The sequence below is a fragment of the Lissotriton helveticus genome, chromosome 5_1 (assembly GCF_964261635.1).
Source record: "Lissotriton helveticus chromosome 5_1, aLisHel1.1, whole genome shotgun sequence".
Lineage (NCBI taxonomy): Eukaryota > Metazoa > Chordata > Amphibia > Caudata > Salamandridae > Lissotriton > Lissotriton helveticus.
Window position 1 is genome coordinate 1,909,996,815 of NC_136065.1, and position 72,089 is coordinate 1,910,068,903.

At 44.6% G+C, this 72,089-nt stretch overlaps 1 protein-coding gene across 1 annotated transcript; it reads left to right on the forward strand.

Annotated features, from left to right (window-relative positions):
• The first annotated feature begins 4,673 nt into the window (after positions 1-4,673).
• On the forward strand, positions 4,674-22,767 carry LOC144755989 (keratin, type I cytoskeletal 19-like). Its single transcript, XM_078645460.1, has 8 exons — positions 4,674-5,383; positions 8,415-8,497; positions 9,401-9,557; positions 10,508-10,669; positions 18,489-18,614; positions 18,977-19,197; positions 21,344-21,429; positions 22,195-22,767. The coding sequence occupies exons 1-8, from the start codon at positions 4,721-4,723 to the stop codon at positions 22,389-22,391; spliced, it is 1,695 nt and encodes a 564-aa protein (XP_078501586.1). The 5' UTR covers positions 4,674-4,720; the 3' UTR covers positions 22,392-22,767.
• The last annotated feature ends 49,322 nt before the right edge of the window (positions 22,768-72,089 follow it).

Sequence of the window (72,089 nt, forward strand, 5' to 3'; positions counted from 1 at the left end):
CAACATGCGCCCATCGCATCGCTTGAAACTTCTCCGGAAACTTTTATGTTCTTGTGTTTCCAAACAGAGAACCAGCTCACCTCGGGCCCTTAGTGTTACAAGACACATCACAAAGCACAATCTCTGTCAAGCAGGGGGACCCAGCGCCTTCAAGCACAGTCCCAACAGCCTCTTCCTTGGTTAGAACAGCAAACAGCAGAAGAGCACCAGATCACGAAGCAAGGATTGGTCTTTCCACAGCAGTCTCTTCAGTGGCTATTTCTTTAGCCGAGGTTCCTCTTGACCACGAAATGGGTCCAAGCCTTTTCAGTCTCAATCCATTTCTGTTTCATTCCAACGTTAAGTGGGTTTCAGCTCTCATAGTTATACCGCTTAAGGTCTTTGACGTTTGTTGTGCTCAGGGGTCTCTGACCCCTCCCTAAATAAGTTCTGGGTGTCTCCCTCCCAGTGTCATCTTTCTCCCTTTGATACTGGGGGTCTGGATCCTTAATCACTCAGCAGGAGATGGGGCAATTGGTTTATAGCACCAGCCCCAGTCTTTTCACCTCCCGGGCTTCTCCTTCCCCAACTCTCCAGATGCAGGGCAGCCTGGTGCCATCTCAATCCCTCCCTGGGTCAAGACCTCTCCTAGCTCCTCTCACCTCTCAGATCCAGACAGAGGATCCACATTTAGCAGAGACTCACAGAAATGCTTAAAGCATAAAACTCGGCCACTTTCTAAAACAGTGGTTTCTGAACACAGTGACAAAACCACTTTCATAGAAAGATGTATTATGACACTGTGAGTTAATATATACTAAACTTCACCTCTCCATTATAAACTTATAGGAAACTAGGCTACCAAAATACAATACCCAGCCTCCCCCATTCTGCCCTAATGGCAGAATGGCCTTTCAGCAGTGAAAAATCAAATGGAGTGATTTTCACTGTCAGGACATAACATACACCTCAGTATATGTCCTGCCTTTTACTTACACTGCACCCTGCCCAAGGATTACCCAGGACCTACCACAGGGGTGCCCAATGTGTATGCAAAAGGAAAAGTAAGGCCTGACAAGTGCTTGGGGAGAGGAGTTGGCCTAACGGCTAGGGCGGTCGACCCCGAATCTGTGGAACTGGGCTCGAGTTTCGGCAACGACTCTGAACATCCTGTGATTCTTGGCAAATCACTTCATCTCCTCTTGCCTAACAAAAAGAAATTAATCTGTTCTCATGTAATGCAACTTGTGCTATGTAAAGCGCTCTGATACCCCATTCGGGTCACGTTCGCGGTATATAACACTCTGTAAAATAAAATAATAAAAAACAAAAATGCTAACTTAGCAAACTGCGCGCAAGCCCTACACTGCAGGTCTGAGTTTCCTTCTCAGCACCTTTACATTACTAGCCCTGGCGCACACAGTGCACATCACTAGGGACTTTACTAGTAAGGCAAACATACCAATCATGGCCAACCAATTACCATTACACTTTACATAGGGAACACTTGTACTTTGACACTGATCAGCTGTGGCAAAGTACCAAAAGCATCTAAAAGCAAAGGAGCCAGAGGCAAAAAGTCTGAGGTAATCACGCCAAGATATGCTATGTCTAACAGACAGGTACCAGGCTCAAGTTTACGAGGAGAGGGTGCGGTTTCGGAGCCCAGTGCTGCGAGAGAACCCCCAGTTTGGTGCAGCCTGGCGGGATGGCACGTCAAGGCTGGCAGACAGGTGGGGTCCGTATAGGAGTGGTTGTAATGCAGTCTAGTTTATCTGAGTTTAAACCAAATACTATTCAACACCGTTGTAAGTAACAATTGAATTCTATAAAAACTAACTTTGTGTGCACGCTGTAGGCCGAGCTCCATCCAAGCGCTATGCTAATTAAGTGTACATGGCCCAAGGGCTCCCTAGTAAATCAGTGAATCTGACATTCATTTCATAGCAGTCCACACTCAATATTTTAACTTGAAACTCAAAGATTCAATCTATTCATTAATCCAGTTGACATTGGATATCGATTTCTTTTCACAAATGTTGACTTCACATTCGTGTTGTCCATAGAGATAGTTACAATTCACTTTTCAATTTCCATTCAAACAAATCCAAATTTTGGGTGTCATACCCTTCGTCAGGGGTCACTACAATCGAAAAGTAATACAAATGTACTCATTGGAAGTATGACATTCAGCACATTGTGCAAGTCTAACAATATTTCTAACTGAGTGAAATGGTGATGAATTAAAATGTGAGACAGGGCCACTGCAGGAACAGACTCATACGATAATGAGTGCTATGTATATATTTATTCATCTGTGAAAGAACAGAATCCGAAGCTCCAAGAAGTTAACTGTCATGCTGTGGTGCCTTCTGATAAGAAAGCTAATAAGTGGTAAGGTGATTGTTGGAAAGGGCCCTTTTTGCAGGTATCCCCATTTTTTTTGCTTCTTCTTCCTTTATTTTTCCCGACCTGTGGTTGTTGGCAATAGGACTCTGGGCAATTTAACAATGCTGATTAGTGCTAAAGTGCATATGCTCTCTGTGTACATTGTTGTTTAGATTGGTAATCCATGATTGGCATTTCTTATACCATAAAGTCCCTAGTAAAATGCACTGAGTGTGCCAGGGCTGGTGATTCTGAGATCTGTGTCGGTGGCAATGTACTACTTTGGATCAATGATTTTTTAGATAGCCTCACACAGACGTTAATGGTGGGTTAGTTTAAGTCCAGCTCCATCCTCATCAATAAAGGGGTACCTCAGGGCTCATCATTGAGCCCGATGTTGTTTAACATCTACATATTCCCCTTGCCTAGATTGTTAAATCATGTGGTTTTGATGTCATATAATACGCAGATGACACCCAGCTGATCGTCTTGTTTGATCAGGATTCTGATGGCGTAAAGGACCGATTCATGGACTGTATGAGAAGGATTGTGGCATGGATGACGGTGAACTATCGTCAACTATACAGCGAAAAACTCAAGTTTTGCTATTTGGCAAAGCCCAGGACCCCTGTTCTCCTGTCTAGTGGCCTTCAAAACTTGGGAGGCTTCCTCCCCCAGGCTTGCCATGAAAAATCTAGGCGTTAAATTAGACTAGGCACTATTCACGAAGGATCATATCTCCACTATCTGCGGGCCTACTTTGCAACCATGCAGCTTCTGAGGAAAGTCTTCCCAAGGTGACCATCTTCTACTAGAAAGACTTGGGTCCAGTCCCTAGACAAAAGCTGCCTCAATGATGGCAACACTTTGCTTATGGCCGCCAATGATACCTTATTGGCCACAGTCCAGGTGGTGCAAAACCCTGCTGCATGCCTGGTCTGTAATCACCCGGCAGTCTCTCCCTCTGTGCCCACTCTGAGAACCTTACACTGGCTCCCAGTAAGAGGGCGCACCATTTTAAAGATTTGCTGCCTCACCCATAAAGCTCTGATGGGTGGAGCCCCCTCTTAAATAAAGGACATACAATCTACAGCATTACTGTCCTCCAGGAATGCTTCCTTCAAGCGACAAGGGCCTTCTGACCGTTCTCCACATTCACACTTCCAGATTTGGTTGGTGAGCTTTATTCTTTATTGCCCCATTGTAGTGGCAGCTCCTAAACGGAGTGCTGTGGGGCTGGGCAGGGGATGGGCAGGGTGGGGGTTGTAAACTCCGGCATACATAAATAAAACGAATTACAATGCGCGCTGCAACGCTGATTGGCGTTGAAGTGCGCGCAATGTAATTGGTTTTATTTATTTATATATTTACTCAACTCTGTTTGGCCGTATGCTGGAGTTTACTACCTCCCACCCTGCCCCGCCTCACCACCCCGCAGCACTGGCTTGGAATCAACTTCCGTTTCATCTCCACTGCTGGTCTGGCTTTGCCTGGTTTAAAAAAAATCTTGAAACATGACCTTTTTAGGCTATTGACTTGTTTCAGTGTTGGCATAGAGCCGAAATATATCTTCGGTATGTGTCGTTGGGCTATATCAAGTGGAAATGTCATAAAAGTGAAACTGCAAGAAGTGAAAACTATAGTAAGTTTTCAGATTTCTTGAAGTCGTGGAAACTTTCTGTCCTAGCTGCTGCCTTCTTACATCTGCGTGGATCTCACATCCACGCAGACTGGTACTCATAGTCAGAGAATGTGGATGCAGGTGACTGTCAGGCATCCTCAGAAAAATGTTTGCTATCCTCAGATTGACAATGTGTATTTATTCTCAAGGCAAACATGCTAACAGCACTCATACTGGCAGAGAAACAGTGAATGAAAATGCCCATCTCTTCTCATATTTACAAGGAGGGAGATTAAAGAGAGAGCTTATCATGCCAGACTGTGATTTTCCTGGGGTATTCCATTATTCCTCATGGCTGTGCAACATGAAGATGATGATTAAATTCAGTAGGGGGTGAGGCGTGGCAGGGTGGAAGCAGGCCACATTGCTTCGCTCACTGCTAAAGGAGCAACTCATTTTAAATTACACCTTTCGTGACAGTGATCATTTAAAAAAAAAAAACACTCACAACCTTGCTTGTTGTGGAGTATTCTGTAGGCAGTAAAAATACAAATAAAACAGTGATGGATCCAAAGTTGGCAAAAGCAACTGGGCTGGTGATGCCAATAAAAGTATTGCAAGACGGTCCAACCCTTGAGACGAGTATAAATAAGGACGCCTGTGAGTAGGTACACTTGTGCTCAACTTTAAGATCTTGTCGTACCAAGTGACTGGAGAGCTACTGCCGTCAGAATGAGCCATTTGTATGGGTCAAGTTCTCAGAAGGGAAAGGGGAGCACAGGCGGCAGTTCATCTTATCGGATGTCCTCTGGCTCTTCCGGTGGTGGAGGCTATGGTGGTAGTTTGAGTGGTGGGCATCGGATGACCTCCGTCTCTTCCGGTGGTGGGGGCTATGGTGGTAGTTTGAGTGGTGGGCATCGGATGTCCTCCGTCTCTTCCGGTGGTGGAGGCTATGGTGGTAGTGTGAGTGGTGGGCACGGAGGAGGGAAAATGAGTGCTGGCTTTGGTAGTGCTGGCGGGTATGGTGGAAGCTATGGTGGTGGCTCCAGCAGTGGTTTCGGCAGTAATTCAAGTGCTGGTTGGAGCCATAGCTTTGGTGGTGGATCTGGTGGTGGCTACGGAAGCAGCTTTCTTGGTTCCTCCAGTGGTGGTGGCTTCGGGGGTGGCATGGGCTGGTCTGGTGACAGTGAAGGTGGCCTTCTCAATACCAGTGAGAAGTTGACCATGCAGAACCTGAACGACCGCCTGGCATCCTACATGCACAAAGTGAGCTCCCTGGAGCAAGCCAACCTTGACTTGGAAGAAAGGATAAAACAGTGGTACCTAACACATGGCCCACGCCCGGCAGAGAACTACAGTGAATATTATGATATCATTCAAGATCTCCAGAAGAAGGTAAGACCGCCCTCCACTCTTTACAGCGCTGTCCTTTGTGGCCATGGCATGTGGTAGAAGCATCTCCCTACTCAGGGCTACGTCATTTAATGGACACTGTTACCCTTATTCTTGCCATACTGACAGCTACAGCTGAGTAAGAATGCTCGCTACTAGCAAGATCACCTGTCTGATCTAATTTGTGCTCTGACTTTTTAACATTCGTCTCAAAACGTGTGTATTGCAAGCGCTTCGGAGGATCTATGTTTGCTCACTGCATGAAGCGCTTAGAATTAGCTTTTTAGATCAGGTATTGTTTTTACGATTTCTTATTTGCACAATTCCTTTCAAAGCCAGTTTCATTTCTTGATTCAATTTCGTTTGATTGTATTGTTCCCACATTCTTACTGTTTTAGTGCTTCCAACACAGTGCAGCATGGATGAGTGTGGGCTGAAGCTACGGGATGCATCTTGGGAAGTAGTGATGTCAGAATGAAAGCGTTGCTTTCAGTCTCAAGGAAAGCTACTGCATGTCACTTTTGTTAAAAAAACATACCTGCCCCCCACTATCTCCCCCCATACAAATATTCTGCTCTAACCACACACATCCCTTTGAACATTTCCGTACAGAGTAAAACAAACATTTGCAAAAAGGTTCTTCCTACTATTTCGTTGTTTCTTGTTTTACGTGCTTACCATAGGCCTAGCATGAAGTAGTGTGGCTCACTGGTTAGAGGCGGCAGACCCGAGAGCAGAGGACGGCCCGGGACCAGGGTTCGATTCCCGGCGCGGCAGGTTTCTGGACCAGGGTCAGCGGACTCGATAATTCTCTCGCCTCGGTGCCCACTCTGATCAGCGTTCACACTTGGCAACTCTGGGCATTAGCTTGCCTCATCTTCACTAACGGCCCCACCAGACCGCCGGGGATGCCTGGTCTCACCCTGGAGATACCCATTAAGGGACCATCTCTCAGGGAAGCCAGGAAGGGTTTCGCAGCGGTCGAAGCGCCTTGGGACCCTACGGGTAAGTAGTGCGCTATATAAATGCCTATACATTTACATTTACATTCATACAGGAAGGCGATATTTTTAGATCCGGAGCTTTCAGATAGCTTTGTGTGTTCTGATGTCATCTAATCCAATGTATTATGAGTTCCAGTCCTGGGGGGGGAGGCAACAGAACATGGCAGCCGCCACAGAACCTGTCTTCGTTGCAGAAGGCTTTCCTTCCTCACCATTTTAAAAACAAAATAGTGACTAATGCTGTGCCCTTTTGCTTGACGTCCTGAGTGATATTAGAATCAGCACATCGAGAACCTGAAGGGAACTGGAGTTCTCTCCATGTGAATATGAAAGCTCTATAGCTGTCTGCCACAGGCGTATTTCAGTATGAAAACTCCACAACTACCTCCATGGAATTGTGCTCTAATGTGCAACATTTGAATATAAACAAATCTATAGTCCACTACATGTACGTGTCCGTCCCCACGGAAACTCAGAGGTTCTTTCCATGTAAGGGTGCAGCAGTATGAAAACTCCACAGCTCTCTATAGAGAAGTGGGTGCCAGTATCGAAACTCAACTGTTCAATCCATTTAAGTGTTTCCACATGTAAACTCCATAGCTCTCTTTACATAAGTCTATTTCAATATGAATTATTCACAGTTCTCTCAGTGTACATTTGGGTCAATATGAACACTCCATAGCTCTCTATATAAAGTATGAACACTCAATTGTTCATACAATGTCAGTGTGTTTACATGGAAGCTCCATAGCTCTCTTCATATAAGTGTATTTCAGTATGAAAACTTTATAGTTCTGCCCATGTTAAATGTGGGCCAATAAGAAAACTCCATAGATCTGTCAATACAAGTGGATGTTAATCTGAATATTCCTTCGCTCCCTACTCTTACGTGTATGTTAGTCTGCCACTCCTTCGCGCTCTCTGTATGTGTATGTCAATACAAGTTCTCCAAAGATCTCTAGATATAAGTGAATGTCAGTATGGAAACTCCCTGGCTCTCTGATATTTGTGGTGTGTGCCAAGATGAAAATGCCATAGTTCTCTCTATGTAAGTGTGCGGCAACATGAAAACTCCATAGTTCTCTCTATGTAAGTGTGCGGCAACATGAAAACTCCATAGTCTTGCCCAAGTGATGGTTAACATGAAGACTTGATGGCTTTCTTCATGGGAGTGTACATCAATTACAAAACTCCATAGGCCTCTTCAAGCAAGTGTATACCAATATGAAGACCCCAGAGTTCTATGAACATAAGTGTATGTCAAAAAGAAACCTCCCTAGCCCCGTGAATGTGTATGTCAATAGGATGTTTCCATAGCTCTCTACAAGTGTGTTGGTAATACAATTCCATTGCCCTCCCAATGTGATTTTATGCCAATAGGAATACTCCAGGGCTCTCTACACACGTGTATGTCAATATAAGACCTCCCTAATTCACCTAATACGCCTTTATCAATAGGATACCTCCATAGGTCACTCCAACTAATTGTATATCGCTATGAAAACTCCATATACATACGCTGAAGTTCTCCCCATGTAAGAATATTTAAATATAAAAATATGGGCACGCTCTACCTACAACCATAGGTCAAAATACAAATGTTGCTCTGTCGCAGTGTACATGTATGTCGCAGTGTACATGTATGTGAGTGCAGTTGTAATCTGTTGAGGCTGTGGATGAGTGGTCTACTGCCAGGGGACCTTTTCAAGTAGATGGTGGTAGGGTGTGTGTGTGGTGTGTGTGTGTGTGTGTGTGTGTGTGCGTGTGCGTGCATGTGTGTGTGTGTGTGTGTGTGTGTGTGGCAGTGGCCGGTAAAAATAGTCCTGTAATCTGCCCCCTCCTGAGAGAGAAGGGCTCTACATCGCCAGAGCCCTCCTTGCATCCCATTGGCTGATCTCTTATGTAATGCTCATCATGTCATTGTTTCTCAACCAATCTACGGACTTGGTTGGCTCGAGCCCTCACTATCTGGATTAAGTCAGACCTCAGTGCTGTGCTGTTCGTCATTTCCTGTGCCCTCTTTCTCTTAGATCCTCGCAGCCGTTTCCGAGAACGCTGGGATTGTCCTGCAGATGGACAATGCCAGGCTGGCAGCAGATGACTTCAAGCTGAAGTGAGTCCACGCTACAATCCCTTCCTACAAGTGTGAATCTTTCATCTGATCTACTCTGTACAGCTCCATTTCCTCATTTCATACCTAATTTTCTATATCTGTCTCAGTTTCTTATCTTTGCTTGTGCTGCCACTCTTTCCCCTGTTTTCTAATTCTTCCATTGTCGCCTTCTCTTTTTTTCCTTTTCTCTTCCTTCCTATCCTTCCTTTGAATCCTTTCCATAATCCGTCATTTTACATATTTCTTCCATGGCTTCCGACTCCATCCCCCCTTCTTTACACCCCTATTTTATTCCGCGACTCCTTTCCTAATGTTTTCTTTTTCCATTTCTTACTTAGTTTCTTTTTCTCTCCTTACTTCTCCTTTCTTGGTACTCTCCTTTACTCACTCCCTTTCTATCTTCTCTGTGTACTCCATCTTTCTTTGTTCTGCCCTCCTCTCTTATTTTCTCTCTATAATACCTTTCTTCATTCCATTCTGTTTTCTTACTTTCTTCCACCTAAGTCTTCATGCCTTCCTATTTTTTTTTTAATTTTTCCTTTTGCCCACTCAGGTCGTTTCCTTCATGTCAAACTTTCTTTCCCTTTATCTTTCTCATTTCTTCCAATACCTTCCTGTCCACGCTCCTGTTTTTCCTCCTTTACTAAAATATCTTTCTTCCTTATTTTCACCGCTTCCCTGATACTTTTATATTCATTCTTTCTTACTCAATGCATCTTTCTTCCTCACATTTTTCCTCCTGCCAGTCCTCGCTTGCCTCTTCCAATATCTTTCTTTTTTTCTTTCTACCTTTCCCGATATTCCTTCCTGCTCTTCCCTCTCCTTCTGTTCCACTGTCTGTATTACTGCTCCTACTTGTCACTCACGTAGATGCTTAAAGTCCACCTCTCTTCTCTGCTGCAGGTATGAGAATGAGTTTGCCATTTGGCAGAACGTTGAGGGGGACCTCAATGGCTTGCGCATAGTCCTGGATGACCTCACTCTGTCCAGGTCTGACTATGAGATTCAGCTGGAGTCCCTCACGGAAGAACTCGCTGCCCTCAAGAAGAACCACGAAGAGGTAAGAGAGACCCCTCCACTCAGGCCACCAATCGCCTACATCCGAAGACATCAAACAAGGTCTTGCCAGGAATATGTAGCCCATCATCACCCAAGATACTCAGACTCAGCTATAAATGATCGATCTTTCCTTCCAAACTGCCAACACTTACCCGCTGTACACTTCTGCACTCTGCACTTGCCCAGTACATGTATCATACCAGAGGCGTAGCAAGGACATCACGGTCCTTAATGAAAACATGGAAAATTACATCTCTGACCAATGTGTGGGTAGCAAAATAAAACAATAATAAATAGCTCCTTGGACTATCCAGACCTGGGCCCTGGTTCCACTGCACCTTCTGCAAGATGTATACCTACTTCCTAGTATCTACCTGACACGACTTTGCCCTGCACATCCACTTCCACAGTCTCTATACCTTCCAGTGATTTTAACACGAAACGCTTACCACTACGTTCAATCGCTCACAACCTCCCCATAACCCATACTCTCCCCACATACCATTCTAACAACACTATCTCTACAATGCACTATAACATTTTAGGCTGACCATTCACTCACCCACTTTTGGCTGACCCAAATCACCCTTACCCTGCCATCTCTCCATCGGCACCCCACTCAGTACCTATCAGGGTTCCCCTACATTAGAGGTGTTGCTGTAAGTCAGAAAAAGCAAAATCCATGCCAGTAATCAGGTTCAGCATCGTCTATGAAACAATATTCCATTAAAAATAATGGTGAGTAAAAACTTTCCTGAAATTGGCCTACATGGATACATGTTGGACACCCCAGCCCTAGATTGCCTATCGTTTGGGCAATATTACACTTCAAGGTGACCCCATTTCTGCACTGTTTATCAATCATTAAATGCTTCTTCAATGTTGTAGTAAGCTTGGCACATCTCTAAAAAGTGACGAAATGAAACTACCTATGCCTTCCTTTCTCTGCAGGAGGTGAACCAACTGAGAGGGCAACTGAACAATACGGTCAACGTGGAAGTGAACGCAGCACCAGGAATCGACCTCCAGAAGTCCCTGGATGAAATGAGACGCAATTATGAGACCATCATGGAAACAAACAAGAAAGACCTTGAGACCTCGTTCCAGACACAGGTAAACCAGCTTGGCAAGGAGGCTGTACTTGGAGAAATCAGGAACATGGGCAAGGAGTCTAAATCCAAGACAAGGAGTCTAGATATGGAGCTTTCAGGAATATGGGCACAGGACCTAGACAATGAGAATTCAGGAACATTGTCAAGGAGCCTAGAGAGAAGAACTGAGGAACATAGACAAGCAGCACTGGTGCTCAATGGTTAGATATTTAGGAATGCAGAGAAAGAGTCTAGCTAAAGCTAAGGAGAATTCAGTGTAGTGTCGCCCTGCCTGACCTCCTGTATGGGACAGGACAGGCGGCAGGAAAAGGAAGTGAGTCATAGGGAGGAGTTTAGCCTGTGAGCCAGTGTGAGGCTGGCAGGGAATAAAGCAAGACGTATACTTCTTACCTCTGCCTCGGTGTGTTAATTTGCGAGGAGCGCTAGCGCTGCGACAATGGCGACGAGGGTGGGATGGTTCTAAACCCCACAAGCAGCTCGCTCAGCCACCCAACGTGGCCGACCACCGAACCCTGCGGCAGAGAGAAAACCCGCCGAAGGCCAAGAAACACTCGACTGCAGCCGGTGAGAAGTGCTCGCCGATACAGCCCTGGGAGGAGAGGCGCGAAGAATCCAGAGCGCGGGTGCTCGGAAAACACCCCAGACACCCGACTGCCGCACTCGGAGGTAGGCGCGTATGCCAGAGCGCGACCCCCACGTGCCAGAAGTGAGCAGCCGAGCGTGGAGCGCTGGAGAGCAGCACCCGATTCCAGGCGCGAGCAAGGAGAGAAGAACCAGAACGGGACACAGCGTGAGGAGCGCCGGTGAGTTCAAACCCGACCGCTCCCTTCACGCGTGCTGTCTGCCGGGTCCTGGGACAGAGACACGAGGTCTACTGTCCCGCGCGGCGGCCATTTTGAAGTCAGGCGCCGCCTCCTAACAGACCCACACGCTCTCTCTGGCGGCCATCTTAAGGTCAGGCGCCTTTTACAAAAGACATTACCAGTCCACAGAGGCACCTGAGGAACAACGTTACTCAATAAGAGAGTATGATATAATACATGAACACTGCGTGCAACTCATAAGCACCGGACAAACGCTTCCACAGAGCGCAGATGTCCAATCCGGGCCCTGACAGCTCATCAGACACTGCCACCACAGCATCGAGTGCATCAAGCACGGCAAGCTCAGGAAGCCCTGCTCCCAGCACAGGAAGCTCAGCTCCCAGCACCAGAGGCCCTGCTCCCACTGCACCGGCAATGGCGAACAACCCGGTGGGTGCCTCCTTCATGCGCCAACCTCAGCCTCTACTGCTGACGCCAGGTAACACCATGGGCCCATCGTGGAAAACATGGAGTGAAGACTTTGAGGACTACATGGTCGGATCCCTAGTACAAGACGATAAGCAAAAACTTGTGGCTCTGAGGAATCTGATTGGTCCGGACATTGCACAAATCATCAAAGAGCTACCCAATGCTGCAACAGCCACCTATGATGAAACCAAAGCTGCGCTTGACAGGCGTTTCCTCCACAAACGCAACGTGGACTATGAGCGACACACGTTCAACCTCGCCACGCAGGAGAAAGACGAATGTATGAGTGATTTCATTATGCGCATACGGAGACTCGCACGATACTGCGACTTTGATAATTTTAAAACGGAAGATGCCCTGAGGCTTCGCATCATCGACGGCTGCTCGTCTGAAGCCCTGCGCCGGAGGCTCCTAAAGAAACCATACACATTAGAGGAAATCGAGGAACTAACAAGAATCAATGACCAGGCCGAGGACTACGCGAAGCGAATGGGGACGCAGAAATCATCGGATCACAAGGACCACGCTTTACGCATTCACGCACACCGGTCCTCCAAGTCTGTCAAGCCCACTTCCAAGTCCTACAGGTCTCAACCGTCACGTCGAAGCTCACGACATGCAAGACCCTCAAAAGCGTCGCCCACCTGTTATAGGTGCGGTCAGGACTACCCACACTCAGGACAGTGCCCAGCCATCGGGCAACGATGCCACCGCTGTGGAAGAGACAATCACTTCGAGGTCGCATGCCAAGCCAAGCAACCTAGTCACCGGTCATCGACCAAGGGGCATGAGTCACGCCATCATGCCCGAGCCATAAAAGACAAGGGACACAGGTCCTCTAGCTCATCCGATTCCAGTGTCCAGTCAGCATACTCACAACAGTCAAGGGGTCGTTCCGGAAGCAGCCATCGCTCTAGACGCCATGTGACGGACTCCTATCGGTCCCGCAGAAACACATCCAGTGAGTCACCATCGCGCACCCTCACGTCACAAGACAGTGATGAATACATATGCAGGGTAACTACACCGGAACGTGATGAGTACATATGCATGGTCGCTGACCCAGATCGTCTGAAGCGATATCCAAAGCTCGACATCCTGATAGGCGACCATCCAGCTAAATTTGTCCTGGACTCTGGAGCATCTTTAAATTACATCTGTGCGCTAGAACACCAATCCATGAAACACAAGCCTAAACTGGAACCTGCTGCTGTCCGTGTCTTCACGTGGATGTCACGCAAACCACTGCCTTGTCTAGGCCGTTTCCGTACCACTCTCACGTTCAAAGACCGGACAATCGATGCCTACATTCACGTAGTGGAGGGACCAGATCTAGCGGATTGTCTCCTCAGTCTCCCCACAGCAGAAAGACTCAAACTCGTGGAACTCCTCTACATGACGGAGGACACTCCCGACATCGTTGCCAAATTTCCCAACTTATTCAAAGGGCTCGGGAAACTCAATCATTTCAAAGTAAAGCTCCACATCAATGAGAACGTGACACCGATCGCCCAACACCATAGGAAGGTGCCATTCCATCTGCAAAAGGCCGTTGATGATGAGCTCCAAGATCTCCTTCGCACAGACATCATAGAACGTACGACGGGTTCCACTCCGTGGGTATCGCCAGTTGTAGTAGTTCCGAAACGAGGAGAAGACAACAAGGTCAGGCTGTGCGTTGACATGCGCGCGCCCAACACTGCCATCGAGCGGGAACGCCATCCTGGGCCACATATCAGTGACATGATTACCAAGCTGAATGGTGCCACAGTATTCTCCAAGCTCGACCTTAATAAAGGCTATCACCAGCTGGAGCTCCATGACAAGTCGAGGTATATCACAACTTTCACCACTCACCAAGGCTTGTTTCGTTACAAACGCCTGAACTTTGGCATATCTTCGGCTGCCGAGATTTTCCAGGAAGCCATCAGACGTGTCATCCAAGGCATCCCAAATGCCTTCAACTACAGTGACGACCTGCTGGTGTTTGGGAAGGACAGAACAGAACACGACACGGCCCTGGACAGGGTCTGCCATGCACTGATGTCGGCAAATCTCACACTTAACGCGAGCAAGTGTGAATTCCACAAAGACACCTTAAAATTCTACGGACACATTTTCTCAAAGGAGGGCATGAGACCAGACCCTGAGAAAGTGGCAGCCCTGGCTGACACTCAGAAACCCCGTGATGTCACTGACCTCCGCTCGTTCCTTGGCATGGCAAGCTACTGCGCGAGGTACATCCGCGACTACGCCACGATCAGCTACCCCCTGTGAGAACTCACTCGCCAAGGTCAGCCTTTCGACTGGACGGAGGCGTGTCAACATGCATTCTCTGTCATCAAACATGCCGTGGGGTCTGCCATCAATCTGGCGTACTTCGACACGAAAAAGAAAACTGAAATCACTGTGGATGCCAGTCCTGTGGGCCTGGGTGCCATCTTGGCCCAATACCGAGAAGACTCAGACCAGCGTCACATCATCGCCTACGCTAGTCGCAGTCTGACAGATACAGAAAAAGCATATTCCCAGCCGGAGAAGGAAAGCCTGGCCGTGGTGTGGGCCTGCGAACACTTCCACCTCTTCGTGTATGGCAAACATTTCACGATCATCACGGACCATCAGGCACTCATTACCATCTTTGGCAACCCCAATGCGAAAATGCCACCACGCATTGAGCGGTGGGGCCTACGCCTCCAAGACTACGTCTTCTCCATCATCCATAAACCTGGGAAAGCTGAAAACCCAGCTGATTTCATGTCACGACACCCACTGGCCGGTGCCAGTTCTGCGCTCTCTGTAGCTGACGAATATCTTCACTTTGTTGTTGACGCTGCGTGTCCTCCCACAGTTCCCCTCGAAGCCATCCAGGAGGCGTCTGCACTCGACCCCCTTGTCCAAGCAGTGATGGCCCGAATTCGCTCCAACTCCTGGAGGGACACGAAGCAGTCTTCCCCCGAGTCTGCTCAACTCCGACAGGACCTGAACGCATTCCAACGAGTGCGCGAAGAACTCTCCATCAGTGACAATGGTCTCCTTTTGAGAGGGGGGAGGATTATAATTCCTCTCAAACTACGCCAAGGAGTTATCAACCTGGCACATGAAGGACACAGAGGCATTAATGCAACTAAGAAAGCCCTGAGAGAACGTGTTTGGTTCCCCACCCTTGACCACATGGTTGAGACAACTCTGAAGGACTGTGTCACGTGCCAAGTAGTCAGTAAGGAAGAACCACCGGCACCATTACAAATGTCAGAACTACCAGACGGAGTATGGCAACAGATAGCGGTCGACTTCTTTGGCCCACTACAATCAGGACAGTACATCATTGTTGCCATGGATGAATACTCCCGCTTCCCTTTTGCACAATTGATATCATCAACTCGAGCAACGACAGTAATCCCAGTGCTTGATGAGATATTCGCAGCCTGGGGCATCCCACTGCGAGTAAAAACAGACAATGGACCTCCTTTCAACGGTCATGATTTCACGAACTTTGCGACCCACCTCAACTTCAAGCACCAGAAAATTACTCCGCTATGGCCACAGGCCAATGGCATGGTGGAGCGTTTTATGGGGACACTGAAAAGAGCAATCCAGCAGGCAGAACTGACCCACCGAGACGTCCAGCAGACACTAAATGAAGTACTGAGAGCTTATCGGAATACGCCGCACAACACCACAGCCCAGTGCCCAGCAACTGTAATGCTAGGAAGGACACCCAGGACAAGACTGCCCATGGTAAATGACGGTCTACAACAACGGACAGTCACCGTTGATCACAACACCCTTGTGGACATTGATCACACCCGGAAACATCAAATGAAAACATATGCTGATCAACGTAGACATGCCAAAGACTCCAACATACAAGAAGGAGACTGGGTAATAGTGCGAAGTGATCAGCGATCCAAAGCAGATAGTCGATACCTCGACATTCCCATGCAGGTCACCAAGAAGAAAGGGACCATGGTCACAGCCAAAGCTGACCACAAACAAGTAACAAGAAACATCTCGCACTTCAGGAAATATAACCGACGTGGCGGCCATGATGCCACGCCAAGCCCGTTCTCATGTGACTCGTCCAACCAGAGTGACAACAGTGACCCAAACCATCACAGCCCCATGCGGATGGTGGAAACTACACATCAACACAGCCCTCACAGTCACGGTCCTGTGACAAGACACAGAGAACGACCGCAACGTTTAATCAGGAAGCCTCGACGTTTGGTCGAAGAGATATAGACGAAGTTAGACTCTGCAAAACAGGGGAGATGTAGTGTCGCCCTGCCTGACCTCCTGTATGGGACAGGACAGGCGGCAGGAAAAGGAAGTGAGTCATAGGGAGGAGTTTAGCCTGTGAGCCAGTGTGAGGCTGGCAGGGAATAAAGCAAGACGTATACTTCTTACCTCTGCCTCGGTGTGTTAATTTGCGAGGAGCGCTAGCGCTGCGACATTCAGGAACATGTGTAGGGAATCCAGGCAGCAAGAACACAGGAATCAATTCAAGAAGTCTAGACTGCGAGAACTCAGGAACATAATCATGGAATCTGGACCTGTGTCTTTAAAGAGAGGAGAATAGGATTCTAAACATGGGCAATTCAGGAATGCAGTTAAGAAGTCAAGGGAGGGAGAACTCAGGAACAAAACATTGGAATCTGGGACTGGGCTTTTTAAGAGTGTAGAGTATGAGTTTAGACAGGTAATTCAGGAACATACTCAGCACTGTGGATTCACAGCGTTCTCAGACACCGATACAGATACTCAGACAACCAATCAGTCACCCATATAGCCTAGGTAAAGTCTAAATTAGCATAATTCAAGAGAAGGGATCTAGAAAACGCAAATTCAGGAAAGCAGATATTGATTCGAGATAAGGAGAATGGAGGAATATAGGAAAGGGCCTGGATGCATGCATTTTATAGAACATAGAAAAGGAGTCTAGAAAAGGAGAATTTAGGAACATGGGCATGGAATCTACACTCCTTCTAGACTCCTGGAATTCAGGAATGCAGGCAAGAAATCAAGGGAGGGAGAACTCAAGAACGTAACATTGAAATCTAGAACTGGGGTTTTAATTAAGTAGAATATAGGTTTAGACAGGTAATTCAGGAATATGTTCGGCACTCTGGAATCACAGAATTCTGTGATGTAGGTAGCGTCTAAATAAGCATAATTCAAGAGTGTGGGCAAGGAATCTAAGCAACACTAATTCAGGAATGCAGCTATTGATTCGAGACTAACAGAACCGAGGAACATATGCAAGTGCCTGGACCAAGGCCATGTCATGGAACATAGAAATGGAGTCTAGAAAAGGGGAATTCAGGAATATGGACATGGAATCTAGACCCATTCATGACTCCTAGTGTTCAGGAATGCAGGCAAGTAGTCTAAACATGGAGAACTCAGGAACATAGTCAAGTTTTCAAAGCGGTCAGGCACATTAGCAAGGAGCATAGACACAGTAAATAAGGGACACTGGCAATGAGTGTAGACAAGGACAACTCGAGAATTTGAGCGAGGAAACCAGCCATCACAAATTCAGGAAAAATGGATAGACCCCCAGCATTCAGGAACGACCAGCCTTGGAGAATTTAAGAGCATGGGCAAAGAGTTAAACCAAAAGAAAATAGAAAACATAACATGCAATCCAATATTTTTTTAGCATCGCGTGCACTTGCTATACACATGGGGCATTTACTAGCAGTTAGTCTGCGGGAGCCAAGGCTGCTTATCCATCTTGTTCAGCGCCCTCGGAAACCATAGGCCACCTGCTCTTTGAATGCCCAGTGTATGCGGTGCCCCGGAGAATATGGCTTCGCCCAATGTGCAGGTTGATGGGCACTGACAGGGGGTCGGTAGCAGTTAGAATTATTCGTTCCTGCACTGATATGACAGTTTATATAGCTGTGGCAAAATTCTTGGGCTGGGCCTGGACCATTAGAAGTAGAATGTCAAATGATTAACATGTATTCGTGCTGCCAAACTGTAATTTTAATTCAATGTGCGATAATGAAATGGATATATAACGTTTATTGTAATGTACATACAAATTTTTACTTTTAACTTTGTTATATGTTTTAAATATATATTTATTTGTACCGTCTGCTTTTATGACAATCGTCGAATAAAGCTTGTCTGACTTGACTTGGCTATACACCCTCATCAAGACATACAAACATCTCTATTTTGCATGCTACTTATCTACAATGTTTTACTTGTTTGTAGACAATCCTAAACCTCTACATCATCTGACAGAGATACACCACATGTGGGAATCTGATTTGCTCAAGTTCACACATGTGGCCAAGAGTGCAAGCAGGGACTTGAACTCTAGTTCTTTTGGTGCCATGTCTGATCAGGAAACCACTAGACCACACACTTCTTCATTCTACTCTATCCTTTTTCTGAACTGTTTGTAAAGTATCTGTAGAAAGCTGGCACAATAAAGGAGAGTACTTAGCTCGCTCAGGCTGCTAAGAAATATGACCATGTAAAGGCATTATGTAATGTGATTTTGTGTTTCAGTCCCAGGAGGTGTCCCACCAGGTCACCACCACCTCCAAAGAGCTGCAGTCCTACCAGACGGAGATCATCGAGATAAGACGCACGGTGCAGGGTCTACAAATCGACCTTGAAGCCCAGCTCAGCATGGTGAGTGAGACCGCTCTGCAGGCAGATGCAACATGGCCGCCATCTTGAGCACGAGGCCGAAAGATTTATATCCTCCCGCCTAATTTCTGGCACATTGAAAATAAAAGAGGACCTTTACTTTGCATCAATCAGGGTTCTCAAAACCGGTCCTGGATGGCCGGATCCACGCCAGATTTTTACAATAACTACATGTATCTAAATGGGGATATACAAAAAATCTGGCATGGATTCGGCCCTCCAGGACCGGTTTGGAGGTGAAGTGAAGCAATATTAAAACTCCCAGAACGGTAACATGATCCGTCTGGGTGCACCATGGAGACGCACGACCAAATTGTTATTCTTCTATCCCTTCTTCTCCACAGAGAGCGGCATTAGAGTCTTCCTTGGCAGAATCCGAGGGGCGCTACTGCGGTCAGCTGGCCCAGCTGCAGGCCTCCATCGGCAAGGTGGAGGAGGAGCTGTCCGAGCTGCGCGGCGAGATGGAGCGCCAGAGCAACGAGTACAAGATCCTGCTGGACATCAAGGCCCGCTTGGAGCAGGAGATCGCCACCTACCGCCGCCTGCTGGACGACGGAAACGCACAGTAAGTCCCCACTTGGACATTTACTGCCAGGGAAGGGTCTAACTGGGAGCTGCCAACCACTGCGGTCAGGCGAGCAGAGGACAGAACAGAGCTATGTCCAAACCAGTATCGTGCAGATCAATGGCACGATGGCTCAGCGGGTTAAACGTTTAGTTAAGTAGCCACTAACACCAGCATTTAGCACACTTGGAAGTTGCACAGTTAGACACTAAAAGAAATAAAGCACAGAGAGAGAGATGAAGTAATTTGCAGAGGATAACACAGTTTGTACTTTGGGGAAGCCAGGTTAAGCTTCCAGGATTCCTGACTCTAGAATCAATAATTTAGCCACTAAACCACATCTTTCAGGCAAAGAAAACATGCTAGGAGTACTGCAACACAACTGATATTCGTTAGAGGTGCTACATGTTGGTCACAGGTCATGTGCAGTACTCTCAAGGAAACAGATGGAGATCTTCTTTATTCTTCCCTCGACTCATACTAACTTTTCGTTTCTGATGGCGCCACTAATAATACTTATGTAGCGCTTGATACCACCGTTTGTGTTGTTTCAAAGCACTATAAAAAGCAGATGCTTATATTTCTCTGACGTAATGGTACTAAAGAAATTACGCCTGAAAGGGTTAAAAGATGAATCAGCAGTGTTGGAAATGTAACTCGATGGGGAACTCGTCACAACAGATGTCAGCAGAGAGCACGTTAATTACAAACATTTGGAATGAAGGGGTATATTATCAAGGACCGGTGTTAAAATTATCGCCGTTTTATCGGCAGGAAACTGCCGATAAAACGGCGATAATGGGTTTGATAATACGCCCTTGTTAATTCCCATAGAATCTCATGTTCTTGTGTTAACATGGACTTCTATGGGAATTAACAAGGGCGTATTATCAAGCCCATTATCGCCGTTTTATTGGCAGTCTCCTGCCGATAAAACGGCGATAAAATTAACACCGGTCCTTGTTAATATGCCCCGTATTTCCGTTAACCAGTATTTACATTTCAAGAAAACATTACTAGAACAAAGGTCACCCCAGGTGCGGTGATACTGGAGTTGTATTCGTGTTCGATCAGTTTGTACTGAGATATGCATGCCACCTGGTTAGTTGTCACAGGGCTAGGGCACCCTGAGCTCTTTGCCACATCCTCGGCACTTGTTGGAGGCCCTGCGTTCACATTGCATAATCTGTTTACAAAAAAGCAGGCCTGGCCTGTTTTTTATCGTGAGGCAGCTGATGTGGCAACACCACTAGGTGGCGCCAAGCACTGTGCTTCCCATTTCCCCAGAGATCTGTTTCCTTAATCATGAGTTGCCTTCGGACGGGAAACAAGAGCAGGGCAATATGTCTGGCCCTCGGTCTCCCAAAAGCTTCTGACATGGCTGCATGCCACTACAGAAGTACTTTTGGAAAGGCGCTCTGCAATCAATGAGAGCTTTACTCTGGGTGAATGAATCTCCTCACCCAAGATGGCTACTGCGGTGTGCATCTTAGATAAGGGCTAGTCACAAACAAGAAGGGCGCCTTTTAGACTAACCATCAATTTCAAATCATAATTGCAAAATACATGACTCCACAATGCTCCTTGAATGTGATTGAAATGTGAAACCAAATCATGGTTTAAGGGGGCTGACCCAAACATATGATTGGTTGAAGGAAGCTAACTCAAACTAGCCATTGGTTGATGGGAGTCCATTTTCTATGGGTGTTGATAACATGATCTCTTACAGACCTGTAGCAGAAGGCCATAAAAAGGGTTAAGTGAACTACTCTCAAAGGGACTGATTGCGATTTCTAGGGTAGTCTTAGGGGAGCAGGTTTGAGACTGTCAATGACATTCCAAGGCAAGGAACATGCACCAACATATTCCAGCAAACATTAACAAGGCTGTGCAAAGCATCCAACATGTGCAGCACAAAAGCGCTTCAACACCTTATCAGGGGTAGAAAGCGCTGTATAAATGCACTTACAATACAAAACAATTGAGACAGACTGTGATGTAATATGTAGGCGAGACAACAACTCTGCAGCATTTAGTTCAAGAAGACATAGGGGTCACCTCAGTGGCCGTCTTAGTTTTCATTTTATCTTTGCTTGTTTTCTTTTACTTCTGTTTACTTCATTGCTATTCTTGTCTGTGTTCGCAGCATTCAAGATGGGGGTCAGCAGGGGAGTTCCAGCTCGTCCTACTTCTCGTCCTCGTCGTCCTCCACTGCTCAGGGGGGCAGAATAGGTAAGAGCTGGTCTTCACTCAGTGGGGGAGGGCCTGGCCACTCGGGCTCAAGGACTGAGCTGACAGCCCAGAATGTTTAAGGGGCAAACCCAAGAACTACAAAAGCCCAATCGCTGGTTCTGTTAAAGTTTGTAGTAGATTTTTTTGCATACAAAATATCCAAATTCACTCACAAATTTTGGAATCCCAAATGATACAATTAGTATCTGTTTAAATTTATCACAGCAAATGATGTACAATACAGTGAAAGATTCACAAATGCAGCCGACTTTGCACAACGCCATAAAAACAACAACACTTGCTCACCAAGCAGATTAAAAAGATGGTGATAAACTAAAGAATTAGAAAATATTAAGACTGGTGTAATTTATTCTGAACATGCCCCCAGGTTTTTTGGCTATGAAAAGAAAACGTGCCTGAGAATTAAAAACCTGAATAGGAATTTTACCTGTTGCCAACAACAGAGACCGTCCTTGAGAGACGTAAAGCCCAATGTGTAAATCAGGTTTAGTGACACCTGGTGCCCTTGAGAAGCTGTTAGACCTCTGGCAGGGACAGTCAGATGCCAAGTGAGCCTGACATGCTACCGAGGCTGCTGTCCACCCTTCCAGCTTAGCTGAGGCGCAGACCTTTTGGGAACATGATTGCTGGTTGTCCAACATTGTGGGATAACCCTGAACTGAAGGATCACAGAGCACACCTTGACAGGTGAGACTTAAACAGGTGTGATATATATCTCAAACACTTTCCTTTCTTTTTCTACAGCCTCCCACGGTCCCCAGGACTCCCACAGCTCCCACAGGTCCCAGGGGTCCTACGGATCAGAGAGCGGCTCTTCCCGGGATGTCTCCGGGGGCACCACCACCCGGGACAGCTCCTCCCGGGACAGCTCCTCCTGGGACAGCTCCTCCCGGGACAACGCCTCCAGAGACCAGCATCCAACCGCTCAGACAAGGAAATAAGATGTCTATCGAGACCCCCCATCGGCCTGGACTTCAGTACCTGCGATTGATAAGAACTAAGAGAACACAGTGGTGTGTGGGCTAATAAGCTCCAGGTGAGCCGGAGTGTGCATCCGTTCCTGGGTTTTTTCATACACGTTGTTCCAATGTATTCTGGACCATGTAGTCCTATTTGTCTAGATACAAGCAGGATGATCCTGGCTCAGGGTGCACTGGAATGGAAATCTAATAACTAGGATTGATGAGAGCGTTTGCTAACTTGGGGTTACTGTCACTGTCCAGTTTCTAAAGGCCTCATTGTATTTTCGTCTAACTTGCTTTCTTTTCCTGCTAAAATTGCTCTTGTATGAAGCAATGATTGAAAAAAGATTTGAACGTGGGGATATGCTCTTATAACATGGTGCCGGGCTGTACATTCAGTGATTTTCACTCATGCCTCATGTTGGGTAGTGTTGAAAGGGCCTTACATCTACCACTCAGTGACCAACTAGAACACAATGGCTGCTCTCAAGAAATGCTGAGACACGCACACTCTTAGCACACAGTCAATGCTTGCGGAACAGACATACACACCTAGCTGGGGAGTTTTACCATAGAGTGGGACCCACCTGACTGACTGATCTCTGTCTTACACCACTCTCATCACCACATATTATGACTATCAGATGTATCCTTCGGGCCCCTTTGCCTGACCCCCCCCTCTCACCGGCATAATGTTTATGTAAAGGAGCATTTTAATTCTTATCTATGTGACTTTATTGTTTCTTGGTTTATGAAGGACATTTTCTCTGCTACAGTTTTCCAAATAAATTTTGATGTAGACCTCTTGCAAGCAAACATGTGTTTCTCCTCTTATTTAGACTTCTCCAGCTACTTATGTGCAAATAGATGGATGTGATTCTCCCTTGGTGGAAAATGGTCTTTTCTACTTATCTACTTATATCGTAACAGCATTAATATAAGGGCATTTAAGCTTTTCCATATTGGTGAAAGGACTGCAATCGACTGTATAGTCGGGGCATTGTTGCAAAAGTGTCTGCGTGAAAGAGTAATTGGATAGGTGCATGGTGGTATGTTTCTGAAGCATGGTTGAGACAGAATGCTCTATGTAGATCAGTACATTCGGATCTGATGGTTAGAGCGAGGGGCGGGCACTGTGCACTTGTCAAGACAGACAGGAGAAAACTAGCCCCATCCTTACCTTTGGCAGGTAGTCCCTTGAAACTACATCCAACACATGGTCCTCATCCCACAGAGGGATTGGCAGGTTCTAGTGACCACCATTCCATGGGGGAGGCACCTTCAGAACTTGCTCCTATATTTACTCGCATGCATTTGTATTCTGACCGAAAGCCTATTTAACAGCACTTCTTGTGTCTACTAGAACTTAGACCCTACAAGCGGCTCACTGACCAATAAGATCCACCCGTGAGTCTGAAATTTGATTAAAGAAGCACACCCACATAGCATTTACATAAATGTCCAAAAGTAGAAGAAACACTTTGAGGCACATTATCAAGAATGGTGTTAAAATGATCGCCGGTTTAGCGGCAGAATACTGCTGCTAAAGCGGCGGTAATGGGCTTATAATATGCCCTGGAGAATTCCACTAGAAGACTTCTATTGGAATTCTCCAGGGCATATTATCAAGCCCATTACCGACGCTTTAGCAGCAGTTTTCTGCCGCTAAACCGGAGATCATTTTTAACGCCGTTCTTGATAATATGCTCCTATATTTTTTAATCTTTGAGGACATTGGCAGCTAATCGGTCAACGAGAAATCCATAAACTAAAGGGTCCCAATTCTTTCAAAGTGTGGAGTTTACCTCTGGTGTCCTGGTACAGAGCAGTCCATGGCTGACTTAAGGAGGTGATGTGGACTAGAAACTCAGCAATGCATGGCAATACCACCCAATAAATCAATATCTAGTCTGTGCCTAGATATTGATGATGCCACGCATACTCGCGTTGGGGCAGTGTGCTTTAGACAGTTGGATGAGTCACCAGGGAATGAAGAGCCTCTGGACCTCTCGGAAGGCCTGTTCCTGGGGGTACTGCCACAATGGTGGCTGGGTCACAGGGCCCAGCCACTAAGAAGCATAAGTTAGTTGAGGATGCAGCCAGCTACAGCCCACAGGGGGATGGGGGATGAGGGCACACACAAAGCTGTTCCATTCATCAGAGAGGGTCACTCAGGGATGGGGGGCAGGGCCCTGTGGGGCCCAGTCCTGTCCCTGCCAGAAAATGGCAAGAGGTGGACATTGAGGCCCACATTAGAGAGCAGTGCATGCAAATTCAATTTGCTGGGAGCGTATGTACAGGGACAAGGAGGCTGCATTGTGCGCATGTCCTGTGGAAGGGGGGTTTCATGCCTTAGGTGAGTGTGCAGGGTCAGGAAGATGGTGGTCAAGGGACACGGGGGCGCTGGTTCTGGGTGCCAGAAGGAGAGGAACCAGTCACAAGTTTACAAGGAGTGGGTGTGGTTTGGGAGCCCGGTGGTGCAAGGCATCCCCCAGTTTGGTGCAGCCTGGCGTGGGATGGCACGTCAAGGCCGGTGGGTGAGGTTGGCAGACAGGTGGGGGTCCTTATAGGAGTGGTTGTAATGCACTCTATTTTATCTGAGTTTAAATCAAATACTATTTAACACTGTTTAACAATTGAAATCTTTAAAAACTAACTTCGTGCGCACGCTGTAGACTGGGTTCTACCCAAGCCCTATGCTAATTAGGTGTACATGGCCTATGGGCTCCCTAGTAAATCAGTGACTCTGAAATGTCATAGCAGCCCACAGGCAATAATTCAACTTGGAACTCAAAGATCCAATCTATTCTTTAATCCAGCTGGCTGTGGATATCGATTTCTTTTCACAAATGTTGACTTCACATTTATGTTGTCCGGAGAGATAGTTACAATTCACTTCTCAATTTCCATTCAAACAAATCCAAATTTCGGGTGTAATACCCTTCGTCAGGGGTCACTACAATCGAAAAGTAACACAAATGTGCTCATTGGAAGTATAACATTCAGCACACTGTGCAAGTCTAACAATATTTCTAACTGAGTGAAATGGTGATGAATTAAAATGTGAGACAGGGCCACTGCAGGAACAGAATCATACGATAACGAGTGCTATGTATATAATTATTCGTCAGAAAAAGAACAGTAATCCGAAGCTCCCAGGAGGTGACTGTCATGCTGCGGTGCCCTCTGATAAGAGAGCTAAGTAAGAAGTGGTAAGGTGATGTTAATTGACTACCAGTCCCAGCATGCAACATTTGTCACTAGTGAGAAAATGATTCCTTGAAAAATTGGTGTCATGAAGATATGATTAAGAAATGTTGTCAATTTTCAGTGCGTCAAATATGATTCCGCTACGTAAAAAATCTAACCTCTGAACGGGCTGCTGCGTATCGAGATTCAACCGGAAAGCCAAAACCGACGTCGTTGTCTCAGAGACATGTGCTAGGTTGCCCTGTTGAGTCTTGCAATAGTATGAACTGCATCGAAAACAAACCAGTTGAACGGGAGAAATAAAAAATTACCATGGGAGTGTCTGAAAATCAGACGCTTGCTCCGGTCCTATTACTCTCACCTGTTAGTGTGTACTCGATAACGTAATGGTGCTGTTGCCCTCAGGGTGAAAGACGGACCCTGGGGCCTCATTAATGAGGCCGTGCGTCACTTTTACGCCGCCGGTGCATCACTTTTTGTGACGCACCAGTGGCGTAAAAAATGCGCCTTGTTGCGCCATATTTACAAAGTGACGCATCTCGGTAGATGCGTCACTTTGTAAACCCCTGCGCCACATTATACCTGTGCCAGGTATAATGTATGCAGGGCGGGCGTTTTGACGCAAGAAAGGGTTATGGAAGTGACGCAGTGAAATCTATAAGATTTCACTGAGCCACTTCTAGGACTCAAATGCGTCAAAATCTTACGCCTGCCTCACAGCAGGCGTAAGACTGACGCAGGCCCTTTCACATGGGGCTTGCCCCATGTGAAAGGACACATTGCTGGAGTTGCGTCACTTTTGTGACACATTCCAGCAATGCGTCACTTTTGCGCCTACAGATACGAAAGAAATACTGACGTATCTGTAACTCCTTTGCGACATGATGCGTCATACTGTAAATATGACGCATCATTGGTGTCGCAAGGAGGGCGCAATGAAAAGTGACGCATCACTGTTTTCACGCAGCGATGCGTCACTTTTCATAAATGAGGCCCCTGGACTTTTGCCCAAAAAGATGTGGGTGTCTGCGACGTCCCCCGTATGACGCGGACTCGTGCTCTCCAACCTCAACCAGAGCGGCCGTCTGTGCCCGGAGGTGATGTACTTGCGAGGAAGGGTGGTGGAGCTGTGTGCAGGACTGTGTGTGACAGTGCTGATTATGATGAGCTGGTTGCGGACTATGATGATGGTAGTGTCGTGTATTTCTATAGGTTCTGAATCAGTCCCCCTATTCCTGACCCTATTCTGGTTAAACTAACTATCAAGTTAACTAACAGTCAGCCCATGAGGCAAGAAATCCCCCATGATGCAGATACCGTTATCTGACGCAGTCACACTACGGCACAGGAACGTGTTATCTGATTAGGTCATAACGCTTGAGATCTAATTAGACAAGCGACATTCCTCCAGCCCCTGATAAGGCATACGACGTTCTCATAACAAATCAAACCTATGACAACCTGGAAAATCCGTGCGGCCATTGTTTTGATTTCACAGAGAACTTTTGCAAAAGAATGTGCTAACGAGCAAGTCGTATGACATCTTTATTGACGTACCTATGTCCATCCTTACGTCAATCTCGGCACCTTTAAGGTATAAATATTGCCGACCTTGCCCTATGCAAACACACGCGTGGTGACAAGACGGAGCAGCCATACTTGCCGAAGCCGAGAGCAGAAGCAGACCCCGCTGGCAGCAGCCCCGCCTTCCTGACGCGCTGAGAGACGCGCTGCTATCTCAAGCCGAGAGACCCAGCACCGGCGCTTCTGGGCAGCCCTCGCAGGCAGCCTGGAATATCGAGAGCAGAGAAAGAGATACCATTCCTCATCCATCCTAAACTTCCAGGTACAGAACTGAATAACCCCTCACAGAGAATTCTTTAGTTATTCACTTGGCAAAAACAAACTTAACTTAAACTGTAACTTTCTATTCCCGCCCACGCATTAGACTTAGGTCAGGTACACGGGGTAGGCGTATTTAGAAACACCAGTTGAGTACGTTTAGTCAAATGTATATGTGTATGTAAATATATTTTAATCATTTTAAACATCATATGGCTCAGAAACCATATCAATGTTTTTACAGTATTATTTTATACTATTGCTTCTAATGTATGCACTTTACTTAACTATAAGTATTGCAATAATATCGATCCATTTCTCATGTATGAGAAAAGAGACTGATCAATAAATAACACCTTTTTATTGAACACGCCCGTCTCTTCCTTTTCTCTACATTCTGATGAGACTAAGAATGCACGTACTGACTGAGTAAAATAATTGCCTTGTGCTCACACGACTCTTGAGATTGACTCTTGATTAGGGGAGAGCAAAGTTGTCATGTTCTATGGTTGTCAGAAACTAAATCCCTTCTTGTCTAATCAGGGGAGTTAATTCCTTCCTTGAACATTCGAGAAAGTTTCTAGCGAACTCTGAGCTTAGCTGGCAAACCCAAAAATTAAGTCTAGCATCGACAGTAGTAGACCTAGTTAACGTCTGGCCTAGGCCTTTACTGCTGTAGGTACTATTCCAATGCGCAGAGCCTATTGGGAAAATAGGAGCTACACTACATGGCGCCCAACGCGTTTGGAAAGGGCGATAAAACTAACGTAAGACATTTAGAGTAACTCAGTCGTGCTTTCTCACTCAGACCCCTTTTCACAAATACTCCAAAGACGTCTGGAGTGGGTGAAAGGTTATATCCTCCAAAACCTCGCAGGAGGGAACTCCTATGTATGGTTCTTGGTCAAGTCAACGTTGAAGGATAAACAGTTCCAAAATATTGTACATCTAATCTTTGTTCCATAAAGAAACCTGATCTGCAAATAGACATAATACCATCCTGTCTGTAAAATGGCAGAGAGTGATGATGAAAGAGAGGCAGTTAGATTAGCAACTGAACTCGCAGATGCTGATGCTACCATGCAAGCAGCAGACCCGAATATAACACTCATTCCGGTCATTAAAAGGAGATCTATAACCTTAAAACTTATAGAAAATGGACTGACACCTAGAGGTGGCACAGTCATATTCGTAATCGAGGCACACGAATATCGGCAGACAGAGGTATACTATACATGGATACATTTTCCAGCAGCTAATGCTGTAACAAAGTACTTCCACTATTATAAAGTAGAGGAACCTCCTGAAACATACACTCCTTTCGAGGAGGTGGAAGTACCACTCAAATTCCAAGAGCATTTGCTCTTATTTGATGGCGCCCTAAAACATAACAATCACATTACAAGGCTCGGTCCTTTAGGAAGACCAGGAGCAACGTGGCCGGTCTTAGCCGGATACACACCACATCCAGACATCGAAAGAATGCCTGCAGCAGAACTGTTAATTTAGCTAAAACAACTACTAAAAATTCATAGACAATTAGTTCAGTATGTAATGCGGACTTCAACAATTCAGCCAGCGATTAAACTTCCACAGCTGACCCCTCACCAGGGGAACACAAATAAAATTACACCACAGAACATCCAATCCTGCCTAGGTAAAGTTCCAGCTAAACGGGAACAGATACCATTCTGGTTGGCACAGAAAATCACCCAAATAGAGGCGGTGTTTCCTGACACCACCCCATTGGAAAAACACAGGATTCTGACTATATGTCTCCCAATGGGAATCGCACCACACATTGAGGACTGTGACACTTGGGGTACAGTCTTTGCTTCCATCTATACAAAAACGCACGGTGTTCCATCCATTTCGGTAATACCAGATGTGCTAAAACAAATTCAAGATGAATACGGTCCAGAACCTGCTTTAACTCTTGGTATGAAATTACTAAAAGACTTCAAGCAGGTTTCGGCTATATTATTAGCCAACATAAAAGGTGAAGCAGCAAACGTGGCGATCCGCCAGAGGTTAAAAGAGACAGATATAGCAGACCAACCAGCTGAAATTGCCAGAATCATAGAAAAATCCTATGAAGAACTAGGCAGAGATAGTCTAGGTGGAATACCAGTAAAACCGCAACTGACTACAAGTCCAGAAAAAATATTTTTTAATAATAATAATTCACCAAAAAAGAACTGGGATGGAAACAAACAATCCAATCCTAAAGAAAAGAAATTCCAGTCCCGAGGAAGGTCTCCGAGGCGAAGAGAGAAATCTCCAAACCAAAGACAGAGGTCACCGCAGAGTGACCCCTCGGGGAATAGATATAACCTTAGAAATAGGGATAATATTAAAAAACCTGATAGATATCAAGACATTGATACACGTCCCTCTCAATCTTTTCAGAATTCCTCGCAGAAATCGGAAAGAAGAGGACGATCAGAAGAGCACGCCAAGTCCAAAGACAAGGAACCTGCTCAACTAAAAAAGAAATTACAATTTCCAAAAAAGAAGGTAGCCAGTATCAAGGTAGTTAACAATGCCGAGAATACTGAGGACACAACTGAAAAACGGAGAGTGGGCTCAGACAATGCTAGACAGCGCAGCAGAGGTGAGCATAGCTCGCAAAGTCCTTATGAATCATCTGGAGACAGTGGACACGAATGAATACCTTCAAGTGGAAACTGCAGACACCAGAGTTAGCAAGCCCCACAAGATATACGAGATAACATTACGTATAGAGGGAGATAAGACTAGGAAAATAAGGGGACTATTTTGGGATAACCTCTCAAAGGGTTATGACATCCTTCTAGCTGAAAAAGACTGGCCACCAGAGTTTGTCAGGGAGTGCCCTCATGGCGAAGAAGTAATTATGCCTGCCTTCTCGAATCAAATACCGATTCATAAAAAATATACACTTGCTAGAAAGTGGGCAGTGGCCTTAGCACCTGCTTTATATAAAAATCACGTAGGATGGGATGAGGATTCTCCTCCTCACAAAATCCAGTTAAAATCACAACCAACTGCACAAAGGCAGTACCCAATTAAGCAAGAAGCTAAAAAACAAGTAAATGAAATACTAGATCAGCTAGAATACCAGGGGGTGATTGAAACTTGCACCTCACAAATGAACAATCCTTTGTTTCCGGTCTCCAAACCAGACAATTCGTACCGTCTAGTTTTGGATTACCGACACCTTAACACATGTTGCAAAACCTTTGCAGTGCAAAACTCACACAGTGCTGCACTAATGAATAACATAGTGCGCAAAAAATACAAAACAACCTTGGACATCTCCAATGGATTCTTTTGTCAAAACATAGCACCAGAGAGCAGATCTTTAACTGCATTCTCAGTAAATGGCACTCAAAAACAATTCTGTCGGTTAGCCCAGGGGTACAAGAACAGCCCGGGGGTATTCTCAGCGAGAGTAACAGAATTACTACAACTATATGATGATGAAGCGTTATCTTATGTTGATGACATTTACTTAACAGATGATGACTTGGAGACTCACTTGAAAAGGGTGAACACCATAATACTTGGGTTCGCTGCAGAGGGTTACAAATTCAACTTCAAAAAATCCAGAATTGCCCATCTGACGGTCCTATTCTTAGGATATGAGTTATCAAGTGAAGGTAAAAGCCTGGCAGACAATTTCCTAGAGAAATGTGCCGTAATCCAAGCTCCGAAAACACTAAAAAACCTACAGTCAATTCTAGGCTTCCTAAATTTCGGAAGAACATACATTGCAAATTACGCAGAAAGGGTCAAACCCCTTTATGATCTAATTAAACCAGACTTTAAAAGATCCAATTGGACTCAAACACACACAGAAATTTTGAGATCCTTACAAACAGACATGCTAATTAAAACAAAATTAGAAACCCGTGATAATACACGCAACCTTGTGATCCGAATCATCCCAGGGAGATGCGGATTCACATACCTAACCTCTAATGAGGGAGAAAAGGTACCAATTGCATTCAAATCACACTTGTACACTAAGGCTGAAATGAAATTTAGCCCAACGGAAAAAATTCTTACAGCGACACAGACAGCTATAGCAAAAGAACGAGCCCTGGCACAAGGTAAACAAATAATAATCGTGACACCGATACCAGCCCTAGAGGCGGTAACAAAGGCAAGCATTCCAAATGCTAAAGCACTCCATCCGAGATGGATACAATGGGCTAACTCTCTTGCTGCAACAGACGTGGTGTACGAATTGATCCTTACTTAAAAACACAAGAATTTCTCCAATATGAATTTGAATGTCCTCCGCCGACCGAAATTCTGCCTCTAGACCAATACGGCTGTATAATATATACAGACGGATCAGCACAACCCGCAGTAGGGGGTAAACAAGCTTACAGTGCTGCGTGCGCGATTGTTAAAGGTCGTTGGCACGAAGGGAAATTTAAACCAACCCTCACTAAAACACAATCTCTAGGAGATTGCACAGCTCAGCGAGCTGAACTACTAGCATTCAAGATGGCGCTTGAAAATACTGATCGAGAATTCCCCACACTTATAGTGTGCGATTCGTATTATTGCGTTCAGTCTTATAATGAATACTTGCAGATCTGGCTTCAGAACGGTTTCAAGGATGCGAAAGGTGGCACAATCAAGCATAAAATGCTCTGGGAACAAGTAGCTCTTTTACAAAAAGAACTACCAAAGACTCACGTGATACATACACTGAGTCATCAACGTGATGGCGTTCACGTTGCAGGGAATTCATTGGCTGATGAGGCCGCGAAAGCAGCTGTGCAAACGGCTTCCGTAGCTGCCGTCACCCGGTCAAAAACAAAAATAGACAGCGAAATATTACAAGCTGTCAGCGCTTCAGAAAAGGATTCGATAGAACCACTCCCTAAAGGCTTTTCAGTAAAATACTCATACATAACTGATGCAAACAATGTTCCTTTTGCTCGAATCCCTGGAGTGGGGGATAGGGCAATTCCAAACATGGAACATAGGTTAGGACTAATAATAGCGGCACACGAAGGGCTTGCTTCTATTCATGCTGGCGTCTCAGCCACAGTATCATTATTAAAACAGAGATACTGGTGGCCACAGATGAGAAGACAAACAAGGAACTATGTTCTAGCATGTGAAATATGTCAAAAAATGAAAGTATCAACGGTGAGACGTCCAGCGCAGACGCCCCTTCTAATCTCGGATAAACCATTAGCCTGTGTTTATCTAGACCACTGCGGTCCCTTACAAAGGGATGGTAACTATAAATATATCTTGGTCGCAGTGGACTCATGCACGAGATTCATATGGATGTGGCCCCAGCGAACGGCTGACGCCAGAACTGTTATAAAAGATTTGCGGGTCTTCATCGGCACATACGCAATTGGCATTCTGCATTCGGACAATGGTCCTGCTTTTAGCTCTCGGGCTTATAAGGAGGCCATGGTCAGCATGGGCGTGCAATTGCGGTACTCTTGTCCATTTCACCCTGAGGGGAACGGAATTGTTGAAAGAAAAAACCGTGACATAAAGCAATCTATAACGGCAAAGGTATTAGGTTCGGGTGCTGGGTGGGTCAAACATCTAATAAGTGTCCAACGTAGTCTAAATAACTTGCCAAGAAATTCTCTGAAGGGATTCAGTCCGTACAAATTATTATTCGGAACTAGGATGTTGATCTCTGACCTTGATAGTCAGACTTCAGTGGTAATAGAAAAAACCTTTGATGTCAAAGACCGTTTGGCTATTTTGCAGGACTTAAACAAAACAAGAAAAGACCTGAGCAACATACAGTTGAAACGACAGCCAACAACCACTGAAGAATCACCACCTGTCCCAGCAAGACCTGTCTGGATTCCAAAAGTCGGGGATCTAGTCAGGGAGAAGATTGCGGTAAAGAAGGAATTTGGGCCTTCTTACAGAAAAGCAGTTCCTGTCTTGTCTGTCAACGGGACAAGATCAGTTGTACTACCGCCACTTGCTGGAAAAAAGGAGAACCGAGTTGTATCCATCGACCTGGTAAAACCACAACATGTGGCCGATAACTAACAGTAGGCCAAGTGGACTCCCAATAAGTAGCAGAACACCAAGGTTTGCTACCAGTACAGAGGTCCTAACAAAGAGGCTCATCACATTCGAAACGCCTACAGAAGAACAACAAGGACTATGCAACAATGCAATAGAACTAAGACCTCTTAAAACCCAAATAAAGACATTTAGCAGAGACACACCAATCTATACTGAAGTACCAAGTGAAAATGCAAAAAACAGAAATCATGAACCAATTGGAACAATTGACAGAACTGCATCCGGTTACTTCATCAACTTCGATGATTCCTCTGACGGCTTCAGTGAATCAAAGACACAGCCATCATCAAAATCCTTTAAAGACAAAGCTAAGGAACTTTTGAAACAACTGAAAGAAACATATCTGGTTTCTCCATGGATTGAATTTTGGGTGGGTTTTGGTGCATTTATCCTCATACTTTGGCTCATCATGGTATTTACTTTGGGACGCTTCATTGAGGGAAAATATGCTAAAATGGACACAGCAAGTCAGAACATCAACTTGGTCCTCAAACCACACACATCTTCACACGTCGAGAAAAGAGAACTTTCTCCAGAACTTTCTTCAGCCAACTTCACAGCCAATCCGATACCTGGTGGGGTAGCCTGGGACAACACTGACTATGAAATTTATGGTCCGGTCGAGATCCTGAAATATCCACACCAAATCAAGATCTCTTTGAGTGACTTTGCAAAACCAAACTCATTTGCTGATGATTGGGACTTTGAAAGTATTAACAATATGATGTCTGACTTAGTAATGTCTGCTAAATTTACAAAACATGATTATTTGCAAGGTTCTACAAATTATGATAGTATGTATTGCTATAACCATTATGGTAACCATTTTCTGCATAAATCTGCACAACCTAGAAATGTTTTAAATTATAATCAATGGGAACATTGTGCTACGCCTCCAAAAGGAAGCTCTAGAACCGTTTACGACAAATATTCATATTTTTCAGGTTTCAACACAAGTAATGCTGAAACATTTTATTTTAAATTGTCAAACAAGACAGGGATGAAAACCATGATAACCAACACAAAATTGATATATTCAGATTCATTCTTTGAAAAAATGAATACTTTTGGATTTGATTATTGGGACAAAAATGTTGATTTGAAAAGTGTTTGGGGTACAAAAGAATGGCAAGTACAGGGTTTAGAAGCTTTGTTTAGAGCCTGCATGATCCCAGAACAAATGATATTTTTAAATGACACTGTTCAACAAACCACCTGTCTTGGCTTAGCCAAAATCAAAGATTTAAATAACCTGTCTATTCCAAAGCCAACAATGTTTAGCAATAACTCTGATACAGATGAAGAAATAGACATAAACCATATACTTAACCAAAACAGAACACATCCTGATTGGAAACAATGGTTGATCTGGCCCACAGATACAAATAACTGTCAAGATAGATTCCTGAATAAAACACAGGGTTTTAAAATGACCAGGCCAGACCCAAGATATCCCCAAAGACATCACCCAGGGATAATAACAACCTACAGTGTGGGCAAATTATGCCTTCAATGGCTACAGACTTCCACACTGCCTGAAATTAAGCAACACCTAACTTTACTTACTGATGGTTCTGACTTGCGTGATTTCATACTGGGACCACGCAAACAGCGTCAAAAGCGTTTCATAGCAGCCTCTGTATATGCAGCATACAATGAGGCCTGGAAGGTTACTCAAATTGAGACAGCAGAAAGAATACGGGAAATTGACCGTATTAATTTGGAAAAATCACTTTCTGTAGTGGACAATGGGTTAATGACTCTGTCCTCCAGAATTTTTTCATTGGACAGCATTGTGTCTTCAGCAATCGATATATTATCGCAAGACTTACTGTTATTACAACATGGTCAGTCACAATTGCGTTCCATTGTACAGCTTGGCTGGACGTTACAAAATCTGCGTTCAGGCTATGTGCCTTGGCGTTTAATCAACACAACGTCACTATTCCAAATCTTTAACCTTACTGATAGACAAATCGGTATGGCGCAAAAGGGTGCTGATTATACAATCTTGAGCATTGAAAAACTAGAAAGATTACCGTTGACAATGTCAGAACGACCTGTCAGTGAATGGATAATCCACGGAATCATAAATATTCCAATCTCAACCTTCAGGTTTCAATACTGCCAAAAATATATACAGGCTGGCATGTACGAGAAATTGGGAAAGGGGTACCTTAAAACAACTTGGAACCTGCCCTATTCACATGCATGTGTCAGTAATAAAGGACAGAAAGTGTTTCTTAGTGGCAACAATTGTGCTATGTCACTAAGCGGCACGCTTCTGTGTAACGGAATTAGTTTGCATGGAGCCTGTGAAGGGAATTCATACAACCTTTCATGTCACCAGCAAGGCGCACCTGCAACTGAAATAGAACCATTCTTTCAAAGACTCTATAATGGGAGTTACATTCTTATTGTAGACCGCAGATGTTGCAGTCTTATGCCCGGGACTCCTTATCTAGTAACTACAACGGCGAAGGTCAAGTGCTGTGGACGTTCTTTATTCCCCAGCTCCTTTCCAGACAGGGAGGCAAGGGCATGGCCCGGTTTGAAAATTACTTCTATTCGAATAGACACTTTAAGCAGAATGAAAACAGTGCTTCTTCAGACGCCTACAAGGCTCACGTCATCAAAAGAAACGTATGATCTACAAGTCGCAAGGACGACTGCAGAGATACATACATTATTATCAACTAATTCCCCCGTACATTTCGCGGAAATCCTGAGCGAAATCTTAAATATTTCTGATACCACTGGGGTCTCAAAGGTATTTAAGACAGTATTTTCGATGGCATTAACACCATTCAAAGCCATACTGGGTATTTTTCCAGATTTCGTCCATTCGATTTTTGGCGGACTTCCCCTGATCCTGGGACTAATTGCAGGAATCCTATTCTTAGTCCTTATTTTTCGTTATGGCAACCCATGTCACAGATCAAACTCTCGCGACAATGGAAGATACGATCCTAGCCATTGGATACCGGGACCGGATATCAAAAATCCTGGGACTCTCCCGGCTTAGAGACCTAAACATGACTTGGTTTCTATCATTTCGACCAATGTGGCAAAGGTGTGTTTTACCTGTACTAAGGTGTCTGCTATGCGGAGAAGAATGCGTGTTAGACACCTGTCTGACGCTACAATCGGATGCGCCGGTGGATGCAGATACACTGTTGGTTCCTACCAAGGTTCACGCTTTGTGCTGCCCTCAAAGGCTGCCAATCCTGATGACGGCATTTCTGGAATCTTCACCACTACGATTGAAGAGTAGTGAAGTTCAAGATGAAAGCAACATCGAACAGGTACGACCTTCTGTCAGCAATGCAAATCAGAATGTCAATGGAGACAATCATGCGCACGAATGCATGGTTACCCCTATTTCCGACTTAGTGGAACTTTCCCATGAAGCTGTTGACAGTTTTTTCGAAAGCCTGAATGATATGATGTTCTCTCCAGAACAGAAATAGAGACTTTTGAGTAAACTCGCACACGGCGTTCCCTGAATTCGGCCTTCAACTTTAAAAATAAAGTCACATGAACAATTACAATCCAGTTCACGGACAGCGATTTTTTCAGCAAGCCCCTAAAATATTTTTCTTCCTATATTTTTTTCCGGGACACTGATCTTCTGCTTAAAGTAAGAAACTATTCCTAGAGAACTAAGATTTCTATTTTTAGATACTTTATATAGACTTTAGCTGCCCGCTGGTAGGTTCACAAATATTTTATTATGTGATGAAATGGTCTCGGACTTCCTTTCTGTATAGCCATATTAAGAGCCATTTCATGTGTATTTCTCATATACCAAAAAGCAATAATGCATAACAATGCGTGTTTACTTTTGCATTTAATTCATAGCTTAAGTGCATACAATATATATGACTGCAATTTTTCAGTATATTTGAAAATTTCGAAATGCATTTATGTATTTTGGGGTGGTAAGGTATACACTATACTCTATAGTATGCATAGATTAGTAGATATGACCATAGTTAGCGTGGAGTGGGTGTCGTGTATTTCTATAGGTTCTGAATCAGTCCCCCTATTCCTGACCCTATTCTGGTTAAACTAACTATCAAGTTAACTAACAGTCAGCCCATGAGGCAAGAAATCCCCCATGATGCAGATACCGTTATCTGACGCAGTCACACTACGGCACAGAAACGTGTTATCTGATTAGATCATAACGCTTGAGATCTAATTAGACAAGCGACATTCCTCCAGCCCCTGATAAGGCATACGACGTTCTCATAACAAATCAAACCTATGACAACCTGGAAAATCCGTGCGGCCATTGTTTTGATTTCACAGAGAACTTTTGCAAAAGAATGTGCTAACGAGCAAGTCGTATGACATCTTTATTGACGTACCTATGTCCATCCTTACGTCAATCTCGGCACCTTTAAGGTATAAATATTGCCGACCTTGCCCTATGCAAACACACGCGTGGTGACAAGACGGAGCAGCCATACTTGCCGAAGCCGAGAGCAGAAGCAGACCCCGCTGGCAGCAGCCCCGCCTTCCTGACGCGCTGAGAGACGCGCTGCTATCTCAAGCCGAGAGACCCAGCACCGGCGCTTCTGGGCAGCCCTCGCAGGCAGCCTGGAATATCGAGAGCAGAGAAAGAGATACCATTCCTCATCCATCCTAAACTTCCAGGTACAGAACTGAATAACCCCTCACAGAGAATTCTTTAGTTATTCACTTGGCAAAAACAAACTTAACTTAAACTGTAACTTTCTATTCCCGCCCACGCATTAGACTTAGGTCAGGTACACGGGGTAGGCGTATTTAGAAACACCAGTTGAGTACGTTTAGTCAAATGTATATGTGTATGTAAATATATTTTAATCATTTTAAACATCATATGGCTCAGAAACCATATCAATGTTTTTACAGTATTATTTTATACTATTGCTTCTAATGTATGCACTTTACTTAACTATAAGTATTGCAATAATATCGATCCATTTCTCATGTATGAGAAAAGAGACTGATCAATAAATAACACCTTTTTATTGAACACGCCCGTCTCTTCCTTTTCTCTACATTCTGATGAGACTAAGAATGCACGTACTGACTGAGTAAAATAATTGCCTTGTGCTCACACGACTCTTGAGATTGACTCTTGATTAGGGGAGAGCAAAGTTGTCATGTTCTATGGTTGTCAGAAACTAAATCCCTTCTTGTCTAATCAGGGGAGTTAATTCCTTCCTTGAACATTCGAGAAAGTTTCTAGCGAACTCTGAGCTTAGCTGGCAAACCCAAAAAATTAAGTCTAGCATCGACAGTAGTAGACCTAGTTAACGTCTGGCCTAGGCCTTTACTGCTGTAGGTACTATTCCAATGCGCAGAGCCTATTGGGAAAATAGGAGCTACACTACAGTAGCGATGAGTGGGAAGAAGGTTAGCTGCGTGATAACGAGGATGTGGGGATGCCAGAGGCGAAGTTGAAAAGGAGAGAGCAGGCAATGGGAAGCACATTTAGTGTTTTTCAGAAGTCAAGAATACCATAGACAAAGCAACCCAGAGGGACGGCGGAAGTAGCAGAGAGAAGAGGGACAGTGACGACCTGCCAGCAGGTAAAGAAGATTGCTGGGTGGTGTGGGACACAAAACACGTGGGTTGGGGGTAAGACTAGTATGTCGGTGGGTGAGGGAGAAGTTGTCATTGAGGATAAGGGGGTGCAGGCTAAGGGTGCCTCAAAGGTGACAGTGACACAGCTGTCGAATGGAAAGGGATCCAGACGGATGACACAGGAGGGCAGGAGGCAGCCATGGGGAGATATCTACAGAGGAAGATAAACACAACACGAGGTTGCCATACATGGGTTTAGCGATGCACTTCTGGTCCCACTTTTCTGATAAGACAAAGAATATGGCCTGAAGACACAAATATGTTGATGTTTTCAAACTCTTAGATACAGATATTCAAGCGAAGGAGTGGTCTAATGAGGAAGAGTGGTAGTTGACGAGGAGGCCCAAGATCCTGATTAACATGGAAAATTGGACGGTGGTATTTCTGATTTATGCCAGTATTTATTGTAAGAGGCTATAGACAGGGTGATTGCTTTGTTCAAATATATGGACAACATTAGGAAGGACCAGATGCACTTTCGGGGTTATGCGTGGCTAAGCGACGATGAGGCGTTACGGGCTAGGGTGAGCCCTAAAACTGATAAGCCTTGGGGTGGTGGATTTGGAATTGTGGATGCAGTAGATGTTTTCCACTCAATCCACTGCCTCTAGGCACACCATGAGAAGCTTGCCATCAATATCGGCCTTTTCATCCCCATCCAGCTCCACAAGGAGCGGGTTATGCACCGAAGCCAACTGGATCCAACGTTGGGTCATGTTGGAACTCCAACAAGGGGTTTTGCTCCTGACACCCATGCATATTTTAACACAAATGTTCCAAATATGTGGGGCAACACTCCATCACGCAGTTTTTCACAATGGCTAGCTCCACGGAACAGTGGAAGTCTTCTAGAGGCTGTGGACAACAGAACAGCCTGGGCCAAAAGGCTCCTACACACATTAAGGTAGAGGCCATGAAACCCTCGCTCTCCATACACCTGGACAAAGGGTAAGATTTGCGGCTGAAATGTGGTTTCACAGAGGGTTTCCAGGTGGGGTATCAGGATCCCCTGGGTAGCAGGAGGGAGGACAACTTGAGGTCAGATAAAAACTTCCTGTGGTGGAGGCAGCAAAATTGGACAATGAGGTGGCACAGGGGAGGATATCTCGCCCCTTTGAGATTGGATAATTTCCCCGCTGGGGCGGGGTGTGGTACCTAAAAAAGGAGTCGGGAAGTTCAGATTGATTCACCACTTGTCTTGGCTAAAGGGAGCTTCAATAAATGACTTCAATGCAGAGGATGACACGAGGGTGTTGTATGCATGAGTGGACAACAGCATTCAACTGGTAAACCAGTATGGGCAAGGAGACGATCTAGCGAAGTGTGACATCAGATCATGGGCATTTGGCTGCGATGATCCAAGATGGATCAGATGGGTAGGGGAAAATGGGTATGGCTATGAAAAGGGTGCAGTCTTGAGGTTTGTCCCGCGCGAGAATGACGCAAGTCCCAAGAGTGGCCCAGTAGGAGGCAGCTGGACTTTTTTCGTCATGAAGTGGATGGTATGGGTACTGCATTGCAATTGTTGGCAGTGTTGCATATGGCTTTGCAGGGGTTGGGTGAGGATCTTGCTGATGGTGGGACACACTCATTTAGAATTGGGGCAGCAACTGAAGCTGCATTTTTGGGGTGGTTATGGGGTCAGATCTGACATACAGGCAGATGGAAGTCAAGGTGCTGTGAGCGTTATGTGTGGAAGTGATTGGGCTTTGGGGTGGAGGTTTGGGGAGTGTTGCCAGCGCTATTTTCCTTTTTTCTACCTAAGGGTGTGTGAGAGGTCCAGGGACCAAGACCGTAACCCGAATTGGGGGGCATTCCTTTGTAAACTGGGTGGCAAAGTCACAAAGGTCAGTATCTCCTTAGTGTACAAGTTACTTCTGCGGCTAGAAGTCTCTATCAGATATGTGGTGCACTAGGGTTTTTATGATGGTGGGGTCTGTACAGTCCCAGGGAAGCAAGTACAGAAGAGCCCATACATGAGCTGTGGTGTAAAAACACAATATTCAGTCCTCCAATGGTTAATATTCAATGGGTTTCGAGTGCTTTGCTCCAGGGGAGCGTTCTCAATGGCCAGTATCCGCAGCCAAGGGCCTCCTTAGACTAGAAACAGAAGTACTTTCCCAAGCTGGGACAAACCCTGCTGCTACCCCTCAGCTCCACTCTTCAGAGGTTTTCTCTCCACCTCCTCTGCACTGCTGCTTCCTTCCCCTGACAACAGCAGCTTCACTATAAGGGCTCTTGGTTTGCCTCCCTGCCTAGTCCTGGTGACATTCAGGACCTGGTTACGAGTTTGATGGACAGGTTACTCCACCAATAGGGTGACGGATATCCCATCCGCCGTATTACGAGTTCCATTACATTCTATTGGATATAATGGAACTAGTAATACAGTGGACTGGATATCTGTCACGTTTGTGATGGAGCAACACGTCCGCCAAACTCGTAATCAGGGCCTCAGTGCCTGCAATCTCCAACCATCCAGGCTATCCATCTCTTGCAGTCCACAGTGCCCACTTTTGCAGGACACCACAGCAAGTCTATGGTCTAGTCACAAGGGTCACCTATGCCCTTCCAACAGGGATCGAGTCTATAGTAGACTATTTTCTAGGGGTGGGCGGAATTTGCGTAGTCGCACTCTGCAAAGCTCCGCAAAGCTCCGCAAAGCTCCGCAAAACAGTAAAAAATCTCCGCAAGCATGCAAAAGTTCTGCGAAGGCGCGGAATTGCTTGTTCCACCCGTTCGCAATGCTTTTTTCCTGTTCGCGAATGCTGTTTGGTTGCTCGTGGAGAAATATCTCGCAAACACGGTTTTTGAAAGTGCGAAGCCGCAGATCGTAGAATTTTTGGCAATTCCGCATTCTCCACGGAACGCGAAATTACCCAAAGTCCGCAAATTCGGCGAGCGGAACTGAATTTACCGCCCAGGCCTACTATTTTCCACTAGTCCTGGGGAGATTTAGAGTGCTGGTGCCAAAGCCCTGTAGCGATATTCCAAGAGAGTCTAGGAGTACAAGGGGGTGCACTCCAAGGTTTCTGACAGAGGTTGAAAGCTGAGCTGGTCATTCCTCTTCTTCCGTGGCCCCTGAATACAAGGCAGTGACTCTAGTCCTTTTACCATGTGCCAATCAAAAGTTATCATTTAATACTGGTTTATACATAAAGTTCACAGATGTGATATTTATTTATTTATTCTTTATTTGTGTATTTTCTATAGCGCGCAGCTACCCCAATGGGGTGTCCCGGCGCTGGTGCTTAGAATACTAGGTCTAGTCCAGAAGGATTTAGCGGAAGAGAAAGGTTTTAAGCGCTTTACGGAAAGGATAATACCACAGATCGTATTCAAATCAATTACAAACATGTCGATTTGGATACATGTGCCGTAAAGCTACATTAGCCAGATGACAACCTGAGTAATACTACAGTCTCCTTTTTTTAATGTTAATTTCTGTTAAGCTCTGTATTTGATGACCCCCACTGGAAGAGCACCCCACACCCACCTTCCGCTAACAACCACTACCACCCTGGGAATCTTCATACTAGTCTTAAATGCCACTCCCCCTCCCCCCCCGGGTGAGGGAAGGCCCCTTCGCATGTACAAACCCCCTGCAGTTGATGATTAAATTGTACAGAGCATGACATTGGCTCAAATCATAATTTTGATTTTTCTATAGTGGAAACATAATCCACAAGGGCGTTAGAGCGTGTAAACAAACAGGATCAAGATTCAATAAACACATTTTAGGTCTAAGGTATGTTTCGTCCCTATATTGCCTCTAAGGGTCTATGGGCCTTCTTCAGGACTGGAGAGGGAGTGGTATTTATTCTTTATCGCTCATACAAGGTATGCCGTTCCACTTAACCTGTCTTCTTAATTGGGTATATTGGCTCAATATTTGCCGGAGTTACGGGTGTGCTTTGTATCTATAACTTGTATGGAGTCCGTAGGCTCCTTCGGGTATGGTGGGAAAGCGCTCACATCGTGCTGCTCACAGTGCGTTTCTGCTGCCGCTACTGTCCATGACCAAGCTTACCTTGTATGAGCGATAAAGAATAAATACCTCTCCCTCTCTTGTCCTGAAGAAAGCCCATAGACCCTTAGAGGCAATAAAGGGATGATGACGGCTGATCAGCCAGAAACCGGTCCCAGGATGCTTGTTTACGTTCCAGGGAAGACATGGCTTGGCAGTTCGGGCTGGACTGTTTCCAAGAGCCACACGGTCAAACTGATTTGTATATGGCCATGTCTAAACTGGGGTGGCAGAGTGAGCTAAAGAATGATGATGGATTAAACCCAGATCAGTTGACTCGGGGTGAGTGCTTGCAATGTTCAATACTCCGTCCTTCATCCCCTTTGGTTTTGCTTTGTTTACTTTACCCTAAGTTGGCAGGGTATGCCCAGACGTGGGTCCTTTGCTCACTTTGACACTGGATTTAAGCTAGCCTTGCTGATGACGGCTGATTAGCCAGAAACTGGTCCCAGGATGCTTGTTTCCGGTCCAGGGAAGACATGGCTTGGCAGTTCGGGCTGGACTGTTGCCATAAGCCACAGGGTCAGATTGATTTGTATATGGCCATGTCTGAACTGGGGTGGCGGAGTGAGCTACAGAATGATGATGGATTAAACCCAGATCAGTTGACTGGGGGTGAGTGCTTGCAATGTTCAACACTCTGTCCCCTTTGGTTTTGCTCCATTTAAAACATTTCAGTGAAAAACGAAAATGTTGAGATTTTTACGTTATCATTTTATTTTAGACTTTTTGGGGGGGAAGGTGGAACCTTTTCATTTTCTTTTTGAACAGGTGATGACATTTTTCACCTTGACAACCTTCTTTACAATTTTTTGCAATGTTTAATCTTTTGCAGTTTTTAGTACTCTTCACCGATTCATCACCACTCAATCCCTAGATAGAAAAAAAAACAATATTTTGGACTGTGCTGGTTCAATTCTGATACATTTCTAAAAAAAAATGTTGAAACAATCAGTGGCATTTTATTAATATTTTAATGTTTCAAAGAAACATTTGCTGGATTTTGATGTAACACTAAACATGACAGCATTAAAGTCCACCTAATAAAGATATACAGTAGAAAGTGATACCTTGTGGTTTTAAGCTGTAGAATACTTCATATTATCATGCGAAAAGCTTTGCACCTCATTACATTCAAAGATCATTTTTAAAAACTATTTCAGGAGCAATAATCCACAGAAACCGGTTTGCAGGGCAAACATACACACACATTAATATCCAGCAGGCACATCATCAACTTTTTTTGTTATTTTTATGCTGAAAACAATTCTGCAAATGGACTTTTTGCACTAATTATGCTCTGCTAAAATTCATGTATCATAGCGTGTTTGATCCAAATTGTCAGTAATTTTGGACTTTCAGTAAGTGAAACATTTTGACCTTAGCCAATTCACCTATGGAAATAAAATTTAGCACTGCCGCCCTGTATTAAAGATTAACATCCTTAGAGCCCCTGTGCAACCGCTGACATTCAGTTGAGAGGTAAGATGCTTTGGGCCTCATTTATGAAAAGTGTTGCATTGCTGCGTGAAAATAGCGATGCAACACTTTTCGGTGCTCCCTCCTTGCCACACCATTGATGCGCTGTGTTTACTATATGGAGCTCCATGTCGCAAGGATTTACAGATACGTCAATATTCCTGACCTATGTATAAGCACAAAAGTGGTGCATTGCTGGGGTGTGTCTGAAAACAGACGCAACTCTAGCAATTTGTCCTTTCACATGGGTCAAGCCCCATGTGAAAGGGCCTGCATCACTCCTTATGCCTGCCTGCTTGCAAGGATTTGACGTAGTGACGCCCTAGAAGTGGTGCAGTGAAATCTCATAGATTTCACTGTGTCACATCTACATGGCTTTCCTGCATTTGAACACCCACCCTAAATACCTTATACCTGACGCAGGTATAATGTAGCCCAGGGATTTACAAAGTGACTCATCTGCCTAGATGCGTCAAGTTGCAAATATGGCGCAGTGTGGTGCATTTTTTACGCCACCACAGCATCACAAAAAGTGACGCAAGGGCCTCATAAATATGGCCCTTTGATTTTCTATTCATTCACACTTTTCCCAGGGAGTCTAATCATGGATTAAGTGCACTTATTAATTGAGGAAGCAATCTTTACATCAACAATGCAGCAGTCATTTTTCATATGAGATCACCTTAACAACAGAAACCAAAACAAAGGCTGGGTGGTGCTTTGTAGTTATTGCCAAATGAGTGTTCATGACTTTCTCTTTTAAGGTGGCAATTTGAGAAAATCCCTCCTGAAGAGGGCACTACAATCCAGGATTAATTTCACTCACTCAACGCTAATACTTAGAAAATAACAAAGATGAAAGGCAGGATTACATTTCATTTCTGGACGCAGAGACTCGCATTGTGCATTGCAATCCATTCATGAGACTGAAAAGTTCCATGTTGTGCTCAGATATCAGTTGTTACAACAGGGAGGAGAAAGGTCCCATGTTCTGAGGAAACTCCGTGGAGTATTATACCATCCTGCCAGAAATATTGTCATCCGAACAGGGGGCATAAGCTGAGCTGTGAGTCAGAAAATAGCAATCAGCACAAAAAAGGAAAAAGTTAGTTCTTTCACGGCCACACCTGCTGTGTTTACCTTGCTTCTTGTTTTGTTACCCTTCAAGGCTCCATTGATAGCCTGCCAGCTGAGCTGCTCAAGTGAACATGGCAGAAGCATATCTAAATACGCTTATTCAGAGATTTGCCAAAAATCCTACCTGCCTACATCATTCTAAATGGGACACTCTCATCTGTGAGACGGGAGTGACAATCCCATGTTGTTTGAGACATCAGCCCCTCTGTTTCTGCATTTAAGGAAATGAGGTATATTATATGGTGAAGTTGTGAGACCTTACTGTGTAATACACTACCACCCCTTAAGGACAAATCGGGTTTAGTTTGTTAATCCTTAGCTCAACCCTAGGTAGGTTTCTCTTCAAGTCTCCTGAACGGTACTGTTTTTGGGCATTATTTCCTTATTACATCGGCTTGTTCACTTCCCTATATTGCACTTTTCCTTTAATCCTCATTACCCACGTTTGAGGCGTCTTCCAGTGCAGTCAACTACGGTGATCTGCACACCATCCTGATTAGTACTTACTGTGTCTTTCCAATTTATATAGTGTTTCAAGTTGTGGTCATTGCTTGAGATTATTTATTTTAAACATGTCTGCCAATTCTTCAAATGTTATTATGCCACCAATGTTTCTTTCCCAACCAGGTTCTCCACCAATAATTTGGGAAGATTGCATCGAAATGCTTTATAATTGTATTGTAGCTTTGGATGGTATTAATTTTGCTCCTGACAGGAAAAAAAGTGTTGTTATTGAGTGCATTGGGTACTGAAGGCCAACGTGTGTTTAAATATTTACCTGTGACCATGGGACCATGGGACCTAATGGACAACCTATGGACAACCTATGCATGATGTATTTATAGAAGCCATTAAACGACTTGAAATAAGATTTTCAAAAGAAATTAATCTGGTTCTAGTCAGATACAAGTTTTATATGCAGCCTCAACTGGAAGGAGAAAGTATTGATGATTTTGTCTCCAGGTTACGTGAACTGTCAGTCAAGTGTCGCTTTGGGATCATGACAGAAGAACTGATCTGTGATCAGTTGATCATTCAATGCTGTCATAGAAAGATACAAGACATGTTGTGGGCTAAATTCATTGAAGAGTCTCAAAAGTGCATTAAAGTATTGAGCAAGAAGGACAGACTGTCACAAGAAATAGGAGATGTTGAAATTAAAGATGAGTATGTTGATGTTAATGCCGTGTCTAAAAAAGTGTTAAACCTCTCAATGCTTCTAGGGCTACGCCTAAACTTAAGACCAGAGAGTCTTTACGTTGTGGTAGTCAATATCATCTTGCTGATTTAAAAAAATGTTTTGCGATTGATCAAAATTGCTGGCAGTGTGGGCGAAAGGGGCGCTATGCTAGGATGTGTAGGCATTCTGATTTGTCTGATAGGTCCAAGTCCAAAGTGAATGTAGTACAACAGAATGATAATTACAAAACAACAGTGAACAAGGTCTAAGTTGTTGGGGAGCTGTACGATCAAACTATTGTGGGAGTCACTCAAGACTCTCCTAGATTAAATAGACCCACTGCTATATTCAATGTTTGTGGTAAAGATATCACATTGATGGTGGACTCCGGATCCATGTTCATGATTATTCCAGAGTCTTTGTTGCGTACTACTTGGGAGGGGGTTTCTTTGTTGGACAAGGATATCAACCCAGTTGGCTATCAGGGCCAGTCTATAGATGTATTGGGGTATATGTCTGGTCAGATTACTTTTGACTCACCTACTACCCATGGGAAAATCTATGTTGCTAAAGAGGGCCCCCCAATTCTTGGTTGAATGCACCAATATGACCTGCATATTGTCATCAATCCCAGAGCTCCTAATCAAATTATGGTAGTAGAAGATGACATCTAAGTTCATGATATTCTTTAGGATGCCCACAGAGTGTTTGAGGATAGACTCAGTTGTGTCAAAGGGATCCAGCATGAGATCATTCTCAAGCCCAATGCTATTTGATGGTAAATAACGAATTCTTGTGTACATGAACATCTGTGCATGTACACCTGTGCTGTGCCATGTGGCACACATACATGCCCCCTTAGGGGCACACATACATGCCCCCTTAGGGCATGTATGTGTGCACACATACATGCACTAAGGGGGTATGTATGTGTGCCACATGGCACACAAGCCTGAATCCTGGGTGCAACAGAGTGTCAAAGTGACACCCTGTCCCCCTTGTAAAATCGGTAATTTTACCGAATCGGTATTTACCGATTCGGTAATTGCCGTTGGTTCCTATGGGCCTCAAGGCCCATAGGAATCAATGGCAATTACCGAATCGGTAAATACCAATTCGGTAATTACCGAATGTTACCGATTCGGTAATTATTTCGATAAAAATACCTACAAAGCATTTACCGATTGGTAAATACCGAATCGGTAAAATTCGGTATTTACGAATCGGTAAATTCTAATTACCTACATCGGGCCCTAGGTCTCTGACAGCATTCATCACAACGGAAGGCATTTTTCAGTTCACTCGCATGCCCATCTGGGCTAGCTTCGGCTGCAAGTGTTTTCCAAAGAATGATGTTGAATATGCTCAAAGGACTGTCTGGTGTAGTCTATTTCCAGGATGGTAGATTGGTTTCAGGAAAAACTATTCAGGAACATAATGCATCTCTTAGGCAAGTTTTGTGGAAGCTTGAGCAACAGGGTCTCATAGTTAACAAAGAAAAATGTCTCTTTATCACTAATCAATTTGATTATTTGGGATACTCAATATCTAGCGGTGGCATCCCTCCCAAATATAATCTGTTGGATGTTATAAGAAAAACTCCTCCTCCAAAGGATAAGGACCAGCTCAGGTTTTCGGGGCCTTGTTGAATATTATGCCAAATTTGTTTGTGGATTTGCTGATTTATCTGAAACTTTAAGAAAACTTCTTCATAAAAGTTGCAAATTTGATTGGGGGCAGTGATCAGTCTGATGCGTTCTTAAAAATTAAGGTGCAAATTTGTAATGCTGGTATTCTTGCGCCTTTCTTTTTTAAATTTAAAAAATATATATTTTCATCATCATTTCGTAATTTCATGATTTCATTATTACACAGAAAGGATACAATATATATATTTTCCACTTTAGGATCAAAACCATACAAATTACAGAACATACGGATTTAATGATTAAACATATTGAAATAGCTTGATCGCTACAACAGATATTATCCCCTCTAATTTCTCTCCATCCTTTTTTTCCACTCTAAAACTGGGGCCCATAACCGTTTCCCCAATTGTTTTCCCTTCCATCCATTCTTTTCGTATAATGCCTCCTCTAGATTATAAGTGGCTAACAATCGTGTCATGTATTGTTGAAACTTTGGAGGATTTGGTTCTTTCCAGAGGGAAGCAATGCATAACCTACTTATAGTTACTGCCAAAAATATAAATTCCGGATGGACTACTGGGACCCCTTCTCTAGTAACTCCCAATACCATCACTTCATTAGTTAAGCTTATGGGGATCCCCAATGATCTATCCATAAAATGCTCTATTGAACTTTTAAATGGATCTAGACTAGTGCATGAAGCAAACATGTGAATTGTATCTGCTTCCATGCTTTAGCATCGCGGGCAGCTTATACCATTGGTTCCCCCCCCCCAGGTTGCTATTCTATGTGGTGTGTAGTATAAATCAAAGACGGTCTTATAATATTGAGCCTAGGGGTTCGCTACTTTCAGTACAGTATTTGCAAGTTTAAGCGAATTTTCAAACTCATTACCATCTATATTTAGTTTTGTTTTCCATTTATCAAACACTTTAGCCCAATCCTCTTCCTTGTGCTGGCTCAGTTCATCATATATCTGAGAAATTGAACAGTCATTCTCGCTTTGCAATCGCGCCATAACTTCTTCTCTTTTAAAGTTTATATTGCCCCCTTGTTTCTTCTGCAAATATTTGTAGAAATCCCTACGCTCTAGATTGTATATCTGCTGTGCCTTATCGAATGTAATTAGCCCTGTGGGGTCGATAACATCCCGCACAGTTTTTACACCCAGGCTATCCCATCGTTTCATAACATTGTCGTGGAACACCTTCGCAAGTGAGGGATTCTTGAATAATGGAGTATAATAGTTCATTCTCCCTAGTTCTATCTTTTTTCGAACCGAGGTCCAGACTGATATTGCTGCCCCCAGTGTCTTGAACTTCACTTTCTTATAATAATTTGCTTCGCTAAACATTAACAGCCATTGATTAGCCTCCGGTATTATAAGTTCATATATATCAGGGATGCCCTCATTACCCTGCCACCTATCTTCAGTGTTACCACCCAATAGCCCTCTGGTATAATGGAGGACCGCCGCCCAATAATAAGCCTTAAAATCTGGCACTGTCAAACCCCCACGATCTTTTGGTAAGGACAGGGACTTAATGGCCCTTCGCGTTTGGCCTTTTGATGAAACGATTGGCAACTCCCTCAATTTCTTAGAACCAGTTGTTATTAAATTTCTGTGGAATTGTCCTAAAGAGATAAAGGACTTTTGGTGAAAATAACATTTTTATTACATTACAACGGCCAATTATTGTCAGATGTAGATTGTTCATCCTATCTAGGTCTTTTTTGGATTTTTGAATCAAGGGCACCAAGTTTTTTTCCACAATCTTTGTTAAATCAGACATTGTAATTCCCAAATATACAGCTGAATCTGTAACTCTGTGATCTGTCAATGTGATTTTATTATTGACCACAATTTGTGTCTTGCCTTGATTAAGTTTGTAGCCTGATAGTGCCCCATAGATATCTGCTTCGCTTTCTATTTCCCCCAAGGCCACAGCAGGATCTGATATTGTGATAGCTAGATCATCTGCATAGCCGAGTATTTTAGTATCGTGGCCATTCAGTGTTATTGGTGGGATGTTCCTATTTAATTCTGTTCTCCTGATGAAGGAGTCGATGTAAAAGGCGAAGAGAAGCGAGGAGCAAGGGCACCCTTGTCGAGTTCCCCGCCCAATGTTAATTACCCCGCTAACCTCGCCCATTGCTCTCAGTCTGATCTTTGGGTTTCTATATAACGCCTTCAAAGCCCCTATGCATCCATTCCCAATATTTGCTTTATATAATGCAGCCCACAAGAAACCCCACGAGACCCTATTGAAAGCTTTCTCAGCATCTAACAATATAAGAGCCATAGGGTCTCGTGAGGCTGCTGTACCATCGAATAGCATGCATACCCTCCTGATATGATCAGCCGTGCCCCTCCCAGGGATGAACCCATGCTGTCTAGGTGATATGATCTTACCGATTATTGAACTTAAGCGATTCGCTAAAATCTTTGAGTACATTTTTGTATCACTATTCAGAAGACTTATCGGTCTATATGACCCTGGATCTGTTGTTTTTTTTTTTTTCAGGAATACAACCATCGTGGCCTCCCCCCACGATGATGGTGGTGCTCCTTCCCTCTGTGTATGGATCATAAGTTTTATAATATCCTCCTTTAGTATATGAAAGAATTTCTTATAGAACTCAAGTGGAATAAAATCAGGGCCAACCGCTTTCCCAGCAGGGAGATCATATATTGCCCCCTGAATCTCCTCAGGCTAATGCTGGCCTCCATAGCGTTTTTATCCTCCATTGATAGTCTCTCTATAAGTGCAAAATCTAGATAGTGCTCTATTTCATCTCTACTCGCCCCCCTATATGAATAATATAGCTTCTGATAAAATTCTTGGAATATCAGGCAGATTTCCTTAGGGGTGGTGGCTGTTACCCCAACCTCTGATACTAGCTCTGATATTTCCCCTCTTGTTGCTGCCTGCCGAGTTCTGATCGCTAATGTACGCCCGATTTGCTTGCTATATTCATATTGCTCCTGTTTCCAGGCTAAAAAATTTCCAGCCGCCTTAGAGGCGAACGATTCCCCTACTGCAGCCTTACCTAAGGCCAACTTCTGTGTTGTCTCTAAAATGTCTTGCTTTGTACTGATTGCTTTAGTCAGCTCCTCTTCTAATATGATTAATGTTCTTATCTTCCCCTCTATCTCTACTTTCTCCGCCTTATTCCGTTTGATTGTAAACTCAAGGTCTCCCCCCTAATGCCGGCCTTCAAAGCATCTCAGACCACCCCCGGCTGCGCAGACCCTCTGTTAATTTCGAGAAATTCCTTGAGCCAGTCTTCCATATGTAACACATATTAGCTATCCTGTAATAGGGCACTCTCAAATGACCAGCTGATAGGTTGTTGTGTCTGAGAGTTTGAAACTGACATGTCTAAAATTAAGGGGTTATGGTCTGACATTACTCGTGGCAGCCTGTTTATCCTGGAGATGGATGTTAAAGTAGGTGAGAGCAGAAAATAGTATAGACGTGCTACAGCCTTATGTGGTGCGGAATAATATGTACACCCTCCCCCGACCCATTCTGTTGTTCCCATATATCGATAAGTCCATTATCTTCCATTAATTGTACCAGGGCTCTATGGCTCTTTCTTTTCCGACCTATAAATCTAGCTGGATTGTTTTTCCATAGACCATTTAGCCCGTTTATGTTCAGATCTCCGCACATTATTATTGGCAGTGGCCAATTAGCCATATGTGTATTCATTTGGTTTAAGATTTCCGGGTCATCGACTGTGGGAGCATAAACCGGGCACAAGGTAAAATTCAGTCACTGCGCTTGACATTCTACCATAGCCCAACGACCATAAGCATCTGCAAGCTGTTTTTTTACTGTCACTGCCTTGGCCCGAGCTAAAATCACCACCCCTGCGTTCTTGTTCCTTGAGTTGTACATACTAACAGCTGATATCCCAACTGCTCTAATAAAAACTCAATGTGAGTTTCCTGTAAGCAAATTATATCTGCCAGCACTGTTCTTAAATATTCCTTCACATCCCTGTGTTTCTTTGTATCATTTAATCCACATATATTAATGGTAGCTATCCGCTTGAAATTTCCTTAATTTCGCATTTGTTCCTCCTGTGTACCCCATTCTGGTTTTCTTTATTACTTAATGATGATGATTTTTCCTGTCTTTTTGCCCCCACCCTCAACCCCGCCTCTCTGGACCCCCCTCCCTCCCACCAAATGAAGCAAGCAGACCTAAGGTCTCTGTGATGGAGTCTGACAATCAGCTTCCCTTTGCCGTATTTTTTGTGTTTTTAGTACTTTGTGGTGTGTTAGATAATCCTCCTCAGTGCATTATCCTCTTAACCGACCCCCAATTATGTGCTGAGCTGTATAGTCTTTCTCTTCCCTTCCCACTCGCCTTCCCCAACCCTTTTAGTTTTTAATTGCTTATACATTCTCTTCTATCTGCTCAACCTTCTTGTGTAGATACAAAATTACTATTGCGTGAGAAAAAGTAATAGTGAGCATCTCTTGCTACCACCCTCCCTCTCATCACAAGGCCATACTTCCATTCTCTGTTTTTAACAAGTCCATATAGGCTTTGGCTTGGATCTCGGAGGTAAAGACTCTGGTGCTGTTTTTATAGATTATCTTCAGCCTCGCAGGATTCTTTAGATAGGCTTGTAGGCCCATCTGGCGTCATGGTTCCACCAGCTCCCTTAGTCCCCAGCGCCTCTCTACTGTTATATGGCAGTAGTCCGGGGTGGTGAAAAAGGACTGGTTTTCGAAGGATGGTTTAGCATTTGGCCGAGCTTTAGAGTATACATCCTCCCTCAGTAGGAAGTTACTGAAGTAAACTAATATTGCTCTTGGTCTTACTGTGCCTTCTTGGGCTCTTGGCTGATTCTTCTTCACGGCCAGCGGAAAGCGGTGGGCCCTTTGGACTTCTCTTTCCCACTCCCAATGACTTAATTCCGGAAAAGCACCTTTCATCAGTTTCAGGACATAAGCCTTGCTATCATCTCCTTCAGCCCCCTCCTCTATTCCCAGAATCCTGAGGTTATTTCGCCTTTGGCGATTTTCCAGATCTTCGAGCTTCCACTGCACATCAGTAAATTGTTTGTCATACGTGCTAAGTTTGGCTGAGTCTTTTGCCTGACGATCTTCCAGGAGGCTCGTCCGGTCTTCCAGTTGGGCTACTTTCATATTGGTATCTGTGCAGACTTTTGCCAGCTTTCTCATGGCCCCTTGTAAATTCTTGGTTGCCAGCCTATTCTTTCTCCCTTCAGTTCTTGTCTCTTCTTGAAGTTGCTTGATTGAATCTTGAATCATCCAGAGTGAGGGGGCTTCCTCATCTGCCCCTGCCGTTACCTTTGCGTGCACCTGTGTTGTATGCTCTGGGTAGACATTTCTAGTGGCTGAGTAGTCCCAATTCAAGGCTGCTTCCGAGTTTGCTCTACTAGCCCGTCTTTGTGCCATATTATTTTTCGCCAGGGAGTGGGAGTCTCTCTATTTCCTTGACAGCCTTTTTTTCCTAACGACTGTATCTTTATCCTTTTGTAGGGTACCAGCTCCTGCTTCCGAACTGGACATCGTGTTAGCAGATGACGCGCTCTCACTCTCGCTTTCATTTTCTTCACCTTCCGAGGGGATACTTTTTGATCCATCTGTGACCGAATAAAAGTTGTCTTCTGGATCCTGGGTATCTTCGGAGCCACTAGGGCCGCTGCTTGCCATAACCTCCTGCACTAACATACTTGTTAGTAAATGCTCCCCGCCTGGATCAACAAGATTGGAAGTTCCGTTTTCTCCCACACAGGCCTCATGTTGAACCGGGGGTTCTTCAGTTGGCTCATGTGGGTGATTCCCAGCTGCTATTTTATTGCTCCCCCCATCTTTTTCCACATCAACAACATATGCATTATGTTCGCTATCTTCGGTTATCTCTCCCCATTGAACCTCTGGGGTAGCTGTATTCTGCATTGCTCCGATGGAGGCTGCCTGGGTTGCTCTAAGATCTTCCTGTTCAGCCTTTTTTCCTTTGGGGGTTGCTACAGAGGTTGTTGCGATCAGGCATTTCCCTAAGGCTGGTAAGTCCTTTTTTTTGAGAACCCGTCTGGCTGGCTGGTGAAATAAAAACCATTATATTTTTAAGCCCCCCAGTGTTCGTTTCCCCTGAATTTGGCACTCTCCCCCTTGTTTTGTTGCAAGCCCCAGTGTCATTTTCTTTCCCCAGTTCAGGCCTCTCACTTGGGGTGTTGCCAGTATTTTTCGCGATCTCTTTGCCAACCTCCTTTATCGTGACAGTCTTTCCCGGGTCTTTTGCCTGTACTAGAGCCTTTGGGGGTATCGATCCATGTTGCTGTTTCCCTTCTGGTGCTTTTCCTTTTGCTCCCTGGGTAATCTTCGGTGCCATGCTTGTGGAGTAAGAGGCACCAGCTACCAATCGATTCCACTCCACTTGCTCCTCTGAAGGGATCTCCAAAATGTCTCTATTCCCGGCTCTCGAGGCTCCACTGCTTTGGCTGCCTCGATCTCTGACTCCGCCTCCCGCAGCTCCGCTGGCTCCGCTGTCTCCGCGGGCTCCGCGGGCTCCGCGGGCTCCGCGGGCTCCGAGAGTGCTGAGGACTCCCTTTCGCTGCCGCCTGTAAAACTGAAGCTCTAGCAGAACCGCCGCCTCCGATACCAGGAGCTCGGTGATCGGCTTCTCCGCTGTCACTAGGAAATCGCCCGAATGCAGCGCCGTCATCGGAAGTATGATTTCTGCCGGCACACCATTCCTTGTCTCATAACTGCAGCGGCATCAGGAGTGATTGCAGTTTCCATTTAGCCAGACGACATCTTGCTTCAGATCCCGGTATTCTTGCGCCTTTCAGTGCTTCTTGTAAGTCGTTTCTTACGGTTGATGCTAGTCTTACTGGCATTGATGTGGTACTATCTCAACTTCAGAGGGGCACTGAGAGGACAATTGCATTTGCATCAAGGACTCTGACTCAGGCTGAAAGGAATTATTCGGAAATAGAACATGAAGTTCTTGCTGCAGCTTGGGGAGTAGAGTGTTTCAGAGTATACTTGTGGGCATCTAGGTTTGTGTTAAGGACTGATCACAAGCCTCTAATGAAAATCCTGTCGGCAGGAGATGCTGGAAAGGGTTTAACGTGTCTGGCTAGGTTTGCTGCAAGGTTACAAGAGTATCTTTATGATGTTGAGTTCATTAATGGTTGGAGAAATTTACAAGCTGATTGCTTGTCACGTATGTCTCTTGATTGGGAAATGGTTGACAAGGAGGTGGTCAACAAACTGGAAAGTGAAGAAGCTGTAGCTATTGTTTTTGATGTGTGTGAATGCAGTTTGGGCTCAGAGGCCAGGATCAATGATTCTATTTTGTAGGAAGTTATTGGTCTTATTAAGAAAGATTCACCTTGTGAGAGCTTGGTGTCGGCATCAGTTAGGCCCTTTTGGAAACTTTTGGATGAGTTGTCTCTGAGTGGTAAAGATGTTGTTAGGGGAGGTGAGAGATTTGTACCCCCCGGCTGCCCTTAGATTGCATATCTTTAAACTTGCACACAAGGGTCATTTGGGCCAAGTTATAATTATCAGGTGAATTAAACAAGAATTCTGGTGGCCTGCTATGGATGATCAGATCAGGGTTTGGGTGGCTGATTGCTCACTTTGCAAGGAGACTGAGAAGAGATTAAAAGTTGGTTCTCAGAGTTTGATGGGTCACATTGAGGATCCTGGTAAGCGGTGGCAAAATATTTGTCTTAATTTTATTTGCCCTCTCTCTGAGTTGTCTCTAGACATGCCATTTGCTGCTGTGGTTGTGGAGGTGCACTCGAGATGGTTGCATCTTGAATTTTTGAAGGATGTTACTACTAATTCTATGATTGGTGTGTTGGAAACTTTGTTTTTGCGTGAGGGTATTCTGCAAGGTTTACTTACTGACAATGGGACTCAACTCACTTCTGGGGAGATGCGTTGCTTTCTTGAGAAGTGTGGCGTGAGGCATTGGTGTACCTCTCTTTACAATCCTATGGGGAATGAGATTGTGGAAAGGGCGAACAGACTTGTCAAAGGTACCTTACAACTTGCCTTGGTCAATGGGTTGGCTCCCAAGCGCCTGGTCCAAGATATGTTGTGGGCTTATTGCACGACTCCTCATAGTGTTACCCTGAAGTCTCTATTTTTTGTTATGAGGGGGCGTCTTCCTGGCTCACGTCTTGTCCCATCTTGGCTCAGAAATTGGGTATCTACTGGAGAGGAGCCTATTTTTGATGTTTCTCCTTCCTAAATCTCAGTTAGTGATTGGATCAAATTGAAGTCTGGCAGGATTAAAGGTGGTCTCACTAAGTTTAAAGAACTTTTCTGAGTTGTCAGTGTGGGAAGGCATTTTGTTGTTATTGAAGGGGGAGAGCGTTGGAATTTACGTAGAGTAGCTTTGTACCAAAAAGGTGGTTCTGTTTCCAAGTGTTCCACAGATGATGAAGGCTGTTCTGGAGTTATGTATATGCATGATAAAGTTTTGAGGCATGATTCACAAGCTAAAGTTGTTGAATATGTTTCACTTTCTAATGAATTGTTTTCTTCTTCCCAAGGTATCAGGAGGGAAGGCCGGGTTGTGTTGTCTAATTCTCCTGTTGTTGAATTGTCTTTTAGGAATTGCAGACGGAACGGGTTTGGAGAAGGGAATACCTAGATGGAGAGAAAATGATCTATTTGTCAAAAGTCAAGCTTTATCATAAAGCAATTTGTGCTGTACGTGCGGCTTTTTATGTGAAGGAGATCAAGTTGAGCCCCAATCCAACTAAATGTATATTTAAGATCTTTAATTAGCTAAGTAGCAACAGAGCGGCCCGTTTGAGTGTTACATCTACACAACACTGTGAGGAACTTGCAACTTTCTTTGTGGAGAAAGTGCAAAAGATCTACCAATCTGTTGGAAAGGCGACCTCGGGGGGGCAGAAGATGTCTGACTGACCACCCCTAGGCCCACCTCTCCGTCGAGAAGTAGCCGAGCATGACTGAGAGGCCTCCTGGGTGAGGGTCCTCTCCGAGGATCGTACAGCAGAATAACCACAACACTACAAATGGACACCACACAGAGGTCAAGGTCTCAAGCGTTTATCGATAATAATGGTTGCAGGTTCTGGGTAATATTTACAGGCAGATCGAAGGATCCGTAATGTCTCGTAACCAGGGGGGTAGGGTAGCGGGACAGTCTCACTCTGGGCGGAGGAAGGGATACCCTACGCACAGCTCTCAATCCTGGAGCCGGGGGGTTCCGTGAGGTCAAGCCGCGGCAGCGCCAGCAGGTTCTTAAGATGGTTTCAGCAAGGTAGGCCGCGGCAGCGCCAGCAGGCTCTCAAGATGGCTTCAGCAGGGTAGGCCGCGGCAGCGCCAGCAGGCTCTCAAGAGGGTTTCAGCAGGGTAGGCCGTGGCAGCGCCAGCAGGCTCTCAAGATGGTTTCAGCGAGGTAGGCCGCGGCAGCGCCAGCAGGCTCTCAAGATGGTTTCAGCGAGGTAGGCCGCGGCAGCGCCAGCAGGCTCTCAAGAGGGTTTCAGCAGGGTAGGCCGCGGCAGCGCCAGCAGGCTCTCAAGATGGTTTCAGCGAGGGAGGCCGCGGCAGCGCCAGCAGGCTCTCAAGATGGTGAACAGACATAATATCGAGTTTTTAATTTCGACTAGACATAATATCGAGTTTTTAATATCGACTAGACATAATATCGACTAGACATAATATAGACTACAAAAATATCGACTAGAGTAGCCAAAATATCGAAGTCAAAAATATAGAATGACATAATATCAACTAGATAGAATATAGACAACAAAAATATCGAAAATAAGGTAAGTTAATATTTTTTAATTTTTGTGTAATATAATTCTGTAGCGGGTTGTGGGTTTATAGGGGAATAGGGTGGGAAGTCATTTAATTATAATTAATTTACTATGTTATTTAATTTATTGGTATTTATTTTTAATTAATTGTTAATTAAAAATTAATTGGTAAATAATTAAAATATAATTGGCAATTAATTTTAATTGATTAATTGATAAATATGTTATTTTAGTAATTTATTTTCTGTAGCGGGTTGTGGGTTTATAGGGGAATAGGGTGGGAAGTAAGTTAAATATAATTAATTTAATATGTTATTTAATTTATTGGTATTTATTTTTAATTAATTGTTAATTAAATATTACTTGGTAATTAATTAAATTATAATTGGTAATTCATTTTAATTGATTAATTGATACATATGTTATTTTTAGTAATTTATTTTCTGTAGCGGGTTGTGGGTTTATAGGGGAATAGGGTGGGAAGTAATTTAATTATAATTAATTTAATATGTTATTTCATTTATTGGTATTTATTTTTAATTAATTGTTAATTAAATATTAATTGGTAATTAATTTAAATATAATTGGTAATTAATTGTAATGGGTATTAATATTTCTCTTAATTATATTTATATATGAAGTATTTACTTTCCCTACTGTTGCACTCACTGGAGTGGGAATAGTAATTTATACCCCTACGCTATCCAGCGCTTTCCCTACTGTTGCATTCTCTGAAGTTGGAATAGTAATTTTAACCCCCACGCTATCCAACACTTTCCCTACTGTTGCACCCACTGGAGTGGGTATGCAACGTTTACAACGCAACTTTTACTATGCACTACCATTACAACGAAACTTTTACAACGCAAAAACTTTTACAACGCATACATTTACAAAGCATGTTTTTACAACGCAGATACCTTTACAACGCATACCATTACAACGTAGTATTGGTAAGTATATAATTATTTTTAAAATGTTATATGTTTGGGTTTTTGGGTAAAGGGGTATTTTTAGGGTTCAGGGTCAGTTTTCAGTTTTTGGGTAAAGGGGTATTTTTAGGGTTCAGGGTCAGTTTTCAGTTTCTGGGGTAAAGGGGTATTTTTAGGGTTCAGGGTCAGTTTTCAGTTTTTGGGTAAAGGGGTATTTTTAGGGTTCAGGGTCAGTTTTCAGTTTTTGGGTAAAGGGGTATTTTTAGGGTTCAGGGTCAGTTTTCAGTTTTTGGGGTAAAGGGGTATTTTTAGGGTTCAGGGTCAGTTTTCAGTTTTTGGGGTAAAGGGGTATTTTTAGGGTTCAGGGTCAGTTTTCAGTTTTTGGGTAAAGGGGTATTTTTAGGGTTCAGGGTCAGTTTTCAGTTTTTGGGTAAAGGGGTATTTTTAGGGTTCAGGGCCAGTTTTCAGTTTTTGGGGTAAAGGGGTATTTTTAGGGTTCAGGGTCAGTTTTCAGTTTTTGGGTAAAGGGGTATTTTTAGGGTTCGGGGTCAGTTTTTAGTTTTTGGGTAAAGGGGTATTTTTAGGGTTCAGGGTCAGTTTTGGGTTTTTGGGGTACAGGGGTACTTTGTAAAAATAAAGTAAAATTACATTTAAATTAAATTAATTAAATAAAATTAAATAAAATTAAATTATATTATAATGTTTTTAATTAATTTATATTCAAAAAATTATTATATACTTACCAATACTTACGTTGTAATGGTATGCGTTGTAAAGGTATATGCGTTGTAAAATCTTGCGTTGTAAATGTATGCGTTGTAAAAGTTTTTGCGTTGTAAAAGTTTTGTTGTAATGGTAGGCGTTGTAAAAGTATGCGTTGTAACGTCATACATCCCTGGAGTGGGAATAGTAATTTTAACCCCTACGCTATCCAGCGCTTTCTCTACTGTTGCACCCACTGGAGTGGGAATAGTAAATTTTACCTCTACGCTATCCAACACTTTTGCTAATGTTGAACTCACTATAGTTGTAACAATAATTTTTAACCATTTTCTATGCTACGCTAAAAATGTTATATATGTTTATTTAATAATATGTTTTTATATATATATATATAAATATATATGTATTAATTTTGGTGATATAATTTTTTTAATTATGTAAATTATTTATTAAAATTACATTTTTTTAATAATTATTTCTAAGTTTATATTAAATATATTTATTACTATATTAGTTTTAACTTAATTTTAAGACATTTAAAAAAATCGATATTTTGACAGTCTATATTTTTGTAAGTCGATATTTTGGAGTCGATATTTTGGTACTTACCTGTTTGAAGATAGGGAGTCGATATTTTGTCTCTCGATATTTTTGACTCGATATTTTTGTATCTCGATTTTTGTGACGTCGATATTATGTCAGTGATCCCTCAAGATGGTTTCAGCGAGGTAGGCCGCGGCAGCGCCAGCAGGCTCTCAAGAAGGTTCGGGTTACGGGGAAGATGAGTTCTTCTGGTGTCGGCCGTGACAGCGTCAGCCTCGCTGTCGGGGCTTCGCTGGGGCCGGTGCCGGGGCCGAGGCCACGTGTTCGTGACGTGGTGGGCCCAAGATGGAGTCAGGCCGGTAGTGGTGGTCCGGGATGGTGACCGGACCGGTAGGGTTGGTGCGTGCAGGATCGGGCGGAAGGGCCCGCCCGAGGCTCTGTGGAGGGCTGATGTCGTCTGGGGCCCGCCATGCGGGAGGGGTAGGACCACGCCATGAGGCCGGGTCCAACACAATCCTTTCCACAAAGGGTCCCAGATACCATCCATACTTCTGTTAGGAAGGAGTTCCGCCCTACGTTATCAGTTATACCAGAGATTTCGGAGATGGAACTCACCAGACTGGGGGGCAGAATTAAATCGGGCTCCCCGTCTGATCAATTCAGGCCGCCCCATTTTATAGAGTCATTGTCGCTGCTTCGGCAGCCGCTATGTCAAATATTGAATCGGTCCTTCTCCATGGCTATAGTTCCAGTTGCTTGGAAAGAGTATGTGTCCCCTATTATTAAGAAGCCTGCGCTAGACGCTTCAAAATCTGAGAATTTCAGACCAATTTCTCTGCTTCCTTGGGCGGCTAAGATAGCTGAAGCCCACGTCAATAACACCTTGTCACAATTCCAGGTGCTGGAGCGGGCAAAAGGGAGAAGGACAGGAAGCAACATCGTCACACAGATGGTGAGTGACTCCAGAACCGCATCGCTGGGGTGTTTGCTGACATCAACGGACTTTTCCCAGCCAACTGGGAGGTGGATTGCTGGTCAAGCAGGGCTGCGAGCAGAGCGCGGGTCTGGGACTACCTTTCCCAGAAGCGCCCGCCGCCCAGATTAACAGCACCTGGGCTGCTCTCCCTGCCTGACCCTCCCCATCAGCCTTAAAAACCGTAGCTTCTGGTTTACCTGTGGGACGCTTTCCTGAAAACCCTTGGAGTGTGCCGGGCTGCGTGTCACACGCTGAGAATCCTGTCAGAACTCTGTGTACTTCTCGCGGAACCCGCTCCGCGGGTCACGCATCGCTGGGGTGTTTGCTGACATCAACGGACTTTTACCAGCCAACTGGGAGGTGGATTGCTGGTCAAGCAGGGCTGCGAGCAGAGCGCGGGTCTGGGACTACCTTTCCCAGAAGCGCCCGCCGCCCAGATTAACAGCACCTGGGCTGCTCTCCCTGCCTGCCCCTCCCCTTTTCCACAGACCTGTAAATTGGCGTGATCAGTCCCGCTGCGCGGGAGCGCCCGGGAGAAGCCCGGGACAAGGGCGGGGCCATCTGCGGCCGTCAGGGGCCGAAGGAGGCCGGGCTGGGCCAGGTCACTGACACTTATTGTTTGTTTACTGTACTTTGTTGTCGTACCCCTTTGGTGTAGTCAGATTGTGGATACAGGAATAGACTGTTACTTTCTGTCCAGCCGTTGAGATGTCTAGCTCACTCCCCTCTGGTGTGGGTGTTTCAATCCTTGGGCCTCTTGACAAATATTTCGAGAAGGCTCACAAGGAGATAGATAAGGAGCTCCTTTTAGCTGAGAGACGCGCTGAGCGTCGTCGCTCTATTGAACATCTTAAGAAACTACCACTGTCCACTCAACCAGATCCAAATAACACGCAGGAAATGGCTGCTCAAGGGGAGATGGCTAGTGAATCGGATATGGTTAGTATGGACCAAATTCCCAGTATATTTCGGGCTCCTAATATTTCCCCTGCACGTTCCATTGTCAATAGTGAGGCCCACATAAATAGCCCTTCTCCTGCTTCTGCTTCTATTAGCCTCATAGATCTTAATACTCCAGTCGCTCAGACTATGGCTCAGACTATGGCTTCCAACCTGCACTCAACCCTTACTAATCGCTCTTTTGACAGTGCTGGTCCCTGTAAGAACATTCTGTCACATATTAATAGTGACACCGGTTCTAAGCCCACTAAAACTAAAAGGGCTGTGTGCTCCCCACCTAGGAAAAAAAGAAAAAAGGGTGGTGTTAAAAGAAAAGGTACTAGCCAACAAATCCCCTCTCCCTTTATAGTTAACCCCATTAACGACTTTATGGTGCTTCCCGTGGTTGAGGCCCCCATAGGTACTCCCCATAATCCGACTTTATCCGAGGATGTTGCTACTGGGTTTAATAAGGAGTGTTTCGATATTTTTGAGAAACTCCTAAAATCATATATGTTACCTCTAATGGAGCGTGTAAGGATACTAGGTGAAAAAGTGGATTGCCTTCTGGCTCCCGATGCTATACGCCAACCTACGAGCTCTGATAGGCAGCCTTTTCCACCTTCTAAGCCTAGTGTCTTCACTATTGCTTCTAGCAATCATTCTAAAAATAAAAATACAAATAATAATAATATTGAAGGCAATACACAACCTAAAGCCCTGGATTTGGCATCCAAACACTCTCGTGTAATTAATTCTGTTAAAGAGAAGCCTATGGTGGTCTTGAACAAGCCATCTTCTGATGGAACAATGCCATCGGCAAAACAAGGGGCTGTTAAATCTGTCAATCCCGCTTACAGACAATCTTTAAATCGTAGGACTATTGTAGAACTCCCCCCTGATTCAGCCAATTTTGTCATCATCCTGACGGGTGTGCCTCCAATCTCTAATGGGAACCGGGAAAATAACGCTAATCTAAAAAATAAAGTCATCTTCTGGCTGAAACCTAATAGACCCCTTCCTGCCCATCTAAATGGGGATAATATTTCAGTTAGAAGATGCAAGTGGGTGGGTCTTCGCCCAAAGGATATAGAGGGCGATACCGTGATCATTAATTTTAGGGATCATAGAGTCGTTCCCCACCTTACCGATTGGTATGTGGGAAACAATGAGGGAGGGATTTCCACGCGGAATCTTAGCTATTTTTACCCCGAGACCTTGCTTAAACCACCTGGCCAATATCGTTCCAAAAGAGAACACCAGCCCCTTAAATGGACCAATTTTACTCCCAGTTTTTATGGTCCACCTATAAACCCGGAGACCCTGTTTCGATCCTATGCACAATCTACCTATAATAGCTCTTCACTTACCCCGAACTGGGTTAACCCTAAGCCCCAGTTTTCTAGTTTTCCCTCTACATCAGTTTCTTCACATTTTAGCCAGCCCCAAAGTTTTTATCCCGCCCTAAACAAACAAAGTAAAAATATCCAGCCCAATGAGTATTGGAATATCCCGTTGAGGTACCTTTATGAGCCATTATCGGGGCTGGAGTATAATGATTGACCAGCTATCCTATCTAGGGTTAAAGAGGGTAATACAGATTGTGCGGGTATTGTAGATGCCCTAGATAACTCACTTTGTTATGATAAAACTCCAAAGGGCCAATTAGCCCAAAGTGCCAAAGGGGGCTCTGCTTATCTGTGCGGGACTGGCGATATGGATTTGGTACCTGAAACAGTGTTATTTGTTGATTTATCTGTTGAGAGCGTTATAACGGTGCCAGGTATTCAAGGTGGGCTCCCCTGTACTTATACTGATGACATGAGGAGGGATATTGTTACTACAGTAGGAGTCGCCCCTCTGCAAGAAGAAGTCGCTCCTTTTTGTGACGAAGCTCTTTCCACTGCCAAAGTCTTAACTGGCATTCCAGCAGTCAGAAATGGTACCATCCTGGGTAGTTGGAACATAGCTGGTCTTGAGTCGCGCATGTGCATCCCTGATTGGATCAACTTTATACGTCAAGGTGACGTCTGGTCCTTTCAGGAAACCTGGGCACTCTTACCAATGTTCCTCTCTGGCTACCTGAACTTTAGTAAACCAGCTATTAGAGGTCAAAGAGGTTGAGCTATGGGTGGCTTGTCAGTTTGGGTTCGACAGTATGAGGGTGTGACAGCCGAGGACGTTTTTATTGATAGCCCTGACATACTAATGGTTAGTATCAAATCTACCAGTGGGTTGAACATTATGTTGATTAATATATATGCTAGGGGTATCCAGGGTGGTAGGGTCTCACCAACCCTCCTCCGTCTGGATGACTTCTTAAGTGATGCTCCGGTAGTCAGTCATATGGTTGTAATGGGCGACTTAAACACCTGTTTTGAACCATTGAGTTTGGATGATGACCTTTTAACTGAGTCTGAGGATTTGGCTTGGGGGATCCCACAACTTGACTTAGCCCCGATTAAAAAATGGTCCCAGGCGGCTATTTTTATTAAGGGTTTGTGCCTGGATCAGGGTCTATGTGCCTTAAATGGTAGAGTGCGCTCTGATAGGCTGGGCAAACACACCTTTAGCAATGGCAGACATAGCAGCCGCATTGATTATGTATTAGTGGATGTTAAACTGTGGTCTGTGGTAGTGGATATGGAAGTAAAGTCACGCCCGGAAAGTGATCATGATCCATTGGTGGTGGAATTAAGGGATTTCAGTTTCTCTGGGCCAGTCAAATGCTTGTCCAATTTAGTCCAGGATGAAGTTGTACTCACCAATGACATGAGAAGGGTACGTTGGCCAAAGATCTCTGTCGATGCTGAAGCACGTAAAAAGATCAGATCTTTGGTCTCTAATTCCCTGGCTGAAATCGCCAAATGTGATTCACAGGAGTTGATTAACACAATTATTACTGACACATATAACAGTTTGTTTACGTCTTTAAAAAACTGTTTATAAAGTCCATTTCTAAAAGGGGTAACAGGGGGAATATAAAAACCTCCAACTGGTTTAATGATGAGTGCCGACGGACCCATGTAGAATTGTTTAATGCTTTAAAACTTAAGAACCCTACTTTAATCAGGTTGTGTAGGAAGGCATTTAATGTTGCTAAATGTTCTGCCAAGGCCAACTGGGATGAAGAACGGTGGTCAACACTAACAGAAGCATGTAGTTCCAGGAACATGCAACGGTTTTGGCATCTTCTTAAATGGGGTTTGTCGCAGGATGACCGTCCAAGCCCACCCTTGGTGGATCAACAACAATGGGTTCGCTACTTTGAGGAACAATTTAGGTGCCGCAGTAGCGCGCAGGATAATATTTGCTGGCCACTGTCGGTTGATCCTCTAGAGTTTACGGGATCCCACAACTTGACTTAGCCCCGATTAAAAAATGGTCCCAGGCGGCTATTTTTATTAAGGGTTTGTGCCTGGATCAGGGTCTATGTGCCTTAAATGGTAGAGTGCGCTCTGATAGGCTGTGCAAACACACCTTTAGTAATGGCAGACATAGCAGCCGCATTGATTATGTATTAGTGGATGTTAAACTGTGGTCTGTGGTAGTGGATATGGAAGTAAAGTCACGCCCGGAAAGTGATCATGATCCATTGGTGGTGGAATTAAGGGATTTCAGTTTCTCTGGGCCAGTCAAATGCTTGTCCAATTTAGTCCAGGATGAAGTTGTACTCACCAATGACATGAGAAGGGTACGTTGGCCAAAGATCTCTGTCGATGCTGAAGCACGTAAAAAGATCAGATCTTTGGTCTCTAATTCCCTGGCTGAAATCTCCAAATGTGATTCACAGGAGTTGATTAACACAATTATTACTGACACACATAACAGTTTGTTTACGTCTTTAAAAAACTGTTTATAAAGTCCATTTCTAAAAGGGGTAACAGGGGGAATATAAAAACCTCCAACTGGTTTAATGATGAGTGCCGACGGACCCATGTAGAATTGTTTAATGCTTTAAAACTTAAGAACCCTACTTTAATCAGGTTGTGTAGGAAGGCATTTAATGTTGCTAAATGTTCTGCCAAGGCCAACTGGGATGAAGAACGGTGGTCAACACTAACAGAAGCATGTAGTTCCAGGAACATGCAACGGTTTTGGCATCTTCTTAAATGGGGTTTGTCGCAGGATGACCGTCCAAGCCCACCCTTGGTGGATCAACAACAATGGGTTCGCTACTTTGAGGAACAATTTAGGTGCCGCAGTAGCGCGCAGGATAATATTTGCTGGCCACTGTCGGTTGATCCTCTAGAGTTTACGGTTAGAGATGTTGAATTAGTCTTGAAATCCATTCCAAGGGGAAAGGCACCTGGTCCTGACTGCATTCCAGCGGATTTATTCCAACAAGATCATGATCTTTGGGTACCATACTTAGTCCAGCTGGTTAATGCCTTGGCCACAGGTGCCAGGGTTCCCGAGTCCTGGGCAGGTGCAGAAATCCTGCCTATATACAAGAAAGGTGATCGGTCGGTCCCATCCAACTACCGGCCGATCAGCCTTATAGACGCGGTGCAAAAAATCACAGCCCGTCTTGTTCTTGCCAGGATCCAGGAATGGATTGATGAGTACAATATTCTAACCCCACTTCAAGCTGGTTTTAGGTCTCATGTGAGTACCCTAGACCAGGCCTTCCGTTTTATGCTTCTTTACTGGAAGACGGTTCTCTTGGGCAAGGGTAACCTCTACGCAGCCTTCGTGGACTTGAGATCTGCTTTTGACCTCGTTCCGAGGGCTCGGTTGTGGAAGGGTTTACTAGAACTGGGTATGCCAGCTCCCCTTGTACGCCTTCTGGTGAATTTACATTCACATACCTATGCTCAAGTCCGCTGGGGTAAACCAGGGGAGGTGACGGATAGGTTCCCTGTGGCCAAAGGCGTTAGACAAGGGTGTGTTTTAGCCCTCACCCTTTTTTTCCTATACATTAACAAGGTTACTAATTATTTTGATAATTATCCCACAGACGCCCCGACTTTAGCTGGAATGAAAATCCCCTTGCTCATGTTCGCTGACGACACTCTCCTGATTTAAAAAACCAGACAGGGTCTCCAACAGGCCCTGTCGAGGTTTGAGTTTTTCTGCAGCGAACATGAGCTTGAGGTGAATGTGACCAAGACTAAATTTATGGTCCTAAGAGGACATAATCAGATCACTGCAAGGGTTACTTTGGGGGGTATCCCCTGGAACAAACCAAGTTTTTCACTTACTTGGGAGTAACATTTAGCGAGACCCTAAGTTGGTCCCACCAGGTTGAGCTTATGGCTTTAAAGCACCTACAGATAGGTGGTGCTTTGATCAAAGAGCACAAAGGCTCTTTTACCCGGCCAATTTCACCACTAGTTAAGATTTATGGTTAAAAGGTTCTACCCTCAGTCCTATACGGGGCGGAATTATGGGGCTTTAGCAAATTGGACCCCTTGAGAACAGCCCAAAACAAATTCCTCAGGGTGGCAACGGGTCTGCCTCAGTCAACTCCGCGGATCCCGCTTTTGTATGACCTCGGGTGCCAACCAGTGGAGGACCAAGCGAGATTTCGTCCATTGGCATTCTGGCGACGTCTGTGGACAACGCCGGAACTCCATTTTTATGCTAGGGCCTGCTTGGAGGTCAAAGATCTGCCTGGTTCCTTAAACATAGGCTGGTTTAAGGATTTAAGATCAACCCTAATTGCCCTGGGGTATGGTGATCTGTGGTCAGATCCCGAATCTGCAATCTTTCCCTCTAAAAAAGATTTAAAATTGCACTATTGGGACTGGGTGGTTCATAATAGACATTTGCGTTTGTGCATCAGCAATCTTACCAGTCTATTTATCGTCTTTAAAGACATTCCCAAGCTTGAAAAATATTGGGACATGATAACAAAGTCCCTGGATCGTAAACTATTCCACCAGTTCAGATGTGGTTCGTTGCCGTTAAGGGATTTCACTAAAAAGTGGGGGTCTGGTGGGACCGGGCACTGTCCGAACTGCCTTGGTCAGGGTGAAAGTTTAAACCATTTTTTGTTTGTCTGTCCCTTGCATATTGCTCCTAGAGCCAAGTGGTTAAGTCCGGTCTGTAGAAGCCTAGGTACTCGCTTGGCTGTTGAAGCAAGCAGAATTCTAAAAACTAATCTGTCCCCATTAATTGTTTTGGGTGTAGCAAAATTTTTAGGGTGGGCTTGGATTCTTAGAATCAGGTTCATTAAAAACAATCAACTAGGGGTTCAATAATGTTTTTTAGCTTACTTGTTTATGAGTAGTTCACTACATTTTATGCTCTCTGGTAATCTTTATGTTAATGCTAATTTTGTATTCATTCACAAGAAGCCTGTATAAGTGATTTAATATGGTTTTAGATGTTTTTATCTAGTTTATATAAAATTTTTACTGATGTATATTGTAACTTATGTCTTTTATGATGCATCAATCGAATAAAGACTTCTTGAATTGGTTCAGGTCCTTCCTTACGGAGAGATCTTTCACTGTTCAACCTTTATGTACAGCCTTTGGCTGCTGTTGCGGAAATTTGGGACCTGACGATGGTGTCCTAAGCGGATGACACCCAGCTTGTTATCACCTTAGCTGAGGGACCATCAGTAGCGGCTACCAGATTCAGAGAAGGGATGACAGCAGTGGCTCAATGGATGACAGAAAACTATTTACGCCAGCAAAACTGGAGTTCTGCTGGTGGGTAAGCGGGCTGCTCTATGGAATGAACACTGGTGGCCGGCGCCCCTAGGTCCTATGCCCAGGCCTAAGGCAGAGGTAAAGAACCTTGGAGTCTGGATGGATGCTACGCTTAGTTTTCAGACCCATACTAAGAGAGTTGCGGCCACCTGTATAGGACTACTAAGAGGTCTTAAACCCCTCTTTAAATTTTTTGACCCGGGAGTACGTCAGCTCATTGTGCAAGCTACCATTCTGACTCGCTTAGATTATGCCAGCTCTCTGCTTTTGGGGGCTAATAAAGCAGAGATACGGCAACTACAACGAGTTCAAAATTCGGCAGCCAGGATCTTGGTAGGTCTCCCTCGCCACTGCCCGGCTGGGGCAACAATTCAAGGGCTGCACTGGATTCCGATTTATAAACGGATCCAGTTTAAAGCCCTCTGCTTATCTTTCAGGATCTTAAAGACGAGTAGCCCAGCGCTTCTGTGCGAATTTTTTATCCCGTATGTCCCTCACCGTCAGTTGCGCTCCTTGGGTCAGCAACTGGTGACTGTCCCGCGGTTCAAACGTAGCAGGGCTGGAGGGCGTTCATTTCGCCACCTGGCTGCCAAGCTATGGAATTCTCTACCGTTATCTATCCGCGGTATGGAGAACTTGCTTGCATTTCGAAAAGCTATTAAAACCTTCCTGTTTGCATCAGTATAGACTATAGGTTGGGTTTGTCAGCGCTGTGCCGGGTGTTTTTTTCCTTTCTCTTTTGTGTATGTAAATCTGATAGCGCCGGGACGCCCCTTCGCTGGGGCAGCTGTGCGCTTTAGAAAATGTCTAACATATCATAACATAACAGACCACCCGTATATCTTCAGGATTACGTTAGATCATGAATTTTTCACTGTATTTTTTCACTCTTCTTTTCTCATATTTTTTGCTGTTGTCTTCTTTCTTCTTTGTTTTCTTTATTTTATATTAAAGGGAGAGGATGTGTTGTGATGATACTTAAGCTTATATTATTATCACTCTTACCTTTGTTGGAGGTCCCATGCTCTTTACGTTCTTTCTCCATGTTCTTTGTTCTCGTGTAAAATGTGAGGTTGATGGCACTCCACGACCGACAGATAACACGTGGGTCGTTGAAGTGGTCGGATGCCAGGTTGTGCTCTTGGTAAAGTACTTACTTTTACTCTCTGTCTACTGGTCATTTCTTCAAGAAAGCGTCTCACCAGAGTGCAGGTGGAGGGGGAGGTTGTTCATGTACTTGGCAGCGAGGTAGGAGAAGGAGCGACCTCCACAGAGGCTGCAACGGATGAGGGGGACATGGGCCAGGGCGAGCGTGGAGGATCAGAGCTCTCTGGTCAGTTGGTGGAATGTCAGGCGGTAGTTGATGTAGATGGATCTGGTTTTGTGGAAGACTTTATAGGCATGGGTGAGGAGCTTAAAGAGGCATCTGTTCTTGACAGAGAGCCAGTGGAGGGTCCTGCGGTGTGGAGTGATGCTGCATCTTTTGGGATGACGAGTCTAGCCACTGCGTTCAGTATGTTCTAGAGGTGGCTTAGGAGCTGCTTGGTGGTTCCAGTGTAGAGTGCATTGCCGTTGTCGAGACTGCTGGTGATGTGGGCTAGGGTGACTATCTTTCTGGTTGAGACGGGGATCCATCGGAAGATCTTAGGGAGCATGCAGAGGGCATGAAAGCAGGCAGAGTAAATAGCGAGTTGTTCTGTTGCTTCATGGCGAGTTGAGTATCCAGGATGATTCCGTGGTTGTGGTGTGGTCAGCGTTGGGCCAACAGGTTGCATCCCAAGAGGAGGACAAGTTTCCGAAGATGATGACCTTTGTCTAGTCGAGTTGAGTTTCAAGCAGTTGGTCTTCATCCAGGTGACAACACCTGTCATGGTGGTTAGGAAGTTGGTTCTTGTGGTGCCAGTGGGTTCTGTGAGGGATAGGACGAGCTGGGTGTCATCGGCGTAACAGGTGATGTTGAGTCCATGGGTATAGGCGATGTTTGGCAGGGGTGTCATGTAGATATTGAAGAGGGTGGGCTGAGGGAGGAGCCCTGTGGGACATCACATATGATGTATTTGGGTGCGGACGAGAGTGGTGGTAGTCGGATCCTCTGAGTTCGGCCAGATAGGATGGAGGAGATCCAGTGTTGGGCTTTGGCCTGGATGCCTATGTGGTGGAGTCTGATCACGAGGGTGCAGTGGGAGATGAAGGCAGCGAAAAAGTCACAGAGGGTGAGGGCAGCTGATCCGCTGAGGTCGAGGCTGGGTCAGCAGAAGTCCTGCCGCGACTAGCCTACCAGTCGCCTTGCACAGAGTTTTAGCTCTTTTGGTAAAAACTCTCTTTCTGGACGACTAAGCTGCACTCTGAATGTGTCTGTAAACTCAAACAGTGTGAACCTCAGTTATTTGCACTAGAATCTCCTAGGTAACACCCCTCTGTTTGCATCATCAGGGATCAATTGTCCTTTCCATTCTCACATTCTAAGCTGTAGCATTGATTCTCTTCCAGGCCAGACATTGGAACGTTATTGTCCATTGTCACCTATGAGCCTTTGCAACATTAATAAATGGAAACTTTGGGTTGACGCTCTTGCTCTCCATGATCCTTGTCAATATTTTCTTCCCAGGCTCTCTCTCTATCACTAGTACAGTGCTGTATCTATTCTTAAACTAACAAAACATATGAATTGTACCTGCAAGGAAAAAACATGCAAGCAGTAATGGAAAACAGCATTTATGCAGAATGAAATACAGGCCTATTAATTTCGAATGAGCTTATAAAATTAACGGTGCACATTTAATATTTGTGTGCACATTCAAACACGAATGAACTGTCAGTACATTAGATTCATGTTAAGGTCTATAAAGGTAAAATAATCTTTGAGTA

Coding starts and splice junctions, on each gene's coding strand:
- LOC144755989 (XM_078645460.1), top strand. CDS start 4,721: ATGAGCCATTTGTATGGGTCAAGTTCTCAGAAGGGAAAGGGGAGCACA. Junction 8,498..9,400: donor GCAGATGACTTCAAGCTGAA/GTGAGTCCACGC, acceptor TCTCTGCTGCAG/GTATGAGAATGAGTTTGCCA. Junction 10,670..18,488: donor AGACCTCGTTCCAGACACAG/GTAAACCAGCTT, acceptor TTTGTGTTTCAG/TCCCAGGAGGTGTCCCACCA.